The 60,948-nt window shown below is 48.1% G+C and overlaps 1 long non-coding RNA gene across 5 annotated transcripts; it reads right to left on the bottom strand.

The window, feature by feature from the left end:
• Positions 1-27,820: 27,820 nt before the first annotated feature.
• LOC124091563 (uncharacterized) lies at positions 27,821-60,745 on the bottom strand. 5 transcript variants are annotated; one of them, XR_009226667.1, is made up of 10 exons: positions 59,949-60,745; positions 57,045-57,158; positions 55,159-55,272; positions 53,272-53,385; positions 52,519-52,590; positions 44,328-44,517; positions 43,658-43,708; positions 37,119-42,593; positions 28,983-35,564; positions 27,821-28,192 (listed from the first exon to the last, which is right to left on the bottom strand). It is a non-coding gene; the product is annotated as an uncharacterized LOC124091563 (long non-coding RNA). The 5 variants fall into 5 exon arrangements; XR_006851388.2 differs by lacking the exon at positions 27,821-28,192 and adding an exon at positions 52,153-52,336 and having other exon boundaries at positions 34,132-35,564; positions 59,949-60,734; XR_006851386.2 differs by lacking the exon at positions 27,821-28,192 and having other exon boundaries at positions 34,132-35,564; positions 37,119-38,151; positions 41,191-42,593; positions 59,949-60,729.
• Between the last annotated feature and the right edge of the window lie 203 nt (positions 60,746-60,948).

Below are 60,948 nucleotides of genomic sequence, written 5' to 3' on the forward strand. Positions count from 1 at the left end.
TGTACATTTGAGGTTTTACTTCTGTGAGATGGACTATTAGCGGTAGGATTATAGATTAAATATATGCCCATTTTACATCTTAATCAGTCCATCAGATTCGTTTCCCACAGCACAGACATCCCTATTATGGACAGGATGTGTCCCCAGTTTGCTCTCTTTAAGCCAGGACCAGGCACTCAAACCACCTTGGGAATCCCCAAATGTATTCCCACCTTGGGAATCCCCTGTTCCAAAGTCCTTGGTAGAACCTCCCAGTCTCTTTCCTAAAGAGAAAGTCAAAGTCCCTGGGAGAGGCTTGGCTGGCTTCCTTGAACTTGAATGGACTAGGAGAATTCTTAGAATTTTGGATCAGGGTTTAACTCACACTATTTCTTGTAAGCTGCAACAGATTATAGTTCTATTTAACTTCTCTGATCCTCAACCTCCTCATCTAAAATGGGGATATAAAGAGTGCATTGCTCTTTGGGCTGTGGGGATTCAGAGAAAGCCAATGTGCGCAGTAGAATGTCCAATGGTAGCCATTCTTATTGAGCGGATTCCTAAAATTATGGGGAGGCATCCACCTGCATGCCGTGTCCACTCTCCCCAGGTACAGGAAAGGATAACTTCTTTGGAAAGTGAAAAAAAGTCCCAGTTAGACCTAAAAGTAACTTGTTTTGCAAATGTTTGAGACTCCAGTCCAATTCGATATGGGAAATGCCTCTCCAATCCAAGTCAACTTCCAGGCGGGAGGGAGAACTCAATGAAAAATTGATGGGAACCAAACAGGAGTGTGGAATCACAGCTTGCTGGTTCAGTGTAAATCCACCCACATAAGAACCAGTGTCTCACTCAGAAACTCAAAGTTCAAATATTTTCTCTCATATTTGGAAGCTAAAGTAAAATAAAGGAAAGTGGGGAGGGAAGGATAAGATTATATAAAGAGCCAATCAAATACAGATTAATAGAAGAGCAAAAGGAAGTCCAGAAGAGAAAGGAGAAGGTGAGAGGGAGGGAGAAGGGGGAGGGAACAGGGGATCATGAACTGAAATGAAGCCCACTACCATGAATGACCATGAAGCTCTTAAAAAAAAAAAGCAGTGTGTAAGAAATTGAGATTATTAGCCCTTAAGACTAAAAAAGGAAGGACGTGCATTTTTGTGGCAAGCCAGGGGACCTTCTCAGTAGCATGAGGACCTGAGGACTTTGCCTATAGAGTCAAATTGGGAGGATATCTGGTCCAACTCCTACTCAAAGCTGGAGACTCTGGCTGATCCATTTGGCCTTAGGGCTGGTGGTGGAGGGCTCACCACCTCACAGAGAGCCCCCTCCTCCTCTGGATTATTTGAATCATTACACAACTTGTATGTGGGGCTTGCAGCAATTGCTGTTAATCCCTTCTCCATATCCAAGGACCCCTTATGTTTCTTTATACTTCCCAAGGACAGCACCTGATCTACCCTTGGGCTGCCAGAATTGAATCTGCCTACTAACCCAGAAGCACCTGGGATACAATTAACCAGCTAACTACCTCCAAGTGGGGGGGATTTTAGCGGTGTTGGTGGGGGTACACCGGTCTTGAAATAATTTCTGGAGCAGTAAGCTACATCCCCCACAGTGGTAACTGGCTTGATGTCAAGTCCCTTGTTGACATCCTCACAACCTGCCCCCCCCCCGCAACACACACACTAGCTTCTCTATCTGCTATCCTCACACCTCCCAAGTAAACCATCTGCACCCGATTCTTGTCTCTGGTCTGTTTCTTGGGCTGAGGGCACGGGAGGACAAAACTGAGACAATGTCTAACTCTTCTCTGGCATTTACACCAACTGATTCTGGGTCTTCTGGGTCCTCCCTCTGGAGCTGACCAAGTCTTACTGAGTCTCTATAGAACCGTCCTCTGGTGGTTTAAGTCAGCTCTTGAGTTTTCTCCTTTTCAAGGTTGACTGTGTCCATGTCTTTGACCTGTAGCTCACATATCAGGCTAGACCCAGGCCTGAAATATTTCTGAAGTTTCTAGAGAAGAAAAGACCAAACCACCATGATCCTTTTGTCCTTGGCTGCCCTTATCTAAGATGGGAAGAACAATCCCAGTTCCAGCCCAAAAATGCAAAGTTGACAGGATGACTGCACCGGGAAGACGAGGTCAAAGAGAATTGGGCTTCTAAGACAAAAATGCTCTTTGCTTCAATGTGAAGAATCAGGGGCCCAAGACAGAATAAATGTGCCAGGTCAAACGTCTCAGCTCCCCTCTCCATAAAACTGTTGAAGACGGTTGAGAAGAAATTGATGCTGTGACTTTAAAACACTCAATAAAGGTGACCACAGCTCTGGACACATTCTAAGCCCCAAGTACATGACAGCCAGGAGAGCAGCCCTTGCAGAGATATCACTCAATGAAATTGTAGCGAGTCCTCATCCTCTAAGCCTGGCCCAGAGCTCCCATCCAGATGTTTCTCATGAAGGTGGGAAGCTGGGCTGGACCTTGTCCACTCCCAGAGACCTCCCAGTGAGTATCTTTGTGGCAGACTTTGAAGAAGCTACCAAAATGGCCAGAACCTCTGGCTAGGATGGGGGACAAGCCATGAGTGTCAGAACTGCATTAATAAGATAAAAATGAAAGAAAAGATGGACAGAAGAGAGGGCCGGTCAGATGGTAGCCATCAGAGCCCAGAGACAGGGAGGAGAACAGGGTGTCTGGGTGGCCACTGGTTTCCCTGAGACTTGAAGAATGGGCTAGAATAATGGAGATGGGGGGCCCAACTGTGTTTGAGAAAGAGAGAGCCCTGCCACCCAAGGAACAAAATTTGTGTCAATCATTTGGCTACAACAGAGGCTAAGAGCAGGGAGGCTAGAAATCCATTGGGAAAAATGAGAACAGATCTTTCCCTCTCCTTCAGGGCAGGATGACGGGGAGATGCTGCATCCCGTGACATTCCAAGAACGCCTTGTCAGAGGCGTTAGTTTAGTCCCAATCAACTTTGCTCTTTACCACTTGCCCTTATGATAACCTTTAAAAAAAATTGGCTGGATAATACTGTGATGTATATATTTATATGCATGTATGGAAAAATCATAAGTCTGCAGATTAATGTATTACCGTTAGAGGATACAGCGTCCCCAGCATCCCTGGGGCTCCCGTCCCACCACCTCCTCCCCTTTCCCCTGAAAGTCTCTGCTCTCCTAACTTCTAAGACCACTAGTTTATTTCACATCAATTTTTAAACTTTCTCCATGTGGAATCACGCTCTCTCTCTCTCTCTTCTGTGTCTATCACGTTTTGTTCAGTTTCGTGATTGTGAGCATCATGCATGTCGTTATGTGTGACTGTGTTTTTTTCACTTTCCCAGCCATGAGATGCCTTTCTTTGTGCTCTGTTCTATGACGGTATGGACATTTATTTACCCTATCTCTGATACGCATTAATTACTGTTTCCAATTTGAGGCTACTGTAATAAAACTGCTGAAAACACTCTTTCATATCTTTAAAAATGCCACGATTGTGTTATAATTGACATAAATGAACCACAAGCTACACGCACTGGAAGTATATAATGTGATCAATTTTGACACATATTGATGAAGCCATCACAACAATCAACATAGTGGGCAAATTCATAGGCCCTGAAAGTTTCTGTATCTCTTCTGTGTTTCCTCCCTCCTGCCCGCATCGCAGTCTACCTCTGTCTCCAGGCAACCAGTGATCTGCTTTCAGTTACTATATACAAATTTGAATTTCCTAGAATGTTACATGGATGCGATCATACAACGTGTACTGTTTTTAGTCTGGGCTTTCTTTTTTACTCAGCATAATTATGTGGAGATTTATTCCTCATGATGTGTGTTCTGATTTGTTTTGATTGCTCAGTGGTATCCCACGGCCTGGCTGTACCACAGTCTTCTTATCATCCCACGTTGATGGCTGTTGGGTTGTGTCCAGTTTGTGGCTTTTACAAATACAGCTACTATAAACATTCACTTACAGGTCTTTTGAGAGAGACGTATGCTTTCATTTTTATTAGATAAATATGTAGAAGTGAAATGACTGAGTCATATAGTAGGTGTATATTTAAATCTTTAAGAAACTGCTCCATCAGTTTCCAAAGTGGTTGCACCATTTGACATTTCCACCAGCAATATTGGGAGAGTTCTAGTTGTCCTACATACTTACAAAACTGGAACCATTAGTCTTCTTGATTTATCACGTTCTTATAAGAGTACAGTGGAATCTCTGATACTCCTGCACAGTTCTCTAATGACTAATGGTGTTGAACACATTTTCACGTCCTCTGGTGAACATATGGGCCTATTTCCACTGGGGATATTCTTTCTCGGAGAATAATTTCTTCGTCATAAGAGACTTGATCAAATTTGTGCTGCAAAAAGGTTACTGCAGAAGACAGAGCAGAGGGAGGGTATGGAAGGCAGGGGATCACTTAGGAGATTGCAGTATTTAATATTAGTCTTTTGCTAGTTCCTTTTTTCATCACTATATATGATTTACTTCTCTGGTGCCTTAGGAGGAAGGTTGTTATCCTCACCTTACATTTGAGCAACTGGAACTCAGGGAGACATGCAGTTTCCCAATGTCTTATAGTGGCTTGTCAGGGGAGGTGGAGCTTATAACAAGTTCAATGCCCAAGTCCTCTTTCTTTCTATTTCATGACCTGACTCCCTTTGATTGTGCTGCCTTGTAGGGGCTCAAAGAGGACACATCTGAGTGATTGAATAGAAGTGCATTTGAGGACTCTGTTGAGAGGCTCTTGTGGTGATTCAGGACTATTGGTGTCTTGCTCAGAGGCTCTTCTGGGCTCTCCAACCAGTCTCTTCTTCTGCCCCTGACTCACAATGGTTAGGACACAATGCTTAGTAGTTCCCTTGATGTTTTGCTTGGACCCCTAAGGGGTGCCTTGCAGACTCCACTCCCTTGGCCCAAGTTCAGCTTTTATGTTATAAAAGCCCTTCTTTTTCTCCCCAGAGCAACATATGCATTGTTCACTCATGTTTCCCTCCCCCACAGAGCCTAGCATTGAGCTTCCCAAATGGCGGACACTGGTATAGTTTAGATATGAGATTCCCCAAAAGCTCACATGTGAGACAATGCAAGAATTTTCAGAGGCAAAATGATTAGATCATGAGAGCTGTGACTTAATCGCTGGGTTAATCCATGACAGTGACAATCCATGCCAGTTAACTGGGTGGTTAACTGGAGATGTGCCTTTGGGGTTTATGTTTTGTCTTTGGTGAGTGGAGCTCTCTCTGCTTCCTGACTGCTATGCCCAGAGCTGCTTTATTCGTCCATGCCCTTCCACCATGATGTTCTGCCTCACCTGGGGCCCAGAGCTATGGAGTCAGCCAACCATGGACTGAAGCACTGAAACCATGATCCAAAGTGACCCTTTTCTCTTCTAAGTCGTTATTTTCAGGTATGTTCATCACAGCAATGAAAAAAAGCTGACTAAAACACAGATTCATTTGGCATTTGTTCTTTTTTAAATTAATTAATTTGTTCTAATTCGTTATATGTGACAGCAGACATTTCAGTTCATAGTACTCAAACGGAGCACAGTTTTTCATGTCTCGGGTTGTACACAAAGTGGAGTCCCACCATTCGTGTCTCCATACGTGTACCTAGGGTAATAATGTCCATCTCATTCCACCATCTTTCCTACCCCCTTCCCACTTCCCTTCCCCTCCTTTCCCTTCGCCCTATCTAAAATTTCCCCATTCCTCCCATGCTCCTCCTCCCCCACATCCACTGTGCATCAGCATCCACTTATCGGAGAACACATTCAGCCTTTGGTTTTTTGGGATTGGCTTACTTCACTTAGCATGATGTTCTCCAACTCCATCTATTTACCTACAAATGCTATGATTTCAATCTCTTTTAATGCTGAGTGATATTCCATTATGTATATATACCACAGTTTCTTTATCCATTTATCTACTGAAGGGCATCTAGGTTGGTCCCACAATTTAACTAATGTGAATTGTGCTTCTATAAATATGGATGTGGCTGTGTCACTATAGTATGCTGTTTTTAAGTCCTTTAGGTATAAACTGAGGAGTGGGATGGCTGGGTAAAATGGTGATTCCATTCCAGGTTTTCTAAGGAATCTCCATATTGCTTTCCAGATTGGTTGCACCAATTTGCAGTCCCACCAGCAATGTATGAGTGTGCCTTTTTTCCGACATCCTTGCAAATACTTATTGTTGATTGTGTTCTTAATAGCTGCCATTCTGACTGGAGTGAAATTAAATCTTTAGAGTTGTTTTGATTTGCATTTCTCTAATTGCTAGAGATGTTGAACATTTTTTCATATATTTGTTGATCAATTATGTCTTCTGAGAAGTGTCTGTTCAGTTCCTTAGCCCATTTATTGATGGGTTATTTGTATTTTTAGTGTTAAGTTTTTTGAGTTCTTTTTATATATCTTGGAGATTAGTCCTCTATCTGATGTATATATGGTAAAAATTTGCTCCCAAGCTGTAGGCTCTCTATTCACCTCACTGATTATTTCTTTTGCTGAGAAGAAGCTTTTCAGTTTGAATCCATCCCGTTTATTGATTCTTAATTTTATTCTTGCACTTTAAGGAAGTCGGAGCCTAATCCGACATGATGAAGATTTGGGCCTAGTCTTTCTTCTATTAAACGCAGGGTCACTGGACTAATTCCTAGGTCCTTGATCCACTTTGAATTGAGTTTTGTTGCTGGTGAGAGATGGGGCTTCATTTCATTTTGCTGCATATGAATTTCCAGTTTTCTTAGCACCATTTGTTGAAGAGGCTGTCTTTTCTCCAATATATGTTTTTATCGCCTTTGTCTAGTATGAGATAACTCTATTTATGTGGGTTTGTCTCTGTGTCCTCTATTCTGTACCATTGGTCTACAAGTTCTTATTGAGGTATCTGATTTTCCACTTCTGCATTAGCCTAAGCTGCATCCTAAAGGATCAGCATTGGAATCTCAGCTCTGTCACACAATGATTGTGTGACCCTATGCAAACTTAATCTCTCTGATACTCTATTCCTCCGTGTGTGAAATGATGAAGATCATGGCAGCTTCCCACTAGAGTAGTGTGGTGTTTGCATGATGAGGGGTTAATGGCAGCAACTCTCCTCACATCATGTTGATATTGTTGCATTAGGTAGTTCTCTCTCAAATCTGCATGCCTGACAGCAATCAGTTCATTCTGAAAGAATGAGACGTTGTGCTGGAAGAGGAAGGGAAGGAGGGAACTGAGAGTTACTCCCAAAGCCATTCCAGGTTCATGGCTGTTCTCTGCAGCACCATGCAGCAGGGAGAACTTGGTCTATGAAACCCAGCAATTGCTCTGACGCTTGGTAGCATTGTGACTTGAGCAGGTAGGTCATCCTACCCCGTCTAAGACTCAGTTTCCCCTTCTATAATAGGTAGATAAACCCCATATAAAACCAATGTAGTGATTTCATGAGAAAACAAAGTCAAGGTATCAGTAAGGTATCCAACCCACAAGTAGTTCTTGATACAAACTCCATCCTTGGCTCCCTCTCCTTGCTGGTTCACATGGGATAGACTTGAATTTTCATGGATGGTATTAACTCATCTAGTAATCACTCAAAATATTGAACGGATGAATTTACATGTGGATGGTGCAGCTTAAGTAACAGAAATTTATTTTTCACAGTTCTAAAGGCTGGGAGTCCAGGATCAAGGCATCAGCTGATTTTTAATTGCTCACAAATTCAAATGTACCTGCAGGTGAGGGGTATTTTCATGGCTTGCATATAGCCCCCTCCTCATTGTAACCTTGCATGGTAGAGAGAGGAGAAAGATCTCTCCTTGCCTATTCTTAAATGGCTACAGTACTAATGGGTTAGGGCCCCACCCTTATGATCACATTCAACCTCAGGTACCTCCTAAACATTCTATCTCTAGGTATAATTACATTGGGGATTAGGGCTTGAACATATGAATTTGGGGGCGGGGGGCAAACAATTCATTCCAGAGCAAGGAAATTAAATGAGATTATTGATCCAAATGCACTTCACAAATTGTGAAGTTCTATACCCATTCAGATGGTGGTAGGGATTTCTCAGGGTACTCATTCATCAATTTATTGAGTTTCTACTTTGTGCCACGTAGCAGTCTAGACACTGGGCGGTAACAATAGAGAAAACAGTATGAACTCTTCATGAAGCTTGCCTTCTAGAATGTAGGCAATAAAAAGGAGATAAGTGAGCTATATCATTTATAAGATGAGACAATCAGGTAAGGAAGGGGTTGGAAAATGCCACATAGTGAGAAATAGTTTAAATTTTAAGTTGGAGGGGCAATCAGGGATGACCTCATTGGAACAAAGACGTTGAGACTTCGAGAAGGTAAGAGAATGATCTATGTGACTGTCTAGGGAAAATTATTCCAGAAAGAGGAAAGAGTCTGTGCAAAACCCCTGGGGTAGACAGGTTCCAGGCTTGTTTGAAGAACAGCAAGCAGAGTTGAGCAGTGAGAGCTGAGGGAGACACAGGAGAGTGGGAGGAGATGGAGCCAGAAAGAGTGGATCCAAGAAGAGGACTCAGTCTGTGTGTGAGGAGAGCAGGTAGCTGCCGTGAGAGGAGCAGGAGATAATTCCCCTGCAGGGAGGGTTCATTTATTCACTGAAGAGCTATGCTTACCTCCAGGAACACCTGTGGGAGCCGGTTCTCATCTGCTCCAAAATTTCTTCCAATATTTTTGTGACTCTAGACATCTCCTCCTGTGAAGCGATGGTGAATGGCTGCTGGTGGGAAAATGTTCCTTGTGGAAAATGTAAATGAGATAGCATCCATGCATTATTAAAAGAGTAAATCCATCGCCAGAAGTGAATGTGTACGAAGCAAGGTTGACGCAAATGTAACACCTTCATATACCAACCAGACTCTGTGTCAGCCATAGCAACTGAATTAGTTTGCCTATCTCTCCAAGCAGCCTATATTAGGAATTGCAAAGAAAGAAGAGTGGATTCTCTTTGATCTGCAACACGCATTTCTCTTCCTGCTAATTAGCAGGAGGGCCCAGCCGTGGTCCCTGAGGGAGGCACACTGAACTGTGCATGCCCATGCCCAACGGATCTCTCTCCAACCAAGATCTCCACTTGTGATGGTGGCAGAGGGCAATGGATGTTACCGAGTTGGTCATCAGTGACCCACCCCTGTTCTCGATTCTGCTCCATTATTACAGGCTGTGTAAATTCACTTGCTGCTGAACCTCATTTTTCTCATCTCATAAATGGAATGTGATAACAGTGCCTATCACCTTGGGCTCTTTGTAAGGTTGAGTGGTCAAATAAAACGTAAAATAATGCATGTAAGGAAGGGTGGTGATTGTCCTCCACATTTAGAAGGGGAAGATAAGACTTATTGGGAGGCACAAAATCATAGGCTCAAATTGACACCTTCTTTCAGGGATCAGATCAAGAAATATCTAGGGTGGGGCTGTCCTACATACAGCATTGTCCTAAGTGCCAGGGATACAATAGCATCCCTTGCAGCGGAGGAGAGAAGGGATGATGAGATACAGTGGCAGGTGTGTGGATAACAGGACGGGGCCTGCAATTCATGACTTCCGTCTCCACATCCTCGACTTTACCCACTCTCTCCTTTAAATGGAAATTCAGCCTGGCCTCTGTCACTGAATGGAAATAATGCACCCCCCAGTCCTTAGGGTCCCCAAGGAGCTGCAGAGAGAGTACTTGCATCTTTCCAGAGAGGGAAAGATCATATCTGACCCACAAGCATCAGAGGCACCTTCTTCAAAGAAGACGCTGTGGAAGGGACACAGGCAGCAGCCTCCACCCTTAAAAGAAGTCTGACCAGGGTTGGCATAAAACCCACGGCCATGTGACTGGCGAGAAGACCAGGAGAGAAGCCGGTGAATTTTGTTGACTGGGAAAGTGGGGAATGCTTCAAAGAACCCCTTCCGGTGGCATGGGGAGGCGCTGAGATGACTGCAGCAGGGGGTGAGCTTTGTGGATTCCCACCTCCGAGAAGTACAAGTTCACCGGTGGGAGGAAGGCAGGGGAGGGAGCTCTGACAGAACAGGAGGCTGCTGCATTTTTGTTGTTTTCAGTGTTATCCCTTGACTTATTTTTTTTGTTTATCGTTTTCAGCACCAGGTACTGTTAACATTTTCAGAATTTTTATTAATATTTCATGGGAGAGCACTTTCGTTTGCTCCTTAAACAGGTATTTAGAGTGGATTGCCACATTCCTGGGTAATTTTATTAAATCTGGAGGCCAATTTTCTTTTTCTTTCTTTCTTTCTTTTTTTTAAACAACAGTCTGCTTCTTTGATTTTATGAGGAAAATCAATAGGAAGAAAAGAGTTTGCTGAAGTAGAAAGTTGCTTTATAGCAAAAGGTCCAGGAATTCATCAATTCATTTTTAAGTGGAAGAATAGCTACAGCTATAAAACTGTAAAAAAAAAAATAAAATAACAACCTCTGTGTGTGTGTGTGTGTGTGTGTGTGTGTGGGTGGGTGTGTAAACGTGTTTCTGCTTAAATTAAAAGAGAAGAGCATCGAGTGACTTCTTGTCAACTGCAATTCTTTGAGAGCCTGTTCGAGAGCAGTCTGAGCAAAATCTGTCAGATGTGACCTGCTCGGCGGAGCCTCTCCATCTGGATTGGAGGCCCCACTCAGCCCCTGGCTCAGTGTGCAAACTTGGCGAGATCACGATCCCCCTCTAGGCCTCGGTTTCCTCATCTGCCAACTTCGGTGTCGTGGCTCACATGATCTCTGGGATTGCACCCACCTCTGGCATTTGGGGAGTTGATGGATGCTGAGAAAAACTTGGCTAGCTGCTGGGAGAGCCATGGGGAGGAAAAAAACAAACAAACAAAAAGAACTCTTTTTATTTAGTTCAAAACCAGCACAATTCGAAACAAGGAAATTAATTAAAAGAACCACTTTTATTGAGTTAGCAGTGAGTAGAAAAACAATGAAATGATTGTTTTTGGAAACCTCTTCAACTGAAGATGAAAACAAACCCAAGACAACATTGAGCCTCCCCCGGGTTGCTGCAGGAATGAGCCTCCGCGGTCTGGGCGGGCTGTTCCTCCCCCGTCATTTTCCAGGCAGAGCACGGATCATCTATGCAGGCCAAGCCTGTCTCCTGCTCCCCAAACTGCCAGACATTTACAGAAGCTAAATTAACTTCATGCATGGCTAGGGGCTGCACCTTTCAGCTGCCGCAGGGCTCCTGATTCCCATTAGGACTTCAGGGCAGGTGTGCGGCTGCTGAAGTACACACCTTGACACGGAGTCTGGGGGGAAGGTGGCTGAGAGAGGAGGGAAGCCTTCCATGATCTCTGCAGAAAATGTCAGCAAACTGTTACTGCAGGACTCCAGAGCCAATAACAGCGAATCTAGTAAATAGTTGTCTGCTTAGCCCTTTCTACCAAGTGAGCCTTTGCAGAGGCTATACTCAACCCATGAAATTCTGTGAGATAGAACTGGCCACGCCCACCTCACAGATGAGGAAACTGAGACAGAGAGATGAAGCTTCTTAGGCAAAGTTGAGTTGCACCGTGCATAGGACAGCAATAGAATCGCTGCAAAGACAGCACCAGCATTATATATTCCTACAGGTTTTTAAACTTTCTGAAGCCATTTTGGATATATCCTCACACCACTTGGGTGACATACATGTGCTCTGACGCTGAGCTATACCCCTGGTCCTTTATCCCCATTCTATTGATAAAGAAACCGAGGCCCTGGGAGGTTAAGCAATTAGCCCAAAGTCTTGTGGCTAAATGATGACCAAGTCTTCTGATGCCTGGCCTCTTGTCACATTGTCTTCATGCTACTTGGTTTAAAATGAACAGTGGGAAGTAAAGGACATTGGGAAAGAAAGGCATTTTCCTACAATGAACTGTTAGAGCTGGAGGGAACCCTTGATGTTAATCCAAGCCAGGTCATCCGAGGCACTGGGGGGAGGGACTCAGTGAGGCAGGACATTTACACCCCTGAACCTTCTCACACATTTAAAGGTGTCTGAGTGCACATGCCTTGCTTGGAGTGACAAGGACATGCTGGGGAGAGTGCCATCGTTGAGGGGAGAGTTCGTCATTCCCTGAAACGTGGGATTTCTCTGACACCTAGTGCATTCTTGCATATAGCAAGTGTTCAGTAAATGTGGTTGGAGTTAGATTCCTAAGAGGTTCTGTATACTACAGAAAACCTTCAGGGTATCACCAGCTTGCAGATGAAGACTCAGAGGCCCAGAGGAGCAAAGCCCTAGCCTTGGATCCACTTGGAGAGAACAGGGTCTATGGGGCTGGGTCTCCGTCTCTGCCCAGGGTGGGTTGGGGACCTTCTTCTGAGCACTACATGACTGTAAGGTCCACTGTAGCGAGAACAAGGTGCTGGCCATCAGAGTCCCCGAGAGGTCCCACTTTGGCCGGCTTGGTGTTTAGCAAGTTGCTCTCTCAGTTCTGCAAAGGGAAAGTGCTAAAGTGCTTGAGAGAAAAAAAAAGATTCTTTTAAGTAGGTTAAGCATTCCCTCTCCCCAGCCTCATTTTCACTACTCATTTGCTTAGCCAACTGTGCCCTTCCAGACAGGACCCAGGTAAATTATTGTCCTACCCAGGTATGAACGATTCTCAACCACAAATGAATGGGCTCAGAAATCTAGCTCCTGCAGGATGGAGAGGTGCACAGGGGTCCTGTGGCCTCAGACCTGCACTGCACCCCCCCCCCCGACCCCATCCCGATCTGGCCAGGTTACTACTGAGGCTCTGGGGTCATGGCAGGTCCAGTCAGCCAGGAAGCAGGCAGTGGAAACTCAGAACATGATTTCTGGGAAATGAAGAAGTGTCTCTCCCCACTCCAACCATTTCTCTTTCTGTCAGAGCCCTAATGAGGTTTTGGTGCCAGGAGGGAAAGCAAATGGAAAGCAAACAGCCCAAAGTTGCTAATGCTATTGACAGTAACCATCCTGCAGGAACCTCATCCCGCCTCCGGTCTGCCTAAAAGCTAGAGAGGGAAGGGAAAATCCAAGGTCTTTTAACTCTAGAGAGGAATTCTCCTGGATCCACATGCACATCTTCTGGGGATCTGGAATTAACCCTTGCTGCCTCATTAGTTGCTAAGTAGTGCTGAGATTAACAGCCATCCCTGGGAACAGGAAGTGTTAGAGTCTCTTTCTCTCCAGGAAGCCTTGACCAGGAGCTCCAGAGAAGAACATGTTTCCAAGCTCCTTCAGTTTCCTGGTTGAACCCAGTCGGAGGACTGAGATCTCCATTTCTTTGCAGCTGCCAGCTAGGAGCTGGTCTTTGCTCTAGAGGTTCCCGCCATTCCTGCCTCTTTGCCTGCTCTTCATACTGTCCCCTCTAACCATGGCCGGCAGCGTCTTGCCACCTTTCAAAAGCCCTCTGGCTTCTGCTCCAACTCGGACTCCAGTTGGAGGAAGTTTCCTGCTTGTAAGAAGTCTTATGATTAGATCAGGTTTGCAGGGTGGTCTCTAGCTTCAGTTGCACCTGCAAGACCCCTTGGCCATCTGACATGTTTATAGGTACTGGGGACTGGGGCATGGCCACCTTTAGGGGGCTAGGGATAGGTTGTAGTAATGATGCTGGTGGGAAGGGGATCTAGGGCAGTGCAGGGGCCCTCTCACTTTTGAGAAAGGCAACCTTCCCCCACCACCAGATCAGGTTCGCTTTGGCTGGGGGGCTGGATGTGGCCGAGCCTGCAGGGGCATCACTTGCAGACACGACACTAGTGAGGGCTGAGACAAGGAAGGGATGAGGAAGATGGCCAAACGGGCAACCTTCACCAATCCTTTTGTCCCTCTGCTTGATTCTCCAAGGCTGGGCAGAAGTGTACACGGCCAGCAAGCTACAGAGTTGGGCTAGAAACCCAAGTCTGTTTTTGTTCTGCAGCAGTATGCTGACCTCACCCCAGATGCCCAGCAGAGCCCAGTTCACCAATGACTGATAGAGAACAGGAGGGTGTTTGGGGGAAGAGTGGGGTTGGGCCAGCTCCCCTCATCCCGGCTTCTCATGGTCCCGATCTGGGGATCTAAGATGGAGTGAAAGATGTTGGCTACATGATAACTCTGTTCCTTGGTCACCCAGCCTGTCAATGTATTTATTTGTTTCAGTCGGATTCAGGTAGGTTTGCTGAGGATTTAATACACGAAACAAACATTGTGTTTGGCTGTGGGTCCTGGGAGAAAGATGGGAGGGAGGCTCAATCAGTCAATGTTACTCCCACAGAAGGCTCTGTGTGCATGTGTATGTGCATGCATGTGTGCATGTGGGGAAGGGGGCGGGGCCTGCCTCTGGCAGCTGCCACTGTCACTGTGAGGCTGGTCGTCTCAATGCCCAGGCCATGCCGAGTGGCTGCTGATTACTTTACAGGCTCTGGCCATGCCTGCCCTGGTCGCAGGCCCCCGCCCAGCGTCCACACCAACAAGCTCCACTTCCCCGCACCTTGACCTCCAGCCTGGCATAGCTAAAAAGTACCTTAGACGCTATTTTTTCCAGTGATGTGGTTTACATTTGTATTATTTTTTTTAAAGTCTACAGCCCTTCGCGCCGCTCACCGTGCAGACGGACGCGGCCGCGCACCTGGCCCAGGGCCCCCTGCCGGCCTGGGCTTCGCGCCGGGCCTGGCCGGCCAGCAGTTCTTCAACGGGCACCCACTGTTCCTGCATCCCGGCCAGTTCGCCATGGGGGGCGCCTTCTCCAGCATGGCCGCGGGCATGGGGCCCCTGCTGGCCACCGTGTCCGGGGCCTCTACTGGCGTCTCGGGCCTGGATTCCTCGGCCATGGCCTCTGCCGCCGCTGCTCAGGGACTGTCTGGGGCATCTGCGGCCACCCTGCCCTTCCATCTCCAGCAGCACGTCCTGGCCTCTCAGGGCCTGGCCATGTCGCCTTTTGGAAGCCTCTTCCCTTACCCCTACACGTACATGGCCGCAGCAGCTGCCGCCTCCTCGGCTGCGGCCTCCAGCTCCGTGCACCGCCACCCGGTCCTCAGCCTGAACAGCATGCGCCCGCGGCTGCGCTACAGCCCCTACTCCATCCGGGTGCCGGTGCCCGACAGCAGCAGCCTGCTGGCCACCGCGCTGCCTTCCATGGCGCCGGCCGCGGGGCCCCTGGACGGCAAGGCCGCTGCCCTGGCCTCCAGCCCCGCTTCGGTGGCCGTGGACTCGGGCTCAGAACTGAACAGCCGTTCCTCCACGCTCTCTTCCAGCTCTGTGTCCTTGTCGCCCAAACTCTGCTCCGAGAAGGAGGCGGCCACCAGCGAACTTCAGAGTATCCAGCGATTGGTCAGTGGCTTGGAAGCCAAGCCCGACAGGTCCCGCAGCGCGTCCCCCTAGACCCCCTCCTGAAAAGTCTCTTCATTCCAGTTCAGTCAAATCTGCAGCGCACTTTGTTGGATGTAAACTAAACCACGGGCCGTGGGGTTACCCCCTTCCTTTTGCAGTGGTGTCTGGGAAGGGGCAATCGACTCCCTTGAGAGAATGTCCGAGAGACAGACCCTGTCGCCTTGGCAAGGTTTATAGATCTCGGTCTGGCTCAGATTCGGGGGGGCTCAGAAACCACTGTTGCATCGAGCCACCGGGTGGAAGCATGGCATCTGTGTCCTGAGACTGCCATCCAGGCTGGTCTGGAAGCTGTGGCCCCAGGAAGAGGTAGCTGAGCCCTCCAGGGGGGAGAGGTGTTGAAAAGCATTTCCCTCAATGTGGATTTATATGATCTATTTTTTTTCCTTGCACCGTGTCAAGTGGAAACAAATAAAATTTTTAAAAATCGGGGGCAAATGCATACATTAAACATGATTGTGAAGAGTGAAAAACTTCATAGTGACTTGCATATTGGTTCTCAATAAATTACTGAGCAGCCTTGTTTGGGGACGGAGGTCCCTGCCATTCTTGTTTAGTCTATATTAAGGAAATCTGTGTCTTTTTAATATTCTTGTGATGTTTTAAGAGCCGCTATAGGTCTCTTCTTGCATGTTCCACAGTAGTATATTTGTGGTTTTTATTTTGAACGCTTGCTTTTAGAGAAAACAACACAACCCCATCCCCTCTCAACCTGTGCGCTCAAGTCTGCAACCCCAAGGAAGTGGGGGGGTGGGGGGGGGACACAGAGAAGGGGTGGGGGAAATAAAAACTGAATTTATTTTATCTGAGCTCTGTAGCTGGATTGACGTCCCTCTTCGGCAGTTTGTTCTTTCCTGTATATGCAATAACAAGGTTTAAAAAAAAATAAAGAAGAAGCGAGACTATTAGACAAAGTATTTATGTAATTATTTGATAACTCATGTAAATAGGTGGAATATGAAAATGCTTGGAAAATTAAACTTTAATTTATTGACATTGTACATAGCTCTGTGTAAATATGATTGCAATTGTCAGGTTTTTGTTCTTGTTTTCTTTTAGTCAATTTTATTTCCAGGTCACAGAATTGCTGTTCACACTAGAAAACAAGACTTTCTGCACCGACATCTACACACTTTCAAAAGAGTTGTCTGCAAAATTTATTTTTCTTTTTTAATGTCAAGAGTAGGGGTTGTGTGTGTGTGTGTGGGGGGGGAGTGCTGTTTCCTATTTTAGCCAAAATTGGGGAGGAGTTAGCACTTCCCAGCTCCACTTGAAATTCCTGAAAATATAACACCCTGAGAGTGGTCCTGGGATTGGTGTGGGCTGGGGGGAGTGCAGAGACTGTGGTCTGACTTCCCAACTTTCCTTTCATATTTGTATCTGCTAGTCTCTGATTTCCTCCAAATGAAGTGGAATTTAACTACTGTTGTCAATCTTGATGGCGTTTTGAATTGGTGCCTATAGAGAGAGTCTCAGTTCAAAAGTCAGGTGCTGAGGGATGGTTTAAAAGACAAAAATCCATGAAGGTATATTTTGTGTTATAGTTGGCGAGTTCTTTGGTTTTCTGTATTTTTTTCCTCTTTAAAACATCACTGAAATTTCAATAAATTTTTATTGAAATGTTAAAAAAAAAAAATAAAGTCTACAGCCCTGTTTCAAAAGACATTCCATTGTGATGATTGAACAAAACCATTGAATTGTGCACTTTAAATGGGTGAGCTCTGTGATATGTGAGATGTATCTCAATAAAGCTTTTTAAAAATGTTTTTATTTATTTATTTTAAAAAATATTCCAGCATAGGAGAGGATGAAATTAGAGCTTGTTTTGGTCTAACCAAAGGATGCCCACATTCCTCCAGGTCCCAGGCTTTCAGATCTTTAATGACTAAGGAAAAAGGGACCCTGAGGTGCAAGGTGGGTTACCCAAGGCCATACTGTCACATAAAAGGATAGAAAAAAAATGATCTTACCTATTAATAGAAGAATTTACAAGGAATCTATGGCCATATTTCATCTCTCACCCTAAGGTCAATAGCATAATTGTAGTCATTAGTTTGATCCGTGTATTTTGTCCTGTTCTCCAGAATTTGGGGATCCTGGCCTATAGGACATAGTAGACCTGGATCAATAATTGTATTTGGAATGAATGAATGGACTAGAAGCTTGCTCTCTGACTCCTGGGGTAACACCCTTTCCCTCGGGTCAGGTCACTTCCTGTAAGTGGCAAGCAGCCATTTGAACCTGGAGAAAGCTGGAGAGGAAAGGAAGCACAGGAGACTCAATATTGAGAACTCACGGCCTTAGGGATTTCTCAAGAGAGGTTCCATAGACTGAAACCAAGCTTGCTGAGCACAGAGAGGGTTCTAAGAGTTAGGAGAGGGAGAGAGGAAGCTGGGGTGAGCTTTATGGACACTACAGCCCCATAACTTTCCCATCAGAGCCCAGCTCAGCCACTCTCTTAAGCTAGTATCCAAGATGGTAGCACCAAGTATGGCCCAACTGGAACTGATGGCACCCAAGGGTCTGGACTGTCAAGACAGTTAAGATTCAAAGGGTTGTCAGAGGGAGTGAAGCCACACATTCATCCATTCATTCAACATACAATTATTAATCCAGGTCTACTATGTCCTATGGCCCAGCGATCCCTGGAGAACTGGAAAAAGTGCACTGATCAAAATAATGGCTACAATTATGCTGTTAACATTAAGGTGATAGATGAAATGGGGCCACAAAGTTTTTGCAAATTCTTCCACCAAGAGATGAGATCATGGGCTGGGGCTGGGGCTCGGTGGTAGCGCGTTCACCTAGCACATGTGAGGCTCTGGGTTCGATCCTCAGCACCACATAAAAATAAATAAATAAAATAAAGGTATTGTGTCCAACTACAACTAAAAAATAAATACTAAAAAAAAAAAGAGAGAGATGAGATCATTTCCTCATCCCTTGAACTGGGCTGGCTTTGTGACTTGCTTTGACCAGAGCAAGTGGTAGCAGGGATGCATTCAAGAATCTAGTCCTCAAGTGTCCTAGATTTCGCCTTTTTTGAGATCTGGTTCTATATCACAAAGACAAAAGACCTTGGCGGGGGGGGGGGTGGAGAGAGAGAGAGAGAGGAGAGAGATGGAGAGACCCAGCTGATCTGCCAGAACCCAGGCCCCAGACACCTGCTGCTGATGCAGCCACTTGGACAAGCCAGGTTGGACCTGCAGGGCCAGTCCAGAAGGTCATTACGAATCACAAAGCCATTGTTGGTTTGAGGCCCTGGGTTTTGAGATCCTTGGAGACACAGCAATAAATAATCACGACAGTGACAACACAATGAGATAATGTTTCAGATTTTCCTTTTATTCTGATAAACAAAAATGTTAAACTTCCTGATAAATATCCTAGGCCCTGTAAATTCAGAAAAATGCCTACAATTTTTATCTATCTGTGGTTCTTCCTTCCATTTATTTAGAATTTATAGACAGAACTGGTAAAACAGCCATTCTAACACTGCAGGATGATAGAAAACAAGAGTCAGAGTTTTCTTCCACACCTGGGTCCCCAATCCATTTCCCGAGAGGTCAATGCTATGTGCATCTCTTTTTGGATCCTTTGAACAAAGATAAATCACACCTACACTTGCAGATCTCTATATATCTATATCAACATCTATGTCTATCTTCTTTATTGGCAGCAACAGGATTATGTAGTTTTGCACTGTTTTTTTCCCCATTTATGATTGATCTCATACACATTTCTGTTACCTGGGAACCTATTTTGCAGTGTCTTACTGTAATGATGGGTCTGGGATGGGCAGTTTTGCTGGTTCCAGTCTTGAATATTCACATTAGCACATCCTGATATACTTGTGCTTACATATCCACAGACGTCGCTTACATATTCCGAATCGAAGGGCATATTTATTTTACACTGTGCTAGGTACATTGATTTTTGAACTCCAATTAAAAAAAAACAAAACATTTGTGATCATTATAACAGTATCTGCCTCTGCATGTTTACATATGCATTGACCCGTCTGAGACTTGCAGTAGTCCTGTGGGGTGGTCATCTTCCCAGAGGCTGAGCACAGGCCCAAGGACACACAAACTTTTTTCAACTTTATTAATATCTAATTAAATTTAATTAATATTCCACGAGGACCGAAGAGGTAGGCAAAACAAAAGCCTAAAGCCAGATTAAGAAAATCACATCACAAAGAGAGTAGAAAATTATCATTGTGCCTTCATTTACTTCCCTGGGGTCATAAAGGGATAGTTGATCTTGAAAACTTGAGATTTTGATATAAAGATAGAGGTTTTTGTAGAAATTTCCAGCACATCCTTGTAAGGACAGTGGCAGTGGCAACCTCTGAGAGCAGGAGAAATGGATGCTCTGGCAGAACCCTGTCCCTGAGCCTCATGGAACTGAGCTGAGCCATGTCTGGCCAGATGGCACCCCACGGGATCACGCTTAATGTTCCTTGGCCTGAACACTCTGGCTGGGGCTCGGATGTGGGAGCCTCACTCTCTCTGTGAGCTGTGCCTGCAGACTCATGCCTTCAGCAGCCTGGGACACCACAGGGGAGCTGGACAGAGCAGAAGAGTTAGACTGGAGTTTCCACCCTGACTGATGCCTCCGAAAGCCAGAGCCGTTTTGTCCTCCAAATTCCAGTCCCAGACTCACTTGGATGAGGAGCAGGGCTGTTATTTGCAAGGGAATTAAGGTGCAGAGATATGGGATAAGGGAATCACTAATTGTATCTGCTGTGCCAAGCATTCTCTCTGCGTTGTTTCCTGGAAACAGAAGCTTTTTTTTTTTCCTTTTATTTTTTATTCTATTTAGACGTACATGACAGTAGAGTATACATGGAGTATAACTTATTCTAATTAGCATCTTACGCTTGTGGTTGTACATGTTGTGAACATAGCATGGTTGGGTATTCAAATTGGTGCAACCACTTTGGAAAGCAGTAAGGAGATTCCTTAGAAAACTTACAATGGAAGCACCATTTGATCCAGTCATCCCACTCCTCGGTCTATACCCAAAGGACTTAAAATCAGCATACTACAGTGATGCAGCCACATGAATGTTTATAGCAGCTCAATTCACAATAGCCAAGCTATGGAACCAACCTAGGTGCCCTTCAATAGATGAATGGATAAAGAAAATGTGGTACATATACACAATGGGATATTACTCAGCCATAAAGAAAAATGAAATTATGGCATTTGCCAGCAAATGGCTGGAACTAGAGAATATTATGCTGAGTGAAATTAGCCAGTCTCCCAAAGCCAAAGGCTGAATATTCTCTCTGATATGTGGATGCTAATTCACAACAAGGGAGGGTGGGGAGGAGAAGAAGAGAAGTTCACTGGACTAGACAAAGGGGAATGAAGGGAAAGGAGGGGGAGGGGAATAGGAAGGACAATAGAATTATTTAGAAATAAAGATTTCAAAGCTTAGTTTTTAGAAGTGAGCTTCAATATCAGGACCAGATTGACAGCTGGGGTGTTCTGGGATTCTGTGCCCAGAGCTGCTGGACCTCTGCCTGCTCAGGGCCCTATCTGGTGCTTGGGAGCAGAGTAGGAGTAGCCTATACCTGGTGTCCATAGGCTGAGACTGAAAGACAGTCAAATCCTGAGAAAAGCAACCCAAACCTGCTTTCTTCCTCAACCCACTGCCTGCATTCTGGTCAAGGAGGTTACACAGCATGTCCAATGGCTCTAGCTCCTGGAGAAGGACACCAAACCTGAATCCAAAGCCCAGGAACATTGCCAGATGAGGGAAGAAAGGTGGGCTAATGGTTAGGGCACGGCTCTGGCTACACCTTCGGGGTTCACACCTGGGCACACATGTGCGGCCTGGGTCAGATGGGTCTCTCTGTGCCTTGGTGTTCTCTTCTGTCAAAGGGGAATTTAAAACAGGACTTACCTCATTAGACTATTGGAAGCCGGAAATAAGTTAATTTGCATAAAGAGCAGAGGACAGTGCCTGGCACATGAAAAATAACCAATAAAAAGGAATTCCTTTCATGACTGCAGCAGGCTTCAAGTCACAGCTTGCCATCAATGAACCCAGACCAGCTCTGGGGGAGCAGAGAGGAAAAGAGGAGACCCCTTTTATGAAGTCACTTCTCTGGGGTGGGGTGGTGTCTAGCCCAACAGCTCCTGGCTAGAGGGCCTGGCTTTCTCTGGGCTTGGACCCTGCCTGGCTTCCTCTGGCCACGGTGTGTCCACACCTCTTATCCCTCCGGGCCAGGCACCAAGGGTGCAGGGATAAGAGCAGAAGTCCTTCTCCCTAGATAGACAAGTGCCCCTGCCTGGATAGTGCAGGTCACCACCTGGGGCTGGTAGAGGCCAAGGAAACCCATGAAGACATGTGCAGAATCATTTCTGCCCCAAGGACTCCGGTTTGGGGTAGAGAAATGAAGCCAGGCCCTGCAGCTGGAGGCCTCTGCTAATCTCCACTCTACCCTTTAGCAGAGTGGCTTAGATGAGTGACTGACCTTCTTCCATAAAGACAGTGTATAGTGTGACTGGCTCAGAAGGGCCCACTTTCAGCACAGATTTTTGTTCACTCACCAACTCCTTGTACATCTGTTGTGTGTCGGGCACTGTGCTGGGCACCCAGACTGTAGGGCTGATGAAAACCGACATAGGCTCTTCTTCTCAAGGGTCTTACTGACAGCGAACTCTAATTGCAGGTGTTGGCAATTGGCAAAAGGGAAACTCTTGGGACTGTAGGAGCTGCCCCAGGAAAGGATGACCTTGGAGGGGACCTTGAAGGGCAGTGTGTCTGGTAGGGCAGCATTCTGGCTGCAGTCTGGGTTCTAGCTGGACCTTCAGGCCTACTGACCCCCCACCCTCCTAACACTATGCTCCATCCCAAGCCCAGAGACAGCAGAATTTTTTTCTGCTCCCTGTTGACATGGAGACCCCTCTGACAAGCTTTCCCTCTGGCTACCCCTAGGATTGCACTGCCAGTTGGCCCAGGTTGTCCCTCCTCCCTTTGCCGGAAGCTCCCAAGCACATCTGATTCCATTGGATTCAATTTTCTCCCTCTCCATCAGGACCCCTGCCCCAGGGGCTTGGAGCCAGGCCACATGATCAGCTACTTGAGGGAGGCAGCTCCCTCGCCACTTCCAGACTGGAGACAGGGGAGATGCCTCCTCCAGAGCCAGGTGGTGACAGCCAGGGTGGAGGGGATAGTGCCCTGGGAAAAATGGTGCTTCTGGTTGTCATGGCAACTGTTGCTAGGTGTCACCAGGAACCCACATTAGAGACTGACCTTCCCAGGAAAAATAGCCAGGCTTTGAGCAGGACCTGAACTCCTTCCCTGAGCTGAGCAGGTCCACCTCATTCATTCATTCACTCAGTAAACATTTGTCTAATGCTTTCTATTTACGAGGGCTATTGCATCTCTGGGAATTCATAAATAAATCAGGCTTTGTCCTCAGGAGCTCAATATGGTAGGAAAGAGAAAATGAAAATGTACGATGCTGTTGCCCTGCCCGAGGGCTGTATTGCAAATGCACACAGGGCACCGTGGGGTTGGGGCAGGGGGCGCCTCAACCCTGCCTGAGGGCCCAATGCTGGCAGCTCTGGTGCTGAACATTTAAATATTTAAAGGGGGCCAACAACCAGGGGAAGGCCATTCAGCCTCAGAAAGTACTGAGGCCAATTATCAGGGATGCAACAGCATGGGAATTCGGGGGAAGGACAGTCTGGAATGGTGGCATTGGGTTTGTGGGAGAGAGTGGCAGAAGGCTGGAAGCCGAGTGTGGCCTGATGGCACAGGCGCTGGGCCTGGGTGCCATCGAAGCCCGGAGGCAGCCTTCTGGGCTTGGGTCAGGATGGCAGGCGGGGCCTGCAGTGTCTCATTGGTCACATGCGCTTGTGACCACTTGATTGTGATGGATGAAAGGACAGGAGAAGGAAATCGGGATTGATTTCCAGAGGCCTCCTGGCTGGGGGCCAGGCAGGGATGACGGCCTGAGCAACCACTATGAAGAGAGAGAGGGTGGCGGGAAGTGTGGGGGGGCTGCAAGCTGAGTCTGGCTGTGGGAGGTATGGGTGACCATGCCCAGCAGGTGGTTAGTGCCTGGGACGGAGGAGGTGAGACACAGGTGTGCAGGTGGGCTGAGGCCATGACCTGGGGACAAGGGAGCATTTGAAGAACTCATTGATAAAGGCTGGGAAGGAGCACTGCCGGAGAGGGGGCCAGCGTGAGTAGTGACACTGGATCCAGGCCGGAGCAAGCTGCAGGGTCAGATGTGACAGAAGAGGTTGATGTGAGGACTGTAGGAGCGCATTTGATTTGGCAATTGAAGAGCCCCTTGGCTCCAGGTGGAGAGGTTTCCCTGGGGTGGGGGAAGTGGAGGCTGTGGGAGGGGTAGAGGCGGAGGCTGGGCACATTTAACCTCGAGGGCTTTAGCAGAGAGGAAGGGAGCTGGGCAAGGAGGAGGGCAGGGGACAAGGGTTTCTGACAGGTGGGGACTCCAACACATTTGTGGGGACTGAGCTGAAGCCAGTGGGGGGAGGGGTGTTTTGAAAACACGGGGCTCAGGATGGAATGTGGAGAAGTGACCAGTGATCCGGATCTGTTGCTACGGAATTAGTTACCTGCAGGGTAGGGACATAGTTCTTGCCTCTGATGATCCAGGCATGGAGTACAGACCCCAGGTGGGGGGACAGGTATACAGAGGTGATAGGTACGCAAGCAGAGGAGCTGTGGCGTATCTATGTGTCTGTGTTTCTGTCTGTGAGTCTCTGTATGTCTGTGAGTGTGTGTCTATGTGTCTTTGATTGGAGGCATGGGGTCATGGTGGATCAGAGAAGGCTGGCGTTTTCTTTGGTAAGTTGTTCTAGGTTTCCATTAGCACTCGACCTGTTCATTGTGTGTGTGTGCGCACGCGCGTGTGTATGTGTGTGTGTGTGTGTATGTGTGTATGTGTGTCTGCTTGTGTATGTCTTTGTGTTTTTCGTGTTTGTCTATGGGCATCTCTGTGTGCCCACGTGTATCTGTCTCTGTGTGTATTTATGGAAATCTGTATGTCTGTGTGCATTGGACGGAAGTCATAGAGCATGTGTCAGAGTTAATAGGACACCAGACAGGCCAACATGACCCTAGTTATTCAAAAGAAAGAATTGACCCCAGAGACACAGAGGGACCTACTCAAGGTCCCAGAGAACAAAGAATAAAATCGGTTGGACCCAGGTCTCCAACTGGACTATGCACATCATGAGCACCAAGTCGGGCCTGTGGCAGAGGTCTCTTCAAAAGGGGAGGCCACCAGGGGCCCTGGAGCCTGCTGACTCCCCAGGGGTGGTGGCGTGTATCTTCCAGAGGTACTTGGCTTAAGTAAAAATTGTCCCCCAGTCTGATTTTGGACACCCAGACCCAGATGGAGCAAATTCACTCAGAGACCCTTATTTGGCTTGAGTCCTGGGAAATGCCCAGCATAAGAGGAATGGCCAGGCACCAGGGTCACACTACCTGGCAGCTCACACACACCAGCCCAGGAGAGGGATCAGGTACTTGGAGGTTCCCCAAACACAGGCTTTTAGATGACGAGCCTTGTCCACCTAAAAGTGCGTGGACGCAGCTACTGTTATAGCTGCAATTTCCTTTCCTCCAGGTTGCCTCGTTTTGCCATCTAATTTGGAGACAAGTCAAGGTGATTTATAGGGAGCAAGCCTACATTTAGTGGGACATTCTCCTGCCAAATGAGTCTGTGTTGTGTCTGGTGACATATATTTTATGTTTACCCAACGCTGTGCTAAACTTTGTGCTTGGCTTTGAATTATATATTTACACCTGACTTTAGATAAAAAGGAAAATTTAAAGGTTAAAAAAAACCCCAAAATTCAAAGAAAGCAGCCCAAACATGGGATTTTCTGGCTTCCATACGGAGAGAAAACACTGTGTACACAGGGTACTTGTCCCTCCCAGCCTGCCCTGTTGAAGCCAGGGAGACACTGGATTTTCAGTGACTGTCCCCTCCAGTGTTCCCAGAGGAAGTGCAGGAAGATACACAGGCCTGAATCCCAAAGCTGCCACCGCCTGCAGAAGCCGCTCAGTGGGGAAACTTGCTCCCCAGTAGTTCCCCTTGTGTCTGGCCAGGCCCCTGAGGGACAGCAGACAGCCCTCAGACAGCTCTGGGAAGGGCACGGGCGGAGGGATTCCTGCCATTGCAGGAGCTCCTAGTGGTCAAACTCTCCACCGCCTGCCCCCACCTGAGCAAGACTAGACACAAATGCTAGCTCACACTCTCACTGCTACAGGGGAGGACAGAGTGTCGCGTGCCAGGCCCAGTGAGCGAGATCTTGGCAAGACTCACAGCTGCACACCTGCAGGACCAGTCCTGTGCTGGCCCACAGCCTATCACCTGTCATCGCTTCCCCCTTCAGAGGCCTGGGGGTGACTCCACTCCGCCCCCAGCCCTGCGGTTCCGGCTCCGCCCTCTGCCCTTCTCCACCCTTGGTGGCACCTGGGGTGCTCTTATTGTGGCCCAAGCCACAGCCCACTTTGTCAGAGATTACCACACCCTCCCCCACCACCACCGCCAGGAGGCATGGGCAGCATGTCCCTGTACTGGAGGTGCAGGTACCGCCAGTTGAACACTGCATGTGTACCCTAGTCCCCAACTGCTCCGGGCCCCAAGACCAGCCCTCTACTTGCCAGCCAGAGGCTGCTCAGCCCTCCACTGTCCTCGCCCCCCACGTCCACTGGACTCCAGCCCACTTGTGCAGCTATTATGACGCCTCTGGAGAGGAGCGCAGCGGGGATGAGGGGGTGTTGCACCAGCTCGACAGGAGGGATCCCTGCCACTGCCGTAGCTGCTGACCCTCAAACCCAATGTCTACAACCTTTCCCAGATGATTGGGCAACCTCACTGGGTCAGCTGGTGGACCAGTGGGATTTAGCTCTGCAGCCCCAGTGCCAGGGCTTCACAGTCGCCCCAGGACCCAGGCACACACCAAGTTCACAGTTCAAGGGCCTATCCCGCCTGCATGGGGGGCGGGGTGCGCACACAGCCATTGCATGTGCGTGCATCCCTTTGTGATGCAACCCTTTGTTGACGGTTTTCTGCACGTGACCGCATTATCTACTCAAACCTTTAAAAGCTGGGTCCTGGCCACGGGTCTGACATTGCCCTTTCGCTTCAAGCCGCGCTGGCAGCAGAAGAAGGACCCTTTGTGCTCAGCTCTGGAATCCCTGAATCCCGTCGTCTTCCCTAACCCTTACTGCTGCCATGGGTACTTCTCAGGGTAAGCTTTGTCCCTCAACCCTGCCCCGGCCCTGGCGGGCACGGACCTGCCAGAAGTGTCCCGAATGAAGTCCAGTCACAGAGTCCCCTGACCTTACCTACAGTGGTTGGCCACTCTGGCCAGCCCCGCGGCACAACTCCCAGGTTGTCCTGCTGCCATCCTGGAACTGCACATCAGCAGTTGAGCAAAGTGCCTCCTTGCTGCTGGTCCCAGGTCCTGGGAGACCTGGACATTACCTCCATCCTCCACATGCCTGGTCTCCTAAGAAGATGATGCTGTCAGCTGCACCTTTCACTAACTCCTGCAGCCTAGACCACCCACTCGGCAAACAGATGCCTTGTATGGCATAGGAGCAGAGAGCCACTGCTTGCCAGCTAGTAGCACCATGGTACACCCGAGAGCCCTGCCCAGGGAAGACTGTGCTCAGTGCCCTTGGAGACAGTGGCCAAGGGTGGATGAGCAAGTGGAAGGCCCTGCATATAGAGAACATCAGAGGGGGAGCCCATATCACTGGAGGAGCACAATATGACTTTAGGCTCCTGGTGGCCCATAGCCACCTGCCTTCCTTTGTGCCCAGGCAGGGAATCTTCCGCACCCAGAGTTCCCAAGTCAGAGCTGAGATATCCTGGGCCTTCTGTATGAGCTCCTGCTCCAAGAGAAAGGCCATCAGAGCTCCTATAGCTCCACTAGAGGTCTCCAAACCCTGGAGAGGAGGGCTCCAGGCCCACCCAACAGCAAGCTGCCCCAGGGTACTCTTCATCCCCAGGGATGGCAGCCATTATGAAGTCAAACAACAATGAGTGCTGGCGAGGATGCGGGGGAAAAAGGTACACTCAATGGAATATTACTCAGCACTAAAAAATAATAAAATCATGGCATTTGCAGGCAAATGGATGGCATTAGAGCAGATTATGCTAAGTGAAGTTAGCCAGTCCCTAAAAACAAATGCTGAATGTCTTCTCTGATATAAGGGGGGTGACTCAAAATGGGATAGGGAGGAAGAGCATGAGAAGAAGACTACCACTAAATAGGGAAGAGAGGTGGGAGGGAAAAAGAGGGAGAAGGGGAGTTGCACAGAAGATGGAAGGAGAACCTCATTGTTATACAGAATACATATATGATGTTGTAATGAGAAAAAGAAAAAAAAAGTGTCACATTAGATTGGATAGAGAGAAAGGATAGGAGAGGAGGGGAGGAGTAGGGGGGATAGGAAGGGCAGCAGAATAGAATAGACAATATGATTGATGTATGTGCATTCCATGTATGTATTATACATCAAATTGCATTCTACTGTCAATGACACTGTTAGCAAAGATACCGAGTTATAATTTGTTATAGATTACAGTTTGTTGTCTCAGTCCAGGTAAAGTAGTGTCTCAATAGATTAACTCACAGTCCAGGTAAATCACAGGTAAGTTCTGCAGGCAGCTAGCTTAAATCACAGTCCAGGTAAGTTCTGCAGGCAGCTAGCTTGATCCGAAGTCTCGTCCGGTTCTCAGCTGAAATCTCGTCTGGTTTTCAGCAACACTGAAAATTCTTCCACCTTGGTCTTTACCGGCACTGGGACGAAGGCAGGAACTCCGGATGGCTAAAGAAAATCCTGTAGCATTCAACTAAGAAAGAAACCTTCTGAACAATTTAGTATATTATCTCAAGGTTTTTTACATTTGAAATAAGCATTAATAGTGTTATTACTCATTAGCTTCCAGGTGTGGGAGAACCATTGTAGCTTAGTTACTGGCATTGAAAATGACCAAACATTAGGGATGCTGGTAGTGTCTTCTGCTGGCTGTAGTGCCCGGGCAGCCCCAGATCGCCCTGGGGAGTGTCCCGGACTCAAACTGCTACTGGGCACAGGGAGCAAGAGCCTGCGAGACTGTGCCTCCAGGTCAGGTCTAGATTTGGGCTCGAGGCTGTGGAAGAGCCAGCTCCCCGGCCAGGAGGCGGGGAAGGGCCAGTCGCCGCCGCCTCTTGGAAAATCCTTGCTGCGCTGTGACCGGCTTGCACACTCAGCAGCCGCCTCACCGCTTCACGCACCCTCAGGTAACGAAAAGTATTTAGTAATAGCCTTTTGCTGCAACTTTTTTCCTGATAATCTTTCTTCTTCTGAACTTTCTTTTTCTTTCTGACTAGAGTTCCTGGGCTTCCATCAACACATGCCTTAACTATTCTTGGTTCCATTGGGGTGCCTCCTTCCCTTAGTAATTTACTTCTCACCCCTTCCATATTTTCATCATAAAGACAATACAGTACACTGAGACAAAACAAGACACAAACATACTGCATCAATCTCCATTTTCTTGAAATGGCCATTTTTCCTCTCGCCCTATCTGCCTAGGGACGAGCAGATTGCTCCCGTCCTATCTATGGACGGGCAGCTTTTTTTTTTTTTCCATCACTTACCCCCGAGTGTCCCGGGGCTCCCGTAACAGGCCACCATCTGTAGAAGGCCGGCTGGCTGCAGCAAAATAACCGGGGGGTGACAAACAACTTGTGCACGTTGATACAGCAGGAGAGGGAGCCCTTTACTGCAGGACAGGAGCAGTATTTATACATTCCACACAGCTTATCTAATTAGCATAAACTAGATACATCAGTCAACCAATAAGGAATCTCCACACTTAATGGCTCGCTTTTGTTACTTCTCAAACCACTCCCTCTGGCATTTTGCCAGGCACCATCCAGACTTGTTTACCAACTCTAACATTCCCCTGGCTAAATGCCAGGTGTTATTTTGACTTGTTTACAGACTCTAACAAACTTCCAGCTGCCAGCAAACTTCCAGCTGCCGGCTGACGATTGGCTCACAGCAGCCCCAGCAACATCTAGCTGATTGGCTCCTCTGCGGTGATGCTCATTGGACTGTTTCCCTGCCCTTTCAGACCACGGAGCTGCTCATTGGGGGACTTTTTTGGTTCCGCCCACGTGACCCAGCCAATCGGCCTCAAGAGCAGGAGGATTGTGGGAGGTGGAAAGAAGCTTGTGTGGGAGAGAGAGGCTTGTGGAAAGCCGGTGGTGGCAGTTGAGGCTCTGAGGGTTTTTCCTGAGAGACTATTTTGTTTGGCGTGTGTGGTTCTAAAAATAAAGTTAGTTTCTTTTGACAAGTGGCTCCTGATTGTGCCCAGCCAGACTGCGGCATTTGGTGGCCCGTACGGGGAAGGAACCCGCGACCTTGGCGTTATCAGCACCAAATGCTTTTGAATGTCTTGATCACCCCCCAAATCTTCACCACCCTCTGCTCCTCTCATGGGCCTTGGATTGCTCATCTGCAGCTGTAATCTCTTGCCCCAGGCATCCACCGGTATGTGGTCTCCCTACAACCTTCACATGCAGTGGAAGGCACACTTCCCCATGAAATGAGATCCAAGTTAGGTGGTCCAGAGACCTATCCTTCAGCCAGTGCCCAGGCAGGTTAGAACCCTGCCAATCAGGTTTGCTCTGGCCCTGCACTTCAAGGGAAGGGACTGCAAACAGTGCTGCTGCCCCCTGCAGCCTGAGACTTTGCCATGCCAGGGAGAGGAAGGGCAGGGGCAAGAAAAAACATCAGGATCTTCTCTGCAGGTTTGAATGTGGCTGCTTCTTGATTGGGCATCTGCGTGGTTGCTGTAAACCTCTGACTTTTACTTCAGTCAGTTTCTGTTGCTTTGGATGTTTCCACAAGGAGGAAGCTTCCTAGTCTCCACTTTGCTGACATGAGCCCTCTCATTGTTCTTTTCTTTCATTCTTTTTTCTGTTTTCTTTTGTTTTTATTTTTCCATTTTGTTTTTTCGAGATGAGGCCTCACTAGGTTGCCCTGACGGGCCTTGCCTTTCTTGCAACAAGCAACCATTTGGTCTCAGCCTCCCTAGGAGCTGGGACTACAGGTTTGTAACATCCTGCTGGCTCTATCCTCATTTTGAAATAATAAATTCAGTTTGTTAATAATTTGTTTTTATGATATTCCTTGCTTTTTCATGTTCTACTTTCACATCATTGCTAGATTTTGTTCACATCAACTTTTATGGTTTCTTTATAAAATCAGTTGGGGATCGATCCTAGTTTTCTATCCTCTAACATCATACCCAACATGGTAGCTTTCAGTGGCAGAGTTTACCAAGGTCTGTCACACTTGCAGAAACTAAAATAGAAAGTTTTGAATCTTCCTATCTTATATAATCACTTTTGGAAAATAATGATTACCTGTGTTTATAAAATCTTACAAACTGCTGTATAATTTTATAGGTAGTATAAACGTACTGTTATGTAATTATTCCTGTATACCTGAGAATTGAAGTTGCTTTCCAATGTTTATTTTAATAATTCTAAGACCTCGGCACTGTTAGATTGAGACTCGGGTATTCAAATGACCTCATCGAATTTTCATGGAGCCCAAGAGTCCCCTGGCTAAGTACTTCAATTCTATGTACAGATGTGGTTCACACATAAAGAAACAACCGCTTGGACACAGGTTGGAAGGCCACAGCAGACCGAAAGAAATGAAACCAGAGTGCAGAAAATAAGAACTGAAACCCTGGCTCAGAAAAAAAAAATCATATAAGGGAAGAAACAGTCTGGACATGTAGAAATCAAGGCTCAAGCTAAAACAAGAGGTTTTACCTGATCTTGTACATTCGGAATTAAATTAAGTATACAAAGTGTATATACACACACTGTGAGTGGTTGATGGAGTTTGAATTACTGGAGCAGCTGATGAAATACTAACAATTGGAGACGTATTATCAAATGATTTCCTAAAGGATTGCATCAGACTTTCATTAGCAAGCTTCTCTTGGGCAGAAGGATTACAGGGCTCCACCCTGGGCCTGTGCAGGCTGCTGGTTCTGAGTCTATAACAAAGTAGCCGCCTGCCCTCTGAGGGGCCTGGAAAATCAGAGCTGTGTCCTAAGACATCCTGGGACCTGGGCATTCATTCAGATGGGTCCCCTAGGCCTGGGCCCCTCCAAGAAAGCATTGGAACAGAACTCTGACAGCTCCCAAAACAGTGAGGCTACAGGAGAAGTCTTGACTCCTGGTAGAGGAACAATGAAGAAGCCAAGTAAGCAAAACTGTTGCAGTTTAAGTTTATAAGAAATACTGTTTTAATGGGACATCATTATCCAAAAAAGCAGAGAAACGTGTCTATTCCTGCCATGCTGAGCTTTCTTCACAGTATTAGGGCACAATTGGGGTCCTTTACCTCATTTCTTCGTATTTCTTACACAACAGGGGCAGCTGAAATATCAGTCACCTTCCTGTCGACCAGACAGAAAAGATCCTCCATCTCTATTTCAAGAAGGGCAAGAGAGTCAGTTTCACTTCTGCTCAGTGACGCATTTGAATTTCTCCATCTTAGGTTCATGCCCTTCCAGGAGGAATATGGTCCCTCATTTCATACTGTAGTCTCTGGAAGTAGACTGCTGTCACCTTTCCTCCCAGCCCCCATTCCAACACCCTCTGCATCTGGCCCTGCTATTAGGGACACTTCTGGTTCATCCACAATAAGCAAAAGGAGCAGCAGTCAATCACACCTGCCTCCCCACCCCCAACGTGCCTAAGGAGCCTTCTCATACCACTGGGGAACTCGAAACTAGTGGCAGCTGTAGAAGAGGCTCCTTTAGGGGAACTTGTGGGCTGGGCTGGGTCCTTGGCCATCTCAGTCCAACACTCATGACTAGGTACAATTTTCACCATCCAAAATCAGTCTTCAGGCATATATCTGGGACACAATCCTTTAAAAAAAATAAGCTGGAGACTGGACTCCACCAAGTCCCTAGTACCTTAAACTCAATGGCCTCCATGAACCCTTGGGTCTGGGTTCACAAGTTAGTTGTTTCCTCTAAATTCCTTTATTCCCTTGACGGTGGGAGAATTCTGTGAGGTGTGAAGTCTGGTAGAACTGCACAAAAGTGGCACCCAACTGACAGGAGAGACTAAGGAACATTCCTGGCCCCTCCTTGCTTACCAGTGCCACGTTCGATGGCATCTGGGAGGACAATGTGGTCATCTTTCTCCTCTTCTAGTTTATGAACTTTGAGCAGGGAACTACTGTGGTTGCTTTTTCTTTCTGGACCTAGACTGCAGTTCTTCAGTGACACCCCCACATTTCCTCAACTCCACTCAAGTTCAGATCTCCGGGAGGATGGGGCACCCGAGGTGCCCTGGAGACCACACGAGCCTGACCTGCACACTCGGCTAGTGCCTCTCTAACCCCGTCTCCTAAACCACAGACCCCAAGCTCCCTGTCTCAAAGCTGTTTAAGGTCTCCCCTGTCCAAGCAGGGACCAAAGTCCTTCTGGCACACCATACCCTGTGGTCCAGAGTTCAAGGTGACAGTCTCCAATGGCCTGTTAAGGTTTGGGAGAAGGTGATATGAACACTCCAGCAAAGGAGCCAAGTTTCCCAGAAAAGAGAGACACCATTCAGTCTGGAGACCGGGGTTGGGGTGAGGGTCTTCCAGAGAGAGGTGGAGTTGTGCTGCTGGTGCCCCACCCCGCCCCAGAGCCAGATGCCTAGACCTAGGGGTGGGAGTAGAGTAGAAAACTAAGGCTGGAAAATGTGGCTAAAGAGCAGGCCTCACTTTCCAGTGCATTGCCCCCTGAAACAAGACCCCTTGCAAACACCAGTGCACCCAGTGCATGCACTGGCCCTTGCATAGCAGGTGAATGCAGGTGCCAGAAAAACCCAGCCAGAAAAGAGAGCACCCTGCCTCAGAAACTTTCTTCCCCAGGCAAAGTGGAGAGGGAAACCTACGGAGCCCGTCTATGTGCTCTCCACAGGGTAGTTGCCCGTAGATCCTTCCAGCTCTTCTGCTTTCTGTTTCCTGCACCCTGGTACCTTGCACTCTCAGCGCAACTCTCACACAGAATTTTCTAGATCCCACCTTCTATCGGGCTCATGATGCTCCAGGAAGTGAGGGCACTATGCTCAATTGCACAATTGTCATTTGATTGGTCAAATTTGAAGAAGTATCTCCCTGTAGCGGGGTAACTCAGTATTTCCAAACTTTACTCCCATTCGCAGGTCACTTGCTGTCACGTTGCTTAAAATCCCAGGTGCCTCCAGCAACAGGGAGGACAGCTGTCAATGCCTAAACCAAGGGGCAAGGAGAGGCTCCTCCACAGAAGGCAGAGTCCAATGCCTAGAGCTTGTAGAACAAGGAGCATCATGGGGACATCCTTTCACTGAGAGTCTACTATGGGTCCTGAGGTGCGACACAGCCTACCTGCCTCTTGTTTCCCCTGGCTCTGGTCCACATTATGGGGGTATGTTTCTCTAGCTTAGCACTTCTCAAAACGTTACCAGAAATCACAAGTCACCGGAAACCACAGCTTTCAAATGCTCAGAAAGACAAATGGCAGTGGAGAGTGTACAAGTCTGAGCTGCTCTCACTGGGGAGCTCCTCCCCAGAGCCCACTGGGACTCAGCTGCAGACTGTTGGAGATAGTCTCTGCTGCACATCTACCCAGGAGGCAAAGCCGACCACCTGTTCACACTCACAACACAGATACTGAGAGCGCAGAGCTGGGCCTCATCTCAGTTCTTGTACTCAGTGAATGGTTACACAACACAATGGTTAACATAATAGTTACTTTTTATTCCATGTTTTTAGATTGGACAGAGGTTTCACAAGATTTTACTAAGAAAAGAGAAAGAGTAACTTTTGTACATCAACAAGCTTGATTGCAGACATAACTTTTTTTTTTTTAGTTGTAGATGGGCACAATACCTTATTTTATTTTTATGTGGTGTAAGAATCAAACCCAGTGCCTCACACCTGCTAGGTAAGTGTTCTACCACTGAGCTACAACCCCAGCCCTGCAGACCTAACTTTTACAAGAAAGAGAAACATGACCTTTACAATAAAGAGGAGCTAAACCACAATGAGCTCTCTAGAAATTCTGTTGACTTTTTAAAAATATCTTGTTTACTAGGAGAAAGGCATATATATTACAATTAAGGTGGGGATCTTTTGGACACTACATCATTTGGAGTATTTGTGGTACATCGTTACCCCCTCTATGCTCATTATTTAACCCTTTAAATCAAAAAACATCATTATCTTCTAGGCTTAACATTTTATATAATGCCGTAATCTTAATTTCTCTCTCTGTTACTCCCTCCCCACCCCAATAGCTGCTTCTGTAGTTGACCCAATGTTTCATTGTAAAAGGGAGACAAACATGAAAGCAATAAACAATAGCATACTCCATACTATGTCAATTAAACTTTTGAATCCAACAAGAATAGAAAAACCATCCTCCAAAGAGTGAGCTTGGTTCCCAAGCCTTAATGCCCTTTCAGGTTTGAACTAGTACATGTGCTAGTTGTTGTTTTTTTTTCAATTTAATTAATAAGTTTAAATTTTATATAAGAAAAGTATACATATTTTTATGACCATTAAAGTGTCCAGACTTCCTTTTAAGCCTTAGTCCTTTATGAATTTTTTTCAATTAGTTATATATAACAGCAGAATGCATTTTGACTATTAAACACAAATGGAGGCAACTTTTCATTTCTCTGGTTAGACACAGTGCACAGTCACCCCATTCCTGCAATCATACATGTACATAGATTAATACAATCCACCTCATTCCACCATCCTTCCCACTCCCATATCCCCTCCCCTCCCACACTCCCCTCTGCCCAATCCAAAGTCCCTCCCATCTTCCCTTGCCCCGCCCCCCATTATGGGTTAGCTGTGTGTTTGGTTGTTGTCAGTCCTGTAGTAAAGACCAAGGAAAGGACTGTGTATATGACAGAAGTAAGGGGTGGCAATGCACCATAGTATGAGAGCCCTCTTACAGGATGAAACAGTCCATTTGTCCTGTTGCCTAGTTTATTTTCCTCCTTGCATTGATCAGCCAGCCCTCAAGTGGCTGAAGCAGGGCTGCTGTTTCCTCAAGCTTTGGTGTGTGCAGGCTAGCTAGCTTCCAGGGTGACCAGAGCAGGGCTAGTGTCCTTCTGATCCTCAAGCTTCTCTGGTGTTTCCTTCTTCCTGATGGTCAGCTGAAGGGGAGCAAAAGAATGTACATGAGATTCTATTACAGACAGTCTAAAAACAAACCAAAAAGAACAAAATATTACATAATACACTATGTATATGTGTGTGAGTATATATATGTGTGTGTGTGTGTGTGTGTGTGTGTGTACACACACACACATACATTTGGTGATACTGTAAAGAGGAGTAAAAAAGTTGTGGACACTGCTCCCTGTGTGTGCGGCAGAGGTGGGGGATATCCTGGAAGGTTTGAACTACATAGATTTATCTCAATGTAACTTTAAACAAATTTGAAAACAGCTTTTAATTCCATGAGCCTGACCCAACATTTCATGCTTTGGTTTATGACCTTCCATATATTATTATTTCCTCTAAAAACATGATGTAAATTTCAACTCCCTACCTCACAGGTCAGTTGTCATCCAAAGGTGCACTTCTAGGTGTGTCACCTTTAGTCTGAGAATATATTTCTACATGGAAATATTGCTGAATGCCTACCTGGCTCCCAAGGTGAGGTAGTGCAGAACAACTTGATTTGCCCATGGCTTATTGTCGGGAGCTGCCTTGGATGCAGACGCCTTTAAGCCCTGATGCACCGGGTTCTGAACAATTATTGCATTCAGTCTGGCAGGGCAGTGCCAGGTTGCAGTAATGTGGGCGTCACCCCAGCTCAGATAACAAGGCATGGCTCCAGGTGTAGGCATCACCCACTGGGGTTGAGTTACACTCATCTGTTCCCTTGTATTCCAACCCCTTTGCCCTTTTTGGGATAAAATGTTCTATGGAAACTCCCCTTGTGTGTCTCCTATGTAACAATAAAGAATTCCAGTGGCTCTATGTCTTTCCATGGGCCTTATGTTCACAGAGCCACCCCCGGATTATTGAAAAGGTACTTCTGTGTGGTTGTGTGCCTTCTTTGTCATTTTCTTAAGTTATTGGAATAGTCAGATTTATGAACCACGCATTAGGTCTCCAGCTATGACAGATGGTGATAGCTTATCATCCTCACCATCTTTGTTTTACCAGATGCAAAACCAAGGTTGTACCTAGTTCTGGACCCTGGACAAGGTCACCCAGTTAAAAGGGATGTGAATTCAGCTCTACCAACTCTGATGCCTTTGCCTCTCCCCACACTACCCTTTGCAAGACAAAACTAGGTAACATATTTTTCCTTTCTTGATAATCTCATGGAAGAAGCCAATGTCAGACTAAGTTTGGTAGTTCTAGGAGGGTATTTTCCCAAGAGGGGGCTTTTCCCCAAGTCCAGGTGGGTGGAGTCTGTCCAGTCTGGCTCATACCACTGCCCAGAGCCCAAGAGCCCAGATGGCTTTCTCTGGAATCCAGAGTCCCCTTCAGAGAGGAGTGTGAGGGTGAGTTAGGAAGCTGCTTCCAGGCTGGACTCCCAGAGCAGCCAGAGATCCCTCTCCAGCTTGCCCCACAGGGTCAAGGTCCAGAGGAGGCCAGTAGCTCCACCTCTGCCCCCTCACCAGCAGGCTGGACCCACCTAGCCCTGCCCACTGCCTGCTGTGAGGACTGCAACCTTTGTTTAAAGTACTCACTTGTTTTCCTTGGATGAGTTCCCTGAGTCAGCACAACTCCTGCTCAAGGGCCCAGAAGGACTGGTGGGTGGTCCTGGGGGAGGAAAGGCAGGCGGCAAGCGGTGGGCTCTGATGAGGCGACTGGGATGGAGACTGCCCAACTTCCCAGCTTCTGTGGTCTTGGGCAGCACAGCAGCATCTTTGGGATGGAATCACTGAAGAGGCCTCATGGAGTGGTAGCATCTGGTGGCAGCAGCAGCAACATGTAGCTGCTTCAGGCATAGGGCATCAGGCGAGGGAGGTCCGGAGTTGAGAGTTGGCATGGGGGTGGCAACAGCTGAGGTGTTGGCATCCAGCTGCAGTTTGGGAGATCCCTTGCTGCATACTCACTGTGGCGGTGGCAGCAGAAGAGTCCAGAAGCTGCTGTGGTGACAACAGAGGGATGTTGCCATGATCATTTCTGTCCTGCAGTGCCACAGGAGTCTGGCTGCAGTGGGTGAAGTGGGCATCCAGTGCTGAGTATCGCTGTCTTGCGTCCATGATGGAGTCTGGTGGTGGCAGCAGCAACATGCAGCTTCATCCGGGAGCCGGCATGGGGCACTGGAGTCAGGCATCATGGCGGGGGGTGAAGGGCATTGACGTTGGGCCCTTGGTGGGCAGCATCATAGTCCAGCTGGGGTTTGGGAGTTTGGTTGCTGCACGGTGGCGGCAGCACCAGTAGAGTCTGGAAACGGGGCTGAGGACACAGAGGCGTCCAGTGGTGAGCATCTTCATCCTGCTGGGGTAACAGGAATCCTGCTGCAGTGGCAGCTGGCGACCATGTGGGGAGTCCCGTGGCTACAGTGAAGAGCTCCAGGCTGGTGGCGGCAGCGAGGGCGCAGGGCAGTGAGCCTCAGAGTGGAAGGGCGACGAGAGGCTGGAGTGGCCTCTGCAGTGGCCGTTCCAGGCCCTGGGTCTTGGTCCTGGCTGAGCGGCCTGTTCAGGAAGCAGCACGAGGGGGGTGGCAATACCCAGGCAGCTGCTGAGGACCTTAGGCTGCCCACACCTGCCTCGCCTGGCACTGGCCATGAGCCCGCCGGGTGGCTGCTCGCCCCATCCCCGATGTGGCCTCTGCGGGGGAACTAGGCCATCTGCCAGGTGGGGCAGCCTTGGGAGAGGACCCTCACCTTCCTAAGAGACATCCCACCTGGGCTGTGGGGGGAGAGAGCAGAGGAACTAGGACCTCTTCATCCTCAAAATGCATTTCTGATTGGAAGCATTTCCTCTCAGAACTGGAACAGGACAAGGATGCCCTCTCTCACCTTCTACTCTACATAGTCCCTGATACTCTAGCCAGAGTTTAAACTATACTGCTGTTTAAACTCCAGTACAGCTTAGACTACACGACAGAGCTGTAGATGAAAGAAATTAAAGGGATAGGAATAGGGGAAGAAGAACTCAAACTATCCCTATTTGCTGATGACATGATTCTACACATAGAGGATCCCAAAAAACTCCACCAGAAAACTTCTAATATTAACAAATTCAGCAATGTCACAGGATATGAAATCAATATTCATAAATCAAATGCATTTCTATCTATTAGTGATGAACCCTCTGAAAGAGAAATTAGGAAAACTATCCCATTCACAATAGCCTCAAAAATGAAATGTTTGGGTATAAATTTAACAAAAGAGATGAAAGACCTATACAATGAAAACTAAAGAAAGAAATTGAAAAGACTTTCAAAGATGGTGGACCAGAGGGAAGCAGCATCTGTGTTGCTCTGTGATCCAGATCTCTCCTAGTAGGAATTCTGCATCTCTTGAGAGTGTTAGAGGCCCCTGTACAGCTTCTCTCTACAGAAATGACCAGCGCTGTGACCTTGCACAGGACTCAGGGCCTCAGTGTCCGAGCAGGACCCAAAGCCAAAGTTGCAGTTCACTTAAGACTTGGCCAGCGCCTTAGCAGAACCACCTACCAACACATCTGCAGACCGCCGAGACTCGCTCCACTCCCACGCAGGTCACTCAGCTGCTACCTCCCCACAGCACAAGGCCATCGGTTCCCCTGACATCACCAGACACCCCGGCTCTGGAAGCACACCGACTACATCTTGGAAAGCATTCCTTGCCATTTTGAGGTGGGCATGGCTATCGGATCCCTCCCCTTTTGAGCAGGTACCTGATTCCAATTCCTCCCTCATGGAATTAATATTGTCAAAATGGCCACACTATCATAAACCTTATACAGATTTAATGTGATTCCAATTCAAATCCCAATAACATTCCTCATAGAAATAGAAAAAGTAATCATGAAATTCATTTGGAAAAATAGACACAGAGAAATCCTTATTGACAAAGCAATCCTTAGCAAGAAGAGTGAAGTAGGAGACATCACAATATCAAACCTTAAACTATACTACAGATCTGTAGTAACAAAAACGGCATGCTATTGGCACCAAAATACACATGTAGACCAATGGTCCAAAATAGAAGATACAGAGAAAAACCCACATAAATGTAGTTATCTCATTCTTGCCAAAGGTGCCGAAAACATACATTAGCTAAATGATAGCCTCTTCAACAATGGTGCTGGGGAAACTGTAAATCCATATGTAGCAGACTGAAATTAAACCACGATCTCTCACCTTGCACAAACACTCAAAGTAGATCAAGGACCTAGGAATTAGACCAGAGACCCTGTACTTAAGAAATAAAATCAAGAATTAATAATGGGATGGATTCAAACTTAAAAGCTTCTTCTCAGCAAAGGAAACAATAATATGAAGAGAGAGCTCACAGAGTGGGAGAACATCTTTACTACACGCACATTAGATAAAACACTAATTTCCAGGATATATAAAAAACTCAAAAACTTCAACACCCAAAGAATAAATAACCCAATCAATAAATGGGCTAAGGAAATGGACAGACACTTCACAGAAGAAGATACACAGTCGATCAACAAATATATGAAAATATGTTCAACTTCACCAGAAATTAGAGAAATGCAAATCAAAACTACTCTAAGACCATCTTACTCCAGCCAGAATGGCAGTTAACAAGAATACAAGCAACAATAAGTGTTGGTGAGGATGTGGGGGGGAAAGGTATACTCATACATTGCTAGTGGCACTGCAAATTGGTGCAACCACTCTGGAAAGCAGTATGGAGCTTCCTCAAAAAACATGGAATGGAACCTCCATTTGACCCAGAAATTCCACTCCTCAATCTATACCCAAAAGACTTAAAATCAGCATACTAGAGTGATGCAGCCACATCAATGTTTATAGCAGCTCAAGTCACAGTAGGTAAACTGTGGAACCAACCTAGAAGTCCTTCAAGAGCTAAATCGATAAAGAAAATGTGGTATATGTGCACAATGGAATCTTAGCTTTAAAAGAGAATAAAATTATGACACTTGCAGGTAAGAGGATGGAGTTGGAGAATATTATGTAAGTGAAAAAAGCTAATCCTCAAAAACAACAGGCTGAATGTTCTCCCTGATAAGTGGATGCTGATCCATAATGAGGGGGGCAAGGGAAGAATGGAGGAACTTGGGGCAAAGGGGAAGGATAGGAGGGACGGGCATGGGGTAGGAAAGAGGGTGGAATGAGAGGGATATCATTACCCTAGGTACATGCAGGACTGCACATATGGTGCAACTCTACATCGTGTTCTACCAGAGAAATGAAAAGCTGTGCTCCATTTCTGTACAATGAACCAAAGTGAATTCTGCTGTTATGTACAACTAATTAGAGCTAATTAATTTTTTTAAAGTACATTTCTTTGTCTAAGGGTGGCAGAAGACCAAGACCAAGGACGGCACGTCTTGGGGTTCCCTCTGCCATCTATGCCCTCCACTCTTGTCCCGCCCCAGGGATGCGCTTTGAGGGGGAGGATTTGTAGCCCCACCCCCCACTGCCTCTGCTCTCAGTGGCCACAGCCCAGGAGAGATGTCGCTGGGGAGGGTGGGTGTCCTCTCCAAAGGCTGCCCCGGCTGCCAGGGGGCCTACTCCCCCCGCAGAGGCCGCAACCCAGGGAGGGGCAGGGCGAACCCGGGGTGGGGCGAGCTGCCACCCGGGGGGCTCAGGGCCGGTGCCAGGCGCCACCTGCGTGCGCAGCATAAGGTCCTCAGAGGCTGTGTGGGTACCGCCGCCTGCCGTGTCCTGCTTCCTGAGCAGGCAGGCCCTGCCAGGAGCAAGACAAGTGGCCTGGGGCAGCCACAGCACAGGGCACCCCATCCTCTGGTCGCCCTCTGACTCTGAGGCCCGCTGCCCTACGCTGTCGCTGTCGCCACAGCCAGCGCTCCACACTGTGGCCACTGGAGTCCCGACCTGGCCACCAGCAATGCTGCCAACACCTCCACTGCACTGGAAGCAGACTCCCGCCACCGCCAATGGATGAGGATGCTCCTATTTGGACACCTATTTCCATGCAGCCACCGATTCAACTGGACTCCCCAAAGGGCCTTAGGGCGCCTAGGCTCGCTGATGAACGCCCTGCCCGCAGAGGGATGCCGCTGGTTGCTGGGAACCTCCAATGTGGAACCCTAATGTGGAACGTTGAGGATGACTGCTGTTCGCTTCCACCCTGCAACTGGACTCCTCCATAGGTGGCGCCTACACCTCCAGGCTTGGGGAGGGTGTGGGCACCCCATTTTATCTGTGCCACCTGTTCATCCTGCCAGGGGATTAATTCACTAATTGGCTTTAGGCTCTCATAACAGGATCATTTCCCCTCTAAACCTTCTTGCATTGTCTCACCCATGAGCTTTTGGGGGACACCGAGAAACTCAACCATATCGCGTCTTCATCAGATAGCTTAGCAAGATCTTCTTCATGACTTGCTGTAGCTTCTACATCAGCACTTGCTGCTTCACCCTGCACTTGTCTTATATGGAGATGGGCCGCTTGCCTCGAACATCATGAACCAAATTCTGCCACCTTCAGACTTCTTCTGGAGCTTTCTCCCTTCTCTTGGCATCAGAAAAATCTAATGTTTTGGCCTTATCTGGATGCGGTTTTGGCTTAAGGGAACGTGGCTTGTTTCATCTGTTCTCCAGACTATGAAAACTTTATCCCTATCAGCTGTTTTGCTTTCTTATCATTCACATATGCCCTGGAGCAGCACTTTAATTTTCTTTATGAACATTTCCCTTGCATTCTCATTGGGACTAACTATTCAAGAGGCACAGCTTTTTTTTTTTCTTTTCTTTGTTTCTTTCTTTCTCTTTTAAATAGTTTTAGATCAACAGCATGCCTTTCTTTGTTTAGTTGTTTTTTGGGTTTTTTGTTTTTTTTTTGTAGTGCTAAGGATTGAACTCAGTGCCTCATACATTCTAGGCAAGCACTCTGCCACTGAGCTACAGCCCAGCCCAAGGCACAGCTTTCTATTTGGAATGCAAAACATGGAACTCTTCCTTTTATTCCAACTGTTCAGTCCATTACAGAGTAATTAACTGGTCTAACTTCAATATTGTTTCTTAGGGAATGAGAAGAAGGTGAGTCATGATCTGTGGAGCAATAAGAAGACACATATTAAGTTTGCTGTCTTATATGAACAGGGTTTGTAGTGTCACATGACATCTAACCTAGTTAACGTCACAGAACACAGTAGGGGATAAAATGCCCTGAAATCCTCACCACCCTTTAGGCAGTCATCTCTGCTCCATGCACAGGGGCCCCACAGGTCCCCTGTGCTCTAAGGGGGCTCCATCTTCAGCTATTCAGTGCTGGGGGTGGCACAGCCTGGTGAATGGATTGAGCACTATTGTGTCAACATAAATGTTTGCTACTAAAATACTTACAATGCCATCCCAGACATTAAAAAAAAAAACAAACCATCACAAAAAATAAAATAGACAGTTTTAGTGGGAGGAGGCGGATAGCTGTGGTGGGGCATCTGGCACAATGCGCAGGTGCTCACACGTGGGAGGTGCCCTCAAGGACTTTAGAACTAGGGCAGCGAGAAAACATTCTAGGAGAAGTGGAGGCTTCTGGTCTAATCGTTTCTTGACCCCCTGCCTCTGGCATTTGTGTGTGTGTGTGAATTTTATGTAGCTGCCAGGGAAGATGGCTGACTTTGAAAGAATGGGATGGCAGCTTGGGTCACCAACTGTACCAACTGGAAGATAATGATGTAAAGGGCCTCTCCTTCAGCTGGAACCTCCCAAGGCCCCCTGCATGGGGAGCTTCCCAGAGAGTGTCCAAGCAGGTCACATGCAGCAGAGCAAAGGGGGCAAAACTGTGAGGCACATGTGTGGGTAGGATTCTCCCCTCACTTTCTCTCCAGTCTCTATACAAAAAAGCATGGGCAATCCAGGCTGGGATTGGCTGTGCTGGAGAGGGATCCTCACAGGGCCTGGCTCTGGGCTCCAGCCACGCCTCTCTTCCTTGGGTACCCAGAATCCCACCACAGCTTGCTTTGTTCCTTCTACAGAGTAAGCCCCAGACCTCTGTCCTCTGCTGGGAAACAACAGGGTAGACCCTGAGGTCTGCCCAGCCATCCTCTACAACAGCCCCCCAAGTGACCACTCTCGAGACAGCAGCCCTCCCTCTTGGCCCAAAGACCACTCACTTCTTGTCTTGAAGGTACTCCTCCTCAACATATGGCTGGAGGCGTCCATACCTAGAGAATACCAGGAGGCTGTGACCTCTAATATCCTGTGTCCCTCATCTGTCGAGATGCCTGGTGGACTTGACTAACTTACTGACAATAATGGGAGCTCAGGAGGGCTGGGAGAGTTTGTCTGCACTGATTCCTAAATGATAGGCCAAGTGCCTGCCAAAGGTAGGTGCTTCATATATATTTGAGCTATGAATGAACCCAACCACCTGCTGCCTGGCTACCTCAGGGCCAGGACCCTCTCAGTTGACCCCAGGGGTCCCTGTTCTGTCTACAGGCAGGTTGGAACCCTCCCAGATGCAACCCACAGACTCCTTCCCAAATGTGGAAACTGCTTTTCCTGAGGCCTCAGAAGAGTGAGGTCTGAGGCAGAGAACTTCCTCTCAGGGAGGGGACAGGCCCCCAGGGAAAGGCCAGAGCCATCGCCAGCCTGTGTCCCAGGACCACTCTGAGGCAAACACTCCTAGGGCTCATCCTACTTGGATTTCTAAACACCCAGGCAGAGTTCTCCTCTGAAAAACCCTACTTTCCTCAGAGCTGATGGAGGTTCAGAGTGATGCCCGGCATTCCCAACACCAGGCCAGGAGATGGCCATGGGCCAGGGCTTGGAGGTCATACACACCTTTTACCCAGCAGCTCCAGAGCCTTCTGGGTACTGGCCAAATCCTGGTACAAATACAAAACCCCATGGACATAGGGGGTGTTACCCTGCTGCAGGGCAGGCACCAGGCCATCCTCGAGCTCCCAGAGAAGTATGTGAGGGTTTCCACAAGACAGGACACATCCACTGATGAGCCTTGGTCATCTTCTCCCTAGGATGGGCAATCAAAGAGGGACATTTCAACAGGAAAATGGTAGCCATTTGCAAAAGGAATCACTGCCATACGTCAGGGGAAATCAAAATATTTTCCCTCCATATTCTCAGGAGACATCACACACACACACACACACACACACACACACACACACACACACACTAACCTGGTGAGATCTGGCACTTTTGAAAGGGGAATCTGAATGTGGGTTAAACTATGGACACCTGTGGTGCCCTGTCCTGTCTCACTTCTGGTCTCCTTGGGAAAAATTGCCAGAGTCGTTGGGACACAGCGCTGACCCAGCACCTCCACACTCAGGAAAAGCCCTGAGGCTTAAGCACCCACAGATCTGTAGACAACAAGAACTCATGGCTCTGGGCTTGCTGTCTCAACACCAGTGAGCAGACTGGGACTGTTTGTGGACTGTGAGTGCCTAGCTACCAGGGTTCCAAGTTCTGTGAGTTCCATGGCCAAGGAAGTGAGGTCACTGTCTCAGGAAGTCCTTTGCTGAGTCCCTTTCTTACACAAGATGGTTCCAATGGCCCACTGGGCTGCAGTCTTCCCATGACATAGGCACAGGTGGACCCAGTTACACCAACACACCCTGGATCAGGCCCTCAGACAGGCCCGGGTGTAGCCAGCTCCCTTGGTTTGGGGAGACAGAGCTTGGTTGAGACCCTTCCCCTTCTTGTGGGTATGTGTGTGGCCCTGAGGAAGTCATTGTGCCTTGCAGGGCCTCCATAGCTTCTCAACATGTTCCCAGGGGTCATTCTAGCATCTGCTTTAGAGGTTGTCATCAGGGACATGTGCCCACACATACATGGACTCCCTGAGAAACCCTAATCCAGGAGTCATGTGTCTCTAATGCACAAATATACAGATAACATGACATAGGAAGTTAAGGGACAAAGGATGACATCCAACTTTACCATGACCTGAGTCCCACAGTGACAGAGGGAAAGTCAGCTCCTCTCTTGGCCATGGTCCCCACTCTGCACCACTGGAGGGTTATTTTCAGAGATAGCCTCCCCTTTGCCATAGAATTCTAATTCCTGTGCGAAATCAAATTGCCCCAATGTCTCTTCCGATCGTATGATGGGGTACACTACAGGGGATTTCAAACACCACAGCATCCTGTGCCCAAAGCCTGTAGCTCCCTCCTCTCTCAGTGGATCCACATCAGCATCTGGTTTCTAAGAAACAGAAATCAACAAGCCTCATGGGATATCACTTCCAAGTTTGAGTCACGGGAAGTCTAACTTAGTCTGGCTCCACAGGCCCACAGCAGAGGGCACTGCTGAAATTCCAGAGGTTTGTGGGGAAAGTTGGTGGGGCAGCAGGCAGAGACCTGAGGACCCCATGAAATGGCAAGGAGGTGGCATTTCTGTGCCTCCATTTCTACACGCCTCCCATAGGTGAAAATGCTAGGGCTAAAAAATTCACTGATGCACAAAACATATAAGAAGCAAGGATGGTGTGGAATGGCCAAGAATTTGTTCCATAGCATGGCCATGACCACGGAAACGGACTTCTCTATCTCCATGTCTTTAGGGAAAGGCAAAGCCACTTCCTTTTGTTTTGTGTGCAGTTTAAAGCAACAGTTTCCTCCTATTCTTCCAACTAAACTTTGGAGGCAAGATCCCAGTAGTATGAACAAAGAAGCATCTCAGAGGCAATAGTACTCAATAGCTGAGGCTACTGGAGCAGAGAGAAGGACAGACAATTCAGCTTTGAGGTCTGGAAAGGGAATAGGAGACCAGTCCCTGCAGGGGACACTCACAAACCTAATGCTTGTTCACTGAGCGCCCTGTGCTCACTGTTGAATGGAACATGAGGAGCTGATGTCTTTCCATCTCCTAAGGAACTTCCAGATTTAGCTAGCCATCCCAGGAGACTCAGGACCATCATCCTTGTGCACACAGAGCTAAGTGGCTGCTCATTACCTTCCCACCAAAGGTGAGAGGCAGGTGATGCTAAGTTCTTTGAACTGATACTGAATTGAAAAATATTTTAATTGTATATGCTCTCCTGAAAATACCAGTAAATTCATCAGCTTCAAATTACTATAAGAAAGAACTAAAGGGGAGAAGATATGTTAAGCAAAGTAAAGATATGACAAGAATTCAACTTCCAAATGACCTAAATGCACTTGCAGCTTCTGTGCTATTTCCTGTTGCTTATAATACATAGCAGGTTTCATATGTGCTGATGGTGCCTTACAGGCTCCTGGCCTAACAGGAGAGGCTTTCCTCACACTAGAGCAGCTTCACCAAGCATCTGGATTTACACAGCTGCAAATTTTGAAAAGTAACACTAAATGATATCTCTCAAGATAAAGATGTCTGCTCAAAAACAAATATTAAAACTAGATAAAATTCTACTAGAATACAAAAATGTAGAAACTACGATGACATAACAAAATATTTATTAAACTCTAAGCATGTTATTTATTGACCCCCAAACAAATATTCCTATAGCATTTCTAAAAGACATCATCCTTATTCTTCCTTGAATTGCTTCTATCCATCAGAAAGATGTCATGTTCTTAAGGCTGGTTGATTTATTCCCTTCAAATGTGAATAAAAACCCAAATCTCAAAATTCCACAAAACCATTTATAAGAAGGGAAAATGTCCTTCATCCAATTCACAATGCAGCTGAAAAAAATCCCAATAAAACCAGAAACAGCCTATGAGAAGGTTTCATAAGAATTGCAATTAGCTATAGAATGGTATACAGAAACCAGTTTTTTAAACACTTGAAAGTGCTCCTCAGCCACATCAGAAGCAACTAAGATATTTATTTACCACCTATTAACTCAATTTCCACAAGGAAAAAAAAAATCTTCCTCATGCTAAACACGATAGATGAAGGAAATGCAATGTCAAAGAACAGCTCTCTTTGGTCATCAGCTCTGCGCTTCCCAGTTCACACTGAGGTTGACTTTCATCTTGCCCACATGGACCAGGACACTTAATTAACACACAGTCAGGGAGCCTGCCCTAGAAGGCTACTACTCCCCAGAGACTAGTACATGTGCTCCTTTGGCTTTCTTGACACTAACAGGTTATGAACATCCTTTCTTCTTAAAGAATAGGCTGATGGTGCTGGGGTTTGGGTCAGTGGTAGAGTGCTTGCCTAGCATGTGTGAGGCACTGGGCTCAATTGTCAGCACCACATATAAATAAATAAAATAAAGGTCCATTGACAACTAAAAAACAATATCAAAAAAAAAAAAAAAAAAGAATAGGCTGGTGAACACAGCACATCAGCTGTTTCATGTGAGTACTGATATCTATTAGTTGTTGATAGCTGTCCCATTCTCAGGGTTACCTGCTATTAAAAGGCAAGCTCACTGGGGAAGCACTGAGGACTCCTATCATAGCCTCCTGCTGAAAACCTCTATTGAACTCCTGCTTCAATCCTAAGCCTGCTGCTTCCCCAAACACAAGTCTGTTGCATGATTTTACAAAGAGGGGGAACTGATGGAAATCACTGAGGGTCTGGAACACCTGAAGAAGGTCAGCCTGGCAAGTGACTAGGTCCTCTTCCAGTCTGACCTCTTTGGAACAATTTGGAAGAAAATGATTTCTAGACAAGTCACTTGATAACAAATTTATAGTTTCATATTTGAAAGCACCACCAACGAAAGCTTTAGTTACCAGTCAAGATATGCAGTTCATGGGTGTGTCATTATGAGAAGTAACCAAGAAAAGGGTTGTGGCTGAACTCGGACCATAGAGAACCCTCAGTGATCCACAGTGGCATTGGGCAGGGGGAGAGGTAGGGTCAATATGGGTAAATTCAATGCTCAGGACAATATTAAGAAGACTGTTAGATTAATTACCCCAGCCCTTTACAATAACAAACCATCCATTTAAGATCCACTCTCCCTCCTCCTGGCCATTTCCTAACAAAAGTACTAAGAGGCTCAGATCTGGCCAAAATGAAAGGCCCAGCAGGGCTTGGAGGCACACACCCGTAGTCCAAGCATTGGGGAAGATGGGACAGGAAAATATGGAGTTCAAAACTAGCCTCAGCAAGCTAGAGAGGTCTGAAGCAACTTAGCTAGACTCTGTCTCTAAATAAACATATTTTAAAAAAAAAGTCTGAGGATGTGTCTTAGTGGTTAAGAAACCCAGGTTCAATATCTGGTATAAAAATAAATAAATGAATGACTCATCAAATTTTCAGTCCTCCGGATGGTTCTGTATTTTCAGCAGTGCCCATCAGGAACCATGGCGATGAGGTTACCTTCTAGAAAGCCAATCACATTATATATTCCCACATCCAATACTGCTCAAAAACCTGTTCCCCTGGTTTGGATTCATCTCAATGAAATGCCTGACTGTGCCAGCAATGCTCCTGGGCAACGACTGTGAAGCACTTGACAACTACTACACTCAAGGCAGGCAAGGCTGGCATCCTGCACCTTTGGGTTCAAAGGCTGGAGAGTCCAGGTTCTGGCAGGGACTGCCCTGGCTTATTCTCCTTTGTGGGACTTTCCAGGACTTGGGCACCATGGGTCCAGCTTAGGACCTGCTAAGACACCCTAGCTATGGGTGCTTCTAATTTTACTGCCATCTCCAAAGTCATCCGAAGCAGAAACCCCTACGATCAATGCAGGGGACCAACACCATTTCCAGAAAGGCCACCTGCACTTGAAAGTCCATGCTGTGGAATCACTGGCTTCTACGACTACAGACCTCCCTCCAGATGTGATACTGGCCTTTGGAGCACTGAGCATCTGCTCCAAAAGAAGAGAAACTCCAAGCCCAGACAGCAAGCCTGGAGCATGAAAACCTGCAGCACCTCTAACCAGAATACCTCCAGTGACCAAGGGACAAAAGACAAGCAGCAAACATGAGCAGGGAGTCACCAATGCCCCTCCATTTAATGCTTGACACAAAGGCCACCCAAGCAGAAATCGAGGGGCCAGCACCACCCCAGAAAGACCAACTTGCATGACTATGCCCTTGGCAGTGTCCTCAGTGGAACCTGAGAGCAGAGAACCTGGGAGCAGCCTGTGGGTAATGAGCATCTCCTTTCTAAGAGGAGGGACCCTCGAGCACCAGACAGACCTATGAGGCAAGCTTGGGCCTGACTCTCTGTGGCCCCCACCACCAGAGTATTTCCATGGTGACCAAGTTACACAGGACAAACAGCAACCATGATCTTGGAGCCACCTAGGCCCCTCCTTTCAGTGCCATCCCCAAAGGGCCCGCCCAAGCAGAAATGCCCAAGTTTGCCTCGGGGCACCAGCACCACCATGAGCAAGGCTGCATCTAGGTGCACATCTGTGCTGGCCTCTCAACCTGGCAGCTCAGCTGGACCAGCCACCAGACCATCCTCTTCCAGGTCAGGACCCACTCCTGTGGGGTCCAAGAGAAAACTCTTTTGCTAAGATGACATCCACCTTCTCCCACATGGGACCTGGTGGCAGACTGCTTAGATGCATAGCACAGGTCTCACCCTGACCTCTGTGATCCTGGGGCAAAGTGGAGGCTCAGAGACATGATGTCCCCTTCCCTCTCACTTCCTGGCAGCTTTGCCCTCAGAGTTGGGTAGCAGGAGCCTTTCATTTTACTTGGCTCTCTGGTCAGGCTCCTCACTACTACAGAGGCCCTGTCCTGGCTCTCTGGTTTCCTTGTTGTTTGAGCATCTGGGAGTTCTCTGTCCTTAGGCCATTTGCTTGGATGGGGAAATTTGAAATTGGCTTGTGGTCCAGATAATGAGAAGGGATATGAGGTGCACAGAGGAACCACAATGTTTGGAAGGTCTCCTTCATAATATGTAAGTATAGGAAATATTAAGCCCAGACTACTCACTAGAAAGAATTTTCACAGAGTGCTCTGCTTATAGCTATAAATCTGTGACCAAGAAAAAATTATTTTCCCACTCTAACAGAGCATGGCCTCTGTATGGGCCAGAATCAAGAGAAAAATGGCCTTTAAGGAGGTCACTGAATTATTAGTCTTATGCAAATAGAATTGTTTTGTCAAAGACCAGGAAAATGGGATGAAATACGTAATTTTTTTATTCTACATAAATAAGCCTGTTCTAGACTCCTGGTGGGAAGACCTCCAGAAGCCTCTGCCACCTGGTGGGGGAGAGTGGAGAGCCACAGGGTGGGGTGGGTGAGCTGAGCCAGTGAGGTGCATGGGCTGCAGTCCTTCAGGGACCCTCAGTTGACCTTCACAAGAGAATCACAGAGGACAGGGTGGCTGAATCAGAAAGGCTGGAGGGATTTTCAGGTAACTTTAAAATAAATCTCACTGTGGGGAAGTGGGGCAAAGAGGAGGTGAGTCAGATGCCCCTTGGCTACCACTGGACAAAGGGGAGTGAGCAGAGGAAGGGTGTGCCACCCTGCCTGCCTCAAGGTCACCTGGGGTATGGAGCTGGGGCAGAGGCCTTCACAGGCCCACATTCCCAGCTACCTAGACCACTGGACCTTGAACCCAGATTCCTGAAGGTGACAGGAGCCAGGGGCTCACCTCCTGCCAGGTACCATCCTGCATGTTCCAGCTGCTACCAGCAACTCAGGTTTCAAGCTCCAACCAGGTCATCACCCCCTTATAGAAGCTTCCTAGACTTTTTATACCCCAAGTGGGGACCATGTGGTGCCCCATCCATGTTCTACTAACACCTCTTCTTGTTACTTGTCACAAGAACCCAAACTGTCATTCAGTCGCTCAGTGTTTCTCCAGTGTCCCCTGCATGCCAAGTGACATAGAAAGACATAAACTAATCCATGTGAATGAATAGACAGTGACAACCTGAGGCCAGTTCTCTACGGCAAAAATCCTTGGTCCTCTGAGAACAAATAACCAAAAACCAGGCCTGACAGGGTAGTAGAGAGTGCAGGGAGGGCTTCCTCAAGGGGGTGATGGCTCAAGATCTGAAATAGAAGTAGAAATTACTTCTCTGGGCCTCAGTTTCTCCAGCTCTAAAGCAGGGAGATCCTGTGTGTCACCCACCACTGCCCCTACAGAGCCGACCTGGAGTTCAAGTTAAGACAGATGTGGGGACAAGGTGCAGGGAAAAGAGCTACATGGAAATGGCCAGCAGCTTTGAGCTTTTTGTCTTGTTATGGGCGAGGCAGGGAGGAGGTGAGAGCTGGGAGGGGTGGAATAGGGCCAGTGGAGGTGGTGAGAAGGGAGGGTTTGGGGAAGTTCAAGGCACAGACTCAAAGACAGTTGGAGGATGGAGCAGGGAGGGGTGGTGTCTCCCTGCCAGACCTGGCTCTTTCCATGGTGTGGCCCAACCTTCTTTTCCTTCTGAATCCTGTCCCCCTCCGTCCCTGCACCCCCAGCTGCTCACAGGTCATTCCTCTGCCTGACCCACACACTCCCGCTGCCTGGCCTTGCTCATGCAGTCCCCTCACTCGATCCCCTCCCTCTCCTATTGGTCTCCCCCTCTGGACGAATTCCCCAGCCACACCCATCTCCTCATTCTTCTCTGAGCCCCCCACCCCAACTTGATGGGTCCCCCCCTTCCAAGCTCCCGGCATCAGGCCTCCCCTGCAGGGTTCTGCACATGAGGCTCTGGAGCCAGATTTCCAGAATTCCAGTCCCAGCTCTTCCAGGCAGGACCTTGACTAACTCATAATTCATGTCCTTTCCCAGAGCCTCACCTTTACCACCAGGGAAATGGGTGATATGATTCCCTCTGTAAATATATGCAGCCTGGTTCATGGAGGTATTGATGCTCCGAGGTGGAATTCAGGGTTCCTGTAAGGGGGCGCCTTTTGGCACTTAAAGGAGTGGCCCTCGTGGCTCCAAGAACAGAGTTGGTTTTTGTCCCCTGTAAAGTGACCACTATAGGGATGGTCTAGTTAGTGGCGCTGAATATGTCGAAGCCCCATTTACCCTGTAAATGCTGTCTCATGCTTCTCTTTCCTTTACTTGGGGAGGAGATGAACAGAACCCCAAAGACAGATATGAGATCCGGGAGCTAGTTTGGGCTCCCAGGTTCCTGGATTGCATGGGGACAAACTTACAAGTCAAGGTGGCCTTTCTGAGGGTGGTGATGGTTCCTCCCAGGAGAGCTTCAGGGGTTCTGCACGGTCAGGCTTTGGGGGACAGCATGAATTGCACAAACATCAGTGGTTGCTTACCCTGGTTTGTATTTTGCCTTCTCTCCCTTGGTCCTCATGGTGGTGCTCTGCCTAGGGGCAGGCCCTGGAGCTGTTCTATCCCAAACTTGCCCCATGGTGTTCTCTGGTTTGGGGGGTCCCTCTACTTTTTTAGCAGATGCCCATTTCTGCCATGGGAGATGGAAGAACTGGGGACAAATCTGTCCTCCAAGTTGCAATTGAGGCAACTGACACTGGCAGCATTAAGGGGGATGAATCTTGGTTGTCCCATGCTGACTGGGACTGCCTGTTCTTGGGACAAACACTGTTCACAGTCCCTGGCCTCTGAGTAGCAGCTGCAGAGGCTGATGGACTAGTTGCTCCAGTGGACTTGCAGCCTGGCTGCCAGCAGAATGTGTGTGGGTGCTGGCACGGGCCCCCACGGTGGGATTTCTACGTCTGTCAGCACCAAGGGCTGAGTGGGTTGGGCTGCCCAGGCTGGGGGCCTGCTATCAATGGTGGGAATGGAGCTACCCCTGGACCTGGAGATCCCAGGTGTCCAAACTACTGACAGCTGGCAGAGGTGGGGGCTCTGGGCTTCTTCCTGTCAGAAACCCCAGGTGGGATGGTGGCTCCAGGGATGAGGGGCTTCTTCCCTCGGGGAGCGTGTTTAGGTACCTTTCAAGACGGCAGACTGAGGAATCAGACCAGAGACTCTGCGTCTAATAGAAGATAAAGTTGGTCCTCATCTTCATCTCGTGGGGGCAGGCCCCAAATTCCTTAATAAGACTCCTATAGCACAAGAGTTAAAACCAAGAATCAACAAATGGGACGAATTCAAACTGAAAAAGTTTTTTCTCAGCAAGAGAAATCATATGCGAGGTGAATAGGGAGCCTACATCCTGGGAACCAATTTTTACCCCTCAAACATCAGATAGAGCTCTAATCTCTAGAGTGTACAAAGAACTCAAAAAGTTAAACAACAAAAAAGCAGATAACCCAATCAACAAATGGGCCAAGGACTTGGACAGAAACTTCTCAGAAGAGGACACACCATCAATTAACAAATACATGAAAAAATGCTCACCATCTCTAGCAATCAGAGAAATGCAAATCAAAACCACCCTAAGATACCATCTCACTCCAGTCAGAAAGGCAGCCATTATGAAGTCAAACAACAATAAGTGCTGGCGAGGATGGGGGGGGGGGGTAAGGTACACTCATACATTGCTGGTGGGACTGCAAATTGGTGCAGCCAATTTGGAAAGCAGTATGGAGATTCCTTGGAAAGCTGGGAATGGAACCACCATTTGACCCAGCTATTCTCCTTCTTGGATTATACCCAAAAGACCTAAGAAGTGCATACTACAGGGACACAGCCACATCAATGTTTACAGCAGCACAATTCACAATAGCTAGAATGTGGAACCAACCTAGATGCCCTTTAATAGATGAATGGATTAAAAAATGTGGCATTTATACACAATGAAATATTACTCAGCACTAAAAAATAACAAGATCATGGCATTTGCAGGGAAATGGATGGCAAAGAAGGCCCAGTGTGAGAAGGTGGCTGTAGGCAGAGCGGGACAGCCGTTGCCAAGGAAGAAATGCTCATCCATGGGGAATACGGGTAGGCCACAGGAATGAAAGTTTCCTTTGCCGTCACATCAATAGGGGGACCTCTGAGGCTGCCACCACTTCTGGAACTGGCCTGTCCAGTCACCACTGAGGACCTGAACTGGGAGAAACAGAAAGCTCCGCAGCACATCCACTGCCTTCTGATGGGTGAGTCCCAGGCCATCTGGGACAGCTATACCATGCCCCCCAACCCCAGCCCATGTGTGGGCCCCTCTACCTGGGGAGGGGCCAAGCCTCTGGCATCAGTGGGCCTCAGCCAGACCTTGCCTTACCACCCCAGCACTGCCTCCCCGCCCAAAGTGGGTGGGCGCTGCTCTCTCCTCCCAGAGACACCCTCCTACCTCCAAACTTTGTGTCCCCCTCTTCCACAGCCTGCCAACTGTTGCTTGGCCCTTCCTCCCAGGCCCTCTCCCAGCACCTTGGCAGGCTTGGCTCTGCAGCCAGGGGCTCCCTTGGGGGCCACCCTCATGAACACCATTATGACTTCACAGTCCCCCTTCCCCCACATCTGGGGCCTCCATCTGACTCCAGTAGGAACTTCCTACTCTCTCACCAGGGCCCAAAGCCCAACAGTACTCACAGGGCCTCAGCAGTAGACAGCTCCAGTCTGTCACCTTTTTTTTAATTTTTACTTATTTTTTTTAGTCATACATGACAGAATGTGTGTGGGTGCTGACATGAGCCCCCACGGTGGGATTTCTACGTCTGTCAGCACCAAGGGCTGAGTGGGTTGGGCTGCCCAGGCTGGGGGCCTGCTATCAATGGTGGGAATGGAGCTACCCCTGGACCTGGAGATCCCAGGTGTCCAAACTACTGACAGCTGGCAGAGGTGGGGGCTCTGGGCTTCTTCCTGTCAGAAACCCCAGGTGGGATGGTGGCTCCAGGGATGAGGGGCTTCTTCCCTCGGGGAGCGTGTTTAGGTACCTTTCAAGACGGCAGACTGAGGAATCAGACCAGAGACTCTGCGTCTAATAGAAGATAAAGTTGGTCCTCATCTTCATCTCGTGGGGGCAGGCCCCAAATTCCTTAATAAGACTCCTATAGCACAAGAGTTAAAACCAAGAATCAACAAATGGGACGAATTCAAACTGAAAAAGTTTTTTCTCAGCAAGAGAAATCATATGCGAGGTGAATAGGGAGCCTACATCCTGGGAACCAATTTTTACCCCTCAAACATCAGATAGAGCTCTAATCTCTAGAGTGTACAAAGAACTCAAAAAGTTAAACAACAAAAAAGCAGATAACCCAATCAACAAATGGGCCAAGGACTTGGACAGAAACTTCTCAGAAGAGGACATACCATCAATTAACAAATACATGAAAAAATGCTCACCATCTCTAGCAATCAGAGAAATGCAAATCAAAACCACCCTAAGATACCATCTCCCTCCAGTCAGAAAGGCAGCCATTATGAAGTCAAACAACAATAAGTGCTGGCGAGGAGGGGGGGGGGGGGTAAGGTACACTCATACATTGCTGGTGGGACTGCAAATTGGTGCAGCCAATTTGGAAAGCAGTATGGAGATTCCTTGGAAAGCTGGGAATGGAACCACCATTTGACCCAGCTATTCTCCTTCTTGGATTATACCCAAAAGACCTAAGAAGAGCATACTACAGGGACACAGCCACATCAATGTTTACAGCAGCACAATTCACAATAGCTAGAATGTGGAACCAACCTAGATGCCCTTTAATAGATGAATGGATTAAAAAATGTGGCATTTATACACAATGAAATATTACTCAGCACTAAAAAATAACAAGATCATGGCATTTGCAGGGAAATGGATGGCAAAGAAGGCCCAGTGTGAGAAGGTGGCTGTAGGCAGAGCGGGACAGCCGTTGCCAAGGAAGAAATGCTCATCCATGGGGAATACGGGTAGGCCACAGGAATGAAAGTTTCCTTTGCCGTCACATCAATAGGGGGACCTCTGAGGCTGCCACCACTTCTGGAACTGGCCTGTCCAGTCACCACTGAGGACCTGAACTGGGAGAAACAGAAAGCTCCGCAGCACATCCACTGCCTTCTGATGGGTGAGTCCCAGGCCATCTGGGACAGCTATACCATGCCCCCCAACCCCAGCCCATGTGTGGGCCCCTCTACCTGGGGAGGGGCCAAGCCTCTGGCATCAGTGGGCCTCAGCCAGACCTTGCCTTACCACCCCAGCACTGCCTCCCCGCACAAAGTGGGTGGGCGCTGCTCTCTCCTCCCAGAGACACCCTCCTACCTCCAAACTTTGTGTCCCCCTCTTCCACAGCCTGCCAACTGTTCCTTGGCCCTTCCTCCCAGGCCCTCTCCCAGCACCTTGGCAGGCTTGGCTCTGCAGCCAGGGGCTCCCTTGGGGGCCACCCTCATGAACACCATTATGACTTCACAGTCCCCCTTCCCCCACATCTGGGGCCTCCATCTGACTCCAGTAGGAACTTCCTACTCTCTCACCAGGGCCCAAAGCCCAACAGTACTCACAGGGCCTCAGCAGTAGACAGCTCCAGTCTGCCACCTTTTTTTTAATTTTTACTTATTTTTTTAGTCATACATGACAGAATGTGTGTGGGTGCTGACATGGGCCCCCACGGTGGGATTTCTACGTCTGTCAGCACCAAGGGCTGAGTGGGTTGGGCTGCCCAGGCTGGGGGCCTGCTATCAATGGTGGGAATGGAGCTACCCCTGGACCTGGAGATCCCAGGTGTCCAAACTACTGACAGCTGGCAGAGGTGGGGGCTCTGGGCTTCTTCCTGTCAGAAACCCCAGGTGGGATGGTGGCTCCAGGGATGAGGGGCTTCTTCCCTCGGGGAGCGTGTTTAGGTACCTTTCAAGACGGCAGACTGAGGAATCAGACCAGAGACTCTGCGTCTAATAGAAGATAAAGTTGGTCCTCATCTTCATCTCGTGGGGGCAGGCCCCAAATTCCTTAATAAGACTCCTATAGCACAAGAGTTAAAACCAAGAATCAACAAATGGGACGAATTCAAACTGAAAAAGTTTTTTCTCAGCAAGAGAAATCATATGCGAGGTGAATAGGGAGCCTACATCCTGGGAACCAATTTTTACCCCTCAAACATCAGATAGAGCTCTAATCTCTAGAGTGTACAAAGAACTCAAAAAGTTAAACAACAAAAAAGCAGATAACCCAATCAACAAATGGCCCAAGGACTTGGACAGAAACTTCTCAGAAGAGGACACACCATCAATTAACAAATACATGAAAAAATGCTCACCATCTCTAGCAATCAGAGAAATGCAAATCAAAACCACCCTAAGATACCATCTCACTCCAGTCAGAAAGGCAGCCATTATGAAGTCAAACAACAATAAGTGCTGGCGAGGATGGGGGGGGGGGGGAAGGTACACTCATACATTGCTGGTGGGACTGCAAATTGGTGCAGCCAATTTGGAAAGCAGTATGGAGATTCCTTGGAAAGCTGGGAATGGAACCACCATTTGACCCAGCTATTCTCCTTCTTGGATTATACCCAAAAGACCTAAGAAGAGCATACTACAGGGACACAGCCACATCAATGTTTACAGCAGCACAATTCACAATAGCTAGAATGTGGAACCAACCTAGATGCCCTTTAATAGATGAATGGATTAAAAAATGTGGCATTTATACACAATGAAATATTACTCAGCACTAAAAAATAACAAGATCATGGCATTTGCAGGGAAATGGATGGCAAAGAAGGCCCAGTGTGAGAAGGTGGCTGTAGGCAGAGCGGGACAGCCGTTGCCAAGGAAGAAATGCTCATCCATGGGGAATACGGGTAGGCCACAGGAATGAAAGTTTCCTTTGCCGTCACATCAATAGGGGGACCTCTGAGGCTGCCACCACTTCTGGAACTGGCCTGTCCAGTCACCACTGAGGACCTGAACTGGGAGAAACAGAAAGCTCCGCAGCACATCCACTGCCTTCTGATGGGTGAGTCCCAGGCCATCTGGGACAGCTATACCATGCCCCCCAACCCCAGCCCATGTGTGCGCCCCTCTACCTGGGGAGGGGCCAAGCCTCTGGCATCAGTGGGCCTCAGCCAGACCTTGCCTTACCACCCCAGCACTGCCTCCCCGCCCAAAGTGGGTGGGCGCTGCTCTCTCCTCCCAGAGACACCCTCCTACCTCCAAACTTTGTGTCCCCCTCTTCCACAGCCTGCCAACTGTTCCTTGGCCCTTCCTCCCAGGCCCTCTCCCAGCACCTTGGCAGGCTTGGCTCTGCAGCCAGGGGCTCCCTTGGGGGCCACCCTCATGAACACCATTATGACTTCACAGTCCCCCTTCCCCCACATCTGGGGCCTCCATCTGACTCCAGTAGGAACTTCCTACTCTCTCACCAGGGCCCAAAGCCCAACAGTACTCACAGGGCCTCAGCAGTAGACAGCTCCAGTCTGCCACCTTTTTTTAAATTTTTACTTATTTTTTTAGTCATACATGACAGTAGAATGCAATTTGATGTATAATACATACATGGAAGGCACATACATCAATCATATTGTCTATTCTATTCTGCTGCCCTTCCTATCCCCCCTACTCCTCCCCTCCTCTCCTATCCTTTCTCTCTATCCAATCTAATGTGACACTTTTTTTTCTTTTTCTCATTACAACATCATATATGTATTCTGTATAACAATGAGGTTCTCCTTCCATCTTCTGTGCAACTCCCCTTCTCCCTCTTTTTCCCTCCCACCTCTCTTCCCTATTTAGTGGTAGTCTTCTTCTCATGCTCTTCCTCCCTATCCCATTTTGAGTCACCCCCCTTATATCAGAGAAGACATTCAGCATTTGTTTTTAGGGACTGGCTAACTTCACTTAGCATAATCTGCTCTAATGCCATCCATTTGCCTGCAAATGCCATGATTTTATTATTTTTTAGTGCTGAGTAATATTCCATTGAGTGTACCTTTTTCCCCCGCATCCTCGCCAGCACTCATTGTTGTTTGACTTCATAATGGCTGCCATCCCTGGGATGAAGACCCTGGGCAGCTTGCTGTTGGGTGGGCCTGGAGCCCTCCTCTCCAGGGTTTGGAGACCTCTAGTGGAGCTATAGGAGCTCTGATGGCCTTTCTCTTGGAGCAGGAGCTCATACAGAAGGCCCAGGATATCTCAGCTCTGACTTGGGAACTCTGGGTGCGGAAGATTCCCTGCCTGGGCACAAAGGAAGGCAGGTGGCTATGGGCCACCAGGAGCCTAAAGTCATATTGTGCTCCTCCAGTGATATGGGCTCCCCCTCTGATGTTCTCTATATGCAGGGCCTTCCACTTGCTCATCCACCCTTGGCCACTGTCTCCAAGGGCACTGAGCACAGTCTTCCCTGGGCAGGGCTCTCGGGTGTACCATGGTGCTACAAGCTGGCAAGCAGTGGCTCTCTGCTCCTATGCCATACAAGGCATCTGTTTGCCGAGTGGGTGGTCTAGGCTGCAGGAGTTAGTGAAAGGTGCAGCTGACAGCATCATCTTCTTAGGAGACCAGGCATGTGGAGGATGGAGGTAATGTCCAGGTCTCCCAGGACCTGGGACCAGCAGCAAGGAGGCACTTTGCTCAACTGCTGATGTGCAGTTCCAGGATGGCAGCAGGACAACCTGGGAGTTGTGCCGCGGGGCTGGCCAGAGTGGCCAACCACTGTAGGTAAGGTCAGGGGACTCTGTGACTGGACTTCATTCGGGACACTTCTGGCAGGTCCGTGCCCGCCAGGGCCGGGGCAGGGTTGAGGGACAAAGCTTACCCTGAGAAGTACCCATGGCAGCAGTAAGGGTTAGGGAAGACGACGGGATTCAGGGATTCCAGAGCTGAGCACAAAGGGTCCTTCTTCTGCTGCCAGCGCGGCTTGAGGCGAAAGGGCAATGTCAGACCCGTGGCCAGGACCCAGCTTTTAAAGGTTTGAGTAGATAATGCGGGCACGTGCAGAAAACCGTCAACAAAGGGTTGCATCACAAAGGGATGCACGCACATGCAATGGCTGTGTGCGCACCCCGCCCCCCATGCAGGCGGGATAGGCCCTTGAACTGTGAACTTGGTGTGTGCCTGGGTCCTGGGGCGACTGTGAAGCCCTGGCACTGGGGCTGCAGAGCTAAATCCCGCTGGTCCACCAGCTGACCCAGTGAGGTTGCCCAATCATCTGGGAAAGGTTGTAGACATTGGGTTTGAGGGTCAGCAGCTACGGCAGTGGCAGGGATCCCTCCTGTCGAGCTGGTGCAACACCCCCTCATCCCCGCTGCGCTCCTCTCCAGAGGCGTCATAATAGCTGCACAAGTGGGCTGGAGTCCAGTGGACGTGGGGGGCGAGGACAGTGGAGGGCTGAGCAGCCTCTGGCTGGCAAGTAGAGGGCTGGTCTTGGGGCCCGGAGCAGTTGGGGACTAGGGTACACATGCAGTGTTCAACTGGCGGTACCTGCACCTCCAGTACAGGGACATGCTGCCCATGCCTCCTGGCGGTGGTGGTGGGGGAGGGTGTGGTAATCTCTGACAAAGTGGGCTGTGGCTTGGGCCACAATAAGAGCACCCCAGGTGCCACCAAGGGTGGAGAAGGGCAGAGGGCGGGAGCCGGGAATGGCAGGGCTGGGGGCGGAGTGGAGTCACCCGCAGGCCTCTGAAGGGGGAAGCGATGACAGGTGATAGGCTGTGGGCCAGCACAGGACTGGTCCTGCAGGTGTGCAGCTGTGAGTCTTGCCAAGATCTCGCTCACTGGGCCTGGCACGCGACACTCTGTCCTCCCCTGTCGCAGTG

The sequence above is a fragment of the Marmota monax genome, unplaced genomic scaffold (assembly GCF_021218885.2).
Source record: "Marmota monax isolate L192 unplaced genomic scaffold, Marmota_monax_Labrador192_F-V1.1 WCK01_AAM20220418_F8-fsc00205, whole genome shotgun sequence".
NCBI classification, from domain to species: Eukaryota; Metazoa; Chordata; class Mammalia; order Rodentia; family Sciuridae; genus Marmota; species Marmota monax.